Genomic DNA, 69360 nt, shown 5'->3' on the forward strand with positions numbered 1-69360 from the left:
GGCACTGCAAACTGCCCTATCCTACCTAGACAAGAGGAATACCTATGTAAGAATGCGGTTCATTGACTATAGCTCAGCCTTCAACACCATAGTACCCTCCAAGCTCATCACTAAGCTCAGGGCCCTGGGTTTGAACCCCTCCCTGTGCAACTGGGTCCTGGACCCCAAGTGGTGAAGGTAGGCAACAACACCACCGCCACGCTGACCCTCAACAAGGGGGCCCCAAAGTGGTGCGTGCTCAGCCCCCTCCTGTACTTCCTGTTCATGACTGGGTGGCCACACACATCTCCAACTCAATCATCAAGTTTGCTGACGACACAACAGTGGTAGGCCTGATTACCAACAACGATGAGACAGCCTACAGGGAGGAGGAGAGAGCGGAGTAAAAAAAAACTCTCCCTCAGCGTCAATAAAACGAAGGAGCTGGAGGAGCCAGCAGAGAGAGCATGCCCCCATCCACATCAATGGGGCTGCAGTGGAAAGGGTCAAAAACGTTAAGATCCTTTGCGTGCACATCACTGACAACCTAAAATAGTCCCTTCACAGACAGCGTGGTGAAGAAGGCGCAACAGCGTCTCTTCAACCTCAGGAGGCTGAAGAAATTCGGCCTGGCCCCTAAGACCCTGACGATCTTCAACAGATGCACCATTGAGAGCATCCTGTCGGGCTGTATCACCGCCTGGTACGGTAATTGCACTGTCCGCAACCGCAGGGTTCTCCAGAGGGCGGTGCGGTCAGCCCAACGCATCACCGGGGGCATGCTGCCTGCCCTCCAGGACATCTACAGCACCCGGTGTCACAGGAAGGCCAAGAAGATCATCAAGGACCTCAGCCATCCGACCTACGGCATGTTCACCCCACTACCATCTAGAAGGCGGAGACAGTACAGGTGCATCAAAGCAGGGACCAAGAGACTGTTAAAAACTGTCACCACTAGCCTTAGTCACTGTTCTAGCCGGCTACCACCCCGGTACTCTACCCTGCACCTTAGAGACTGCTGCCCTATGTACATAGAGCCATTGAACACTGGTCACTTTAATAATGTTTACATACTGTTTTACCCACTTCTTATGTACAGTGGGGAAAAAAAGTATTTAGTCAGCCACCAATTGTGCAAGTTCTCCCACTTAAAAAGATGAGAGAGGCCTGTAATTTTCATCATAGGTACACGTCAACTATGACAGACAAAATGAGGAAAAAAAATCCAGAAAATCACATTGTAGGATTTTTAATGAATTTATTGGCATATGATGGTGGAAAATAAGTATTTGGTCAATAACAAAAGTTTCTCAATACTTTGTTATATACCCTTTGTTGGCAATGACACAGGTCAAACGTTTTCTGTAAGTCTTCACAAGGTTTTCACACACTGTTGCTGGTATTTTGGCCCATTCCTCCATGCAGATCTCCTCTAGAGCAGTGATGTTTTGGGGCTGTCGCTGCGCAACACAGACTTTCAACTCCCTCCAAAGATTTTCTATGGGGTTGAGATCTGGAGACTGGCTAGGCCACTCCAGGACCTTGAAATGCTTCTTACGAAGCCACTCCTTCGTTGCCCGGGCGGTGTGTTTGGGATCATTGTCATGCTGAAAGACCCAGCCACGTTTCATCTTCAATGCCCTTGCTGATGGAAGGAGGGTTTCACTCAAAATCTCACGATACATGGCCCCATTCATTCTTTCCTTTACACGGATCAGTCGTCCTGGTCCCTTTGCAGAAAAACAGCCCCAAAGCATGATGTTTCCAACCCCATGCTTCACAGTAGGTATGGTGTTCTTTGGATGCAACTCAGCATTCTTTGTCCTCCAAACATGACGAGTTGAGTTTTTACCAAAAAAGTTATATTTTGGTTTCATCTGACCATATGACATTCTCCCAATCCTCTTCTGGATCATCCAAATGCACTTCAGACGGGCCTGGACATGTACTGGCTTAAGCAGGGGGACACGTCTCGCACTGCAGGATTTGAGTCCCTGGCGGCGTAGTGTGTTACTGATGGTTGGCTTTGTTACTTTGGTCCCAGCTCTCTGCAGGTCATTCACTAGGTCCCCCCGTGTGGTTCTGGGATTTTTGCTCACCGTTCTTGTGATCATTTTGACCCCACGGGGTGAGATCTTGCGTGGAGCCCCAGATCGAGGGAGATTATCAGTGGTCTTGTATGTCTTCCATTTCCTAATAATTGCTCCCACAGTTGATTTCTTCAAACCAAGCTGCTTACCTATTGCAGATTCAGTCTTCCCAGCCTGGTGCAGGTCTACAATTTTGTTTTTGGTGTCCTTTGACAGCTCTTTGATCTTGGCCATTGTGAAGTTTGGAGTGTGACTATTTGAGGTTGTGGACAGGTGTCTTTTATACTGATAACAAGTTCAAACAGGTGCCATTAATACAGGTAACGAGTGGAGGACAGAGGAGCCTCTGAAAGAAGAAGTTACAGGTCTGTGAGAGCCAGAAATCTTGCTTGTTTGTAGGTGACCAAATACTTATTTTCCACCATAATTTGCAAATAAATTCATTAAAAATCCTACAATGGGATTTTCTGGATTTTTTTTCCTCAATTTGTCTGTCATAGTTGACGTGTACCTATGATGAAAATTACAGGCCTCTCTCATCTTTTTAAGTGGGAGAACTTGCACAATTGGTGGCTGACTAAATACTTTTTTTCCCCACTGTATATACTGTATTGTAGTAATGGCTCATCCTATATACTGTAAGTACTGCTGTACATTTAAAGAGCTTTTATTAATGCAATTGGATTCATGCAAACCATGCAAGTCATAATTGAAATGTAATTAAAGTAATTAAAGCTGATAATGGCACAAACATAATAATCTGAATTTCATGCACAAATGCCATGCATGCATAGCCGTGGGAAGTAGGGGTACGGCAGCACCCCCTGGTGGTGAAATGGTAAAACTATGCAAGGGAGTTATTTTTTCCACAAGCCTTTTTCTCATGACAAATTAATTCAACTGTAAACACACAGGCTAGCTAGCATACTCGAGCCAGTAGCATACTAGAGCCAGTAGCACACTGGACAACACATTTTTTTAACCATTACATGCTCTGTGTTTGATTTGTGAGCTTAAACTTGATATGATGGGCAGGCTTCTGTTAAACATTAAACAAAGTAGTAGACTAATGAATATGCTATTTGCCTTCATCAAAACAATATTTTTGTTGCATATTTTAGTCTGGATCCTGCCCAGGTTTAGGGGGTTGTATATAAACCCTAGATTGTTAATTCTATGTATTGGCCAGTGAGAGGCTTTGATGCCACCGGTCGGCCATATTGGCACTCCCCAGAAGGAGCAGTCCTCCATAGGAATGAATGGAATTCTACAGTATTTAAATGTTTAAAGGACAAAATTACCTGTATTGAAGCATTTTTCTGTTGTAGTGGGGACAATAACATTAGAACTTTCAACAAATTACACTAAGTAATGTTTTTATATATTTTTTAAATATGTTTAGCTCACAAAATATCATTTAAAAGTATGCATTAAGGTGTCTGTAATAGAATAAACGTGGCAAAAACAAATTTACCCAGTGGGCATACGACATGATAATGACATATTTTTTCTGGTTGAAATCTGATCGGGATGTTTTATAACCAAATTACAACCAGATTAAGACGTCTTTTTTTTTTTTTTTTTGGTTGATGTCTTGTTTTTAGTTAAAATTTGATTGAACTACTGACCAGTTACCTAAATGCTACTCAATTAATATAAACATGTGCATAGTGTTTGTGGGCCATGCACCAGGGCTTCCGTTAGCCGGTAATAGCTTTTGGGCTGATAAAAAATCTAAAAGCCGATAAATACAATTGGTGCCGGCCAATTGTCCAGAAGAAGAAAAAATCCCATTGCAAAATAATGCTTTTTAGCCTATTCATTGATGGAAATACCAGTCGATTGAAACACATTTGACAGGTCATACTTATCGGTCTATAGGTTACTTAGCATATTTTTTGCTAATTAAATTGCCGCGTGTACAGTATATTCGTTATGTATCTTATTTATCACGAGTAAAGCATACAGATACAGAGGCTTTGAGCGGAAAATCTGTCAAGACAGCGCGAGAGCTGCTGCTACAGCATCTCAAACAGCAAATGCATAGGCAACGGAAGGCAGGCTTCATCAGCGTGTCGCACACCACTTTGCAATGAGCTGGAGGCAGTATGCATTTCTAAAACATATACTTAATTGTTTGAAACCTGACAATGTTGTTTTCCGTAAAATTGCATTATGGAACGAACATTCACACGTAGCCTACTGCCATGTGCGCATTGCTGCGATTATAATGTGAAGAAATAATATTTTATCAACATTTTAAGCTAAACGTTCTGATCTGGTGCGTCAGAATCATTGCTTTAAAATTATTCTTAATTGTTTTGCCTAGGCCTATTGGTTGTATGAATTTGGGATATATCGTCCCACAACTGTCCCAGAGTCTGTTTGGAATGGGCTATTTCTTTCTCGACAAGCTGACCAATAGAATAGGTAACTTTTCTACTATGGGGATTGACATAGGCTAGTGATTTTGCTGGTCGTTACTCATCTTGTTGGCTGGGAAAAGTAACTGTGGACATTTATTCTAACATCTTCAAAATGCGCATCAGATTTCGGTAAGAAGGACCGCACATTGTTGCATCCTTGACTTGCATGTTCTGTTGATATGAATTACCATAATCTAAATGTGATTTCTGTAATTCTGAGCACCGTGGGTGGACGCCCTAATCAGGTTACGAACCCAATGCATATGGGTCCGGTAAATTTCTCAAAATGTCCAGTAAATTAAAATGCTGCCGGTCAAATGTCCAGCGCCACATTTTCTTAAGGGAAACCCTGCCATGCACCCATTGGATATAAGACACTAGAACCATTACAATTATTAAAATTGGAGTAATGTTTTTTTTCAGCAGGGTTTGCATGATTCAGCTTAGCACAGTTGGCAAACAACATCTGGCAGAGTGCACCAAATTGGGTTAGGGTCTCGTGGCATACTGTACCCAGTCAACACGCTGGGCTCGGCCTATTCCGTTTGAGACTCAGGGGACTTGAAATGGACTCGGACTCAGACTCGGGGAGCTTCATGCGGGCCGAGCACTTCCCGATTCCGGTAGAATCATATTACTCTGGTCTCCGGCTAATGGTACTCGGGCTGAAGTCCACTTCAGCTTATCCAGCCCGATTAACTTTTTCAGTAGTAGGGCCATTTGAAGTTTTTATTTGGCAGGTAACTTAGTGAAGACCTTTGGTAATGGTTAATCATGATTCATCTCTCTTTACAGTTCCTGAAACATGTCAGTGACCTTATGCATGGCCTCTACTGCAGTGCTTGGCCACCCACTCAGTTACCAGTCACCTATTCTGCCACATCCCAAGGAAAGGAGAGAGCAGAACCACCCCTCCATAAATCCATAGCCATTGACTATGATACACACTTAGAAAAAAAGGTGCTATTGAGAACCTAAAAGGGTTCTTCGGTTGTCCCCATAGGAGAACTCTTTGAATAACTATTTTTGGTTCCAGGTAGAACCCTTTTGTGTTCCATGTAGAACCCTTTCCACTGAGGGAAGCCTTTTTTTCTAAGAGTGTAATCTGATCTTCAATGTGGACAGAGGAGCAAATGTCTTTGCTACCACTCACGTGCAATCCAGTGTAGTTTCTAAGTTAAATGTGAGCAGTTGAGACAATTGACATAGACAATGAGACATTTTTTGTAGATTCCGACTGTTAAATATACAGTATTATACTGTGCATTACTGTTCTGTGGTGTCCTGCATGTCCACATTATGCCAATCGTTAATTTAATTTCTTCTCTTTTTATGCTTACAGTAAGTGTCATGAAAAGCCAGAAAACTCAGGAGGTTGATGTGTTGCGGGCCCTCTGGAAAGTCCTAAAATATGCCCCTGACCGCCGTGGTGGTCAGGTCTAGTTTTCTTTTAAAATCTCAAATGTAAAAAGTTGTAATGCGCTGATTCTCTTCACTGCAGATCTGACCCATCACACCACTCTTCAAGAGGGCCACTACACTCCAGATCTGACCCATCACACCACTCTTCAAGAGGGCCACTACACTCCAGATCTGACCCATCACACCACTCTTCAAGAGGGCCACTACACTCCAGATCTGACCCATCACACCACTCTTCAAGAGGGCCACTACACTCCAGATCTGATCCATCACACCACTCTTCAAGAGGGCCACTACACTCCAGATCTGACCCATCACACCACTCTTCAAGAGGGCCACTACACTCCAGATCTGATCCATCACACCACTCTTCAAGAGGGCCACTACACTCCAGATCTGATCCATCACACCACTCTTCAAGAGGGCCACTACACTCCAGATCTGATCCATCACACCACTCTTCAAGAGGGCCACTACACTCCAGATCTGATCCATCACACCACTCTTCGAGAGGGCCACTACACTCCAGATCTGATCCATCACACCACTCTTCAAGAGGGCCACTACACTCCAGATCGCCTTCTGTGCTCAGAGATCCTTGATGAGGATCTACCCCATCACACCACTCTTATTAATCATGAATATAATAAAACAATGGGCCTTTATATACTCTGTGTCCCAGTCTTTCTATGCACATAATATATGTGGGTGAATTATGAAACAATTACTGTATGCAGATGTGCAAAGAATTGTGATGTAGATTTGTTTCTGCCATTGCTTGATCTATTTTAAAATGTAAGAATATGTTACAGATTTTAACTTTAATTGGTGCCTATGGAAACAAATAGAAATGTAACGAGCAACATTTTCAACTTCCAACTTTATCCTCTGCAATACTTTTTACAGTAGGTAATAAGCTGTAGTCAGGTGGTCATTACCAGGTTATGATGAGGTCTTAACTATGACCAGTACATAATATAACACATAATATAGAGGTCACAATTATGGCCAACTGGTCATATGGTGGTCAGAAAAAATATGTCATATTCTGGTCAGTAAAAAGATGTACAAAAAAACAAAGTCCTTTTCAACCAGTTTGAGACCAGAATAAGACGTCATAAAAAGACGTCATACTGACGTCTTTTCAACCAGGTTTTGCCCACTGGGTGGTTTTTTGAATGTGAAACATTTTAGGGCAGTAAAAAGGAAAATGCCTACAGCTACTATGATATAAATGGAGCTATGAATTTGACAGCAAAATAAATATTTTTTTTTCTCTCAACTCCATAAGTGGCCAAGTGAAGTTATATTGATAAATCTTCAATTAGCTACTGGGCATTGACGTGGATTTTCTTACAAATCATAGAGCAACAAATTGCATTTCAGAGAATCATAGAGCAACAAATTTAATTCCAGAGAATCATAGAGCAACAAATTGAATTCCAGAGAATCATAGAGCAACAAATTGAATTCCAGAGAATCATAGAGTAACAAATTGAATTCCAGAGAATCATAGAGCAACAAATTGAATTTCAGAGAGAAAAAAGTAAAAACTCCAACATTGGGAGCTGATATGCAATTGGAGTAAGCTCAAAGAGCTTCAGGCTCAAACCTAACACATGTATAATGGGGTATGTAGTGTTTTAGACTAGAGACAGAACTCTTGTTTTCACTTCTAAAAGGCAATTGCCTCAGGCAGCAATTTTTGCCAATCCTTACGATACATTACACTTGATAAAAGCAGTGTTTAGAGTAAGTTTCTGTAAACTAAGGCTTTTGATAATGAACATAACAGAAATAACTATTTTTGGTATTCTGAATCATATACTGTATTCTTTCTCCAAGTAACTCAAACTTTCTCCCAACTCCAAAGTTAACTTCTCTACTGCATGTTGAGGTATACAGTACTTTTCTCTCTACCTAAACTCACCCAGACACTGACGTTTGCTTTCCGCATCTTAATCCCCACATCGATTTGGTGAGACCTGAATCAGAGGGAGAGAAAGACAGTGAAAGAGAACAATGGTTTGGGAAGAAAACATCCTAAACTTACCCTGTAGTCCTTACAGCTGCCTCTGACTGCGAGCCCCACCTAGCAAGTCCACATCGTGACAAGACTGGGTCGGGGCCACCTCGGACACGCACCCTGATAGATAAGCCAGGTGACAAAAGCAAGGAGTTAAAATACGATAGAGAAGTACTTACATTACTCCTCTTGGAAGTCATCTGAAATTAATCAGATTCTTTTGTTGATTCCTTTTTGTTTTTGGGAACCACAGGGTTGAGAATTAAAACGGTTTTGGTCGTGAATTTGTAAAGTTGGGTGTAGCTAGTGCTTTGGCACCGTTTGGTTGTTGAATCGTTTGTAGCATGGTAATAATCGATTGTATTTGGCTTCTGGTTCAGTGATCATTTGGTTCTAATTGCAAAATCGCATTGCATTGCAAATTGAGCATAAAATAAATGTTCTGTAAATGATGTTATCCAGTGTTTTTCAATTAATTTCAAGCAAATTAGCAACATTCAGATCCTTATTCAGAGATAAGGGTGCTTGTGTGAGCCAAAGTTTGATGAATTTACATAGGACTTCCATGTCATAGTCACACACAGCATCAACAAGACAACTCTCAAAATCTTACATTGCAGTTCCATGGCATTAAAGGTGTTTGTAACATACAAGAGATAAGAGGGCAAAATACATGTGAAACAATATATATGTATACAAATTGGACATAAAGATGCCTGGGGCCATACGTGTGCAGGAACCATCATGTATTACTTGTAGCATAAGATAGCACTTGTGCAGATGCACATTAGGACACGGGTCAAAACGATACAATGTGGAACGGTGGAGGGCTGATATGACAGAAATAACACTGAGTCAAAATTCAGAGCCCACTCCAGGATATGACTCAGGAAGGAACTGAGAGCAGCCTGAGATCTCCATTGAAAAGATAAATAAATAAGCATGTCTAATCGATTGCCTCACAGTTGAATCAAACACCAATAGCTACAGCAACAGGATTTACTCTGGGATTGGGTACGGTCAGATACTTAGCTGCCTTTACATTTGACTTTTGAAATGTATTAGGGATGAACATGACTGCTAGCTGTGAGTCAGAGGACGTGAGTCTCTGGCCTGGAGGGATGCAAGCTGGATAATCAATTATAATCAATGTATTATATAATATATTATACATTTGATTTTTGAACATTCAAGCAAATATAAATAATGAACAAAATGTTATTATATTATCATAGTTGGCTCTCTTATAAAAGTCGACCATCAACTGTATTAGGAGGGAAAAAAAGTCATACCAAATGCCATTGTATTGAAAATACTAACACATCAAATATCACTATTCACTAACCTCCAACATTATGATACACTAGACAAGCAGTCCTATTCTAAACAAAATGTATTTTTCCAATAATACAGCAGAAGCAGGCTAACGGCTTTATTCCGTCCAACTAAATCAGCATGGAACTCGAAGCTCAATAGTGTGTCAGAAGACAGCTATCTGATCAGGGAAGTAATGTGAGGGTATAAACAGATGACTTGGGAGGTTGTTAGTTCAACTCCAAGGCATACCATTTCTGTGCCCTTAAACTGATTAGGTTTGGCAAATTTGAATAGATGTATATCTGAATAAGCCCTAGACAGGGTGCCAGAGCAGAGACAATGAACAGTGATCATAAAGTCCATATGTACTTCCAAGATCCATTATGGGGCAACAGCATCCAATCTGTCTGTACAAGCAGATTAGCCAATCGTGTGGTCCTCCCACGAGACGTTCAGCAGACATAAGATTCCAATTGCATTAGTTCTCCAGATTCCAAATGGTGAGCAGGAAAACATTTATCACTATCTTCAGATTTGGTTTGCCAAATTTAGACATGAGCATTTGGAATATGTGGCTTTAATGCAGGATTGTCCCGAGTGCAGGACGCAGTTGAATGTTTGTCTTTAATTCACCCTTTTCAGGTGAACTCAAACAAAAGAAATAGGCTAATGCAGCAGTTACATGTAATCACAGGATAGTCTTTTTCAGTTTCTTATTCAGGATGGCAGTAAACTTTTGACTTTCATCAACCAAGTGATATGCTAATGCAGCGTATAAACACAGACTGATCCTTTTTCATCTGCCCCCTTTTCGTTTTTGTTAAGGACAGCAGTGAACTTTTGACTTTCAACAACAGGTGACACCTGAACTGCATAACCTGTACCTACAATATGTCTTTGGTCTCTGGCAAGGCAGCGCTAGTTTGGGGAAGCTTTGTGACTGAAGTCCTCATACGAGGAGAGAGCTATTCTCCATGTTCTGCTCAGTAAACACACCACTGCATTATCTGTGTTCACGCATACACCTCTAAGTATTAAGCAGAATTTCCCATTCACCTTACCACAATTTGTTTTACTAGAGGTGTTTACCAGAAAACTAATTTAGTCATTTTCAACATGAGTTAACATCAGATACTAGCTGATGTAATCAAACTGGTGCATTATTTTAATGAGCAAAACAAGTGAAGTGGGCTGAGGCCCCTCAGCAGAGGAGAGTAGCGCCAGTTTAGCGGTGAAGAGGTAAACCAGGCTCACCCTTCTTTGGGGAAGAACACAGCAGAGAATAGATGTGTTCCTCACTCACTCAAGCGCTGCCGTTCTCGCGTCTTCACCTGGGGTAATTCGGAATAAAAGGAGAAACTTAAACAAACAAAACACTAAATAAAACTGTTAAGTTGTAATAAAATGGGAGGGTAGCTAAATAAGAAATCAAAAGGATAAAAAAAAGAAGAAAAAGATGCTGTACTATTTCTATTGCTGGGTAATGGAGGGGAAAGAGCACATTAGGGTGAATTGCCAGGTGATGTCACTTTACACTATTTTGGTGTAGCAAAACATCAGTCAAATAACTATTTGATCTTAATAAAAGCAGTTATTGTGTGTCTTTCATTTAAAAATTCAGATCACTCACATTCAAGGCCAAACATGGAGGTCAAAATTTGTCTAATCATGACACGACTTGACACGGCTGAATTTGAAATTGCTGATAATTGAATGAAGTATGGTTGAGTTTTATTGAAATGTAACAAGAACATTTTTATCAATACAAACACATCAAAGAGCTAATTGTCTTGGCGATTAAGGTTTTGCCAGACCCATTATCTAAAAGGGCAAATTTGAGAGAAAAGAGTTTTAGAAAAACACAGTTTGTCTACTTCTACAAATGCTAAACATATAACTTTTACGTAACTATTCCGGTACATGAAAAAGTGCAATTTTCCTCTCCTTTTTTCCCCACCTCTGCAACAAAACTGAAAATAAAGCTCTCAGTTTAAAGCCTTTATGTACAAGCAAAGTCCTATGCCTACCTATCAGAAATCTGGGAGGGAAAATGTCCAATGGGGAGGGGGGTCTGGGAAGGGGTTGGTGGCCAGTCACTGAACGATTCTCATGATTTCAAATGCTTTCTCAAAGAATTTCTCTCTTCTTTTTTTTTTTTTTTTACAATCGTCCAATTTTTCCTGTAAATGCCAGCTTAAAAAATAAAAATAAAAAATATCAGAAATTTAAAAAATAATAAAATAATAGTAAAAAATGTCCCAAGTAGCCACAAGCAAAGCAAAAAAGGATTAGCACAAATTATTAAGCAAGCTTATGTAAGTACATTCATATTTTGCTCCATACTGTAGTGCAACAAATCCATATTTCCAAAAGGGTAATGTTATTTATGCATGTTGATTCATTTTTTATTTTTTTTCTATTTCTTTTGAATGTGAAGGGTGATATATACACACAGCCAATCAAAGGTTGCTGTCAAAGCCCAATCCGTTCATGTTTTGTCTACTTCCATTGGTGCCCATAAGAATCTTGGTAAAACTCCTGGTTGTCATTATTGTAACCATAGTTACCAGAGTAGTCGCCACCTTGTTGCAGGGGTTGCTGGGCAATGGGTTGGGAGCCCCAGTTCTGGTTGTTGGTCTGCCGGCGCTTGGAGTCCGGTTGGTTGTAACCGTCAGCCTTCCTCTTCCCGCCCACGTTGTCCCCGCGGTTCCCCCGGGCCCCTCTGCTGCCACGGCCCCTCTGCTGGGGCGGGCCTCCCCGGCCCCCACGGCTCCCCCTCGGTACGCCCATAGGAGCCCCCCTTTGGACGTAGCCACCTCTGCCACGAGGGGGTGGTGCTCCTCTGCCTCTAGGGGGAGGGGGGGCACCCCGACTCACCCTGCCCCCCCTTCCTCTCGGCACGTAGACATCATCGTATCCCCCGTAGTAAGGGTCGTCGTAGCCACCTCGGTAGTCATGGTAGTCGTAACCACCACCGTAGTAATCATCGTAGTAGTCCTCGTAACCGTAGTAGTCTGGAGGGTAGGCATAGCCCCCTCTCCCGCCTCGGCCCCTGCCTCGCATGGGAGGTGGCATGCGAGGAGCAGGATAGTAGTAGTAATCATCATATCTGTGACAACAACAAAGCAAACACAGACATAGGAAATAAGATAAATGTCATATAGAACAGAAAACATTTTCATAATACAGTCATATAGTGCCTTCGGAAAGTACTCAGACCCCTTGACTTTTTCCACATTTTGTTAGGTTACATACAGCCTTATTCTAAAATAGGGATGGTGCCAGGTTTCCTCCAGACGTGACGCTTGGCATTCAGGCCAAAGAATTCAATCTTGGTTTAATCAGACCAGAGAATCTTGTTTCTCATGGTCTGAGAGTCATTAGGTGCCTTTTGGCAAACTCCAAGCGGGCTGTCATGTGCCTTTTACTGAGGAGTGGCTTCCGTCTGGCCACTCTACCATAAAGGCCTGATTGGTGGAGTGCTGCAGAGATGGTTCTCCTTCTGGAAGGTTCTCCCATCTCCACAGAGGAACTCTAGAGCTCTGTCAGAGTGACCATTGGGTTCTTGGTCACCTCCCTGACCAAGGCCCTTCTCCCCCGATTGCTCCATTTGCCCGGGCGGCCAGCTCTAGGAAGAGTCTTGGTGTTTCCAAACTTCTTACATTTAAGAATGATGGAGGCCACTGTGTTCTTGGGGACCTTCAATGCTGCAGAAATGTTTTGGTACCCTTCCCCAGATCTGCGCCTCGACACAATCCTGTCTCGGAGCTCTACGGACAATTCCTTCGACCTCATGGCTTGGTTTTTGCTCTGACATGCACTGTCAACTGTGGGACCTTATATAGACAGGTGTGTGCCTTTCCAAATCATGTCCAATCAATTGAATTTACCACAGGTGGACTCCAATCAAGTTGTAGAAACATCTCAAGGATGATCAATAGAAACAGGATGCATCTGAGCTCAATCTGAATACTTATGTAAATAAGGTATTTCTGTTTTTTATTTGAAATACATTTCTAAAAATTACAAAAAAACTTTTTTTGCTTTGTCATTATGGGGTATTGTGTGTAGATTGCTGAGGATTTTTTTCTCTCTTTTTAATCCATTTTAGAATAAGATGTAACGTTACAAAATGTGGAAAAAGTCAAGGGGTCTGAATACTTTCCGAAAGCAAGAAAACATTTTACAGTCATACCAGCCACTCCAAGCGGACTGGGCGTGGCTAGGTGCGGTCGACCTCTACTCACCCTGAGGTCCTGGTTGGCTGTCTCTGGGCCTGACGCTCTTTCCTCTTCCTGTCCGGAGGCTTCGCCAGAACAATCTCTATCTCCTCGCCTTCCAATTCTTTGCCGTTCATTTGTTGCATTGCCTAAACGGTGGTGGGTTTCCCCAAGTGAATTTCCCAGAGATTCTCTACAAGCACAAGGCAAACACATAGCATGCATACTCCAAGGAGGTTTAGAAGACGCCAGTACTCACCTTTACGGCAGCATCTCTGTCCTCAAAGTGCACAAAGGCATAGTCTTTCAGCTTCTTGACCCGCTCCAACTTCCCAAACTGGGAGAAGGTTTTCTCTAGAAGATCCTCTGTGACCGGTGTGGCCAGGTTCCTCACAAACAGCACCTTTACCTGGTGGAAGATCCACACAAGAGAGTTTAGAAGTTGTTCTCTGGAATAGGACGGCCAGTTCTCTCAGTGTAATGTTTTCTACATGAAAGATATCTGGGTATTTTCTCTACACCCTAGTATCTGTGATTTAACATCCCTTTGTTGTTGTCAGACACTAGCCTGAGGGAGGGGGGGGGGATCTTCAGGACCTTACCTTTGCCATAATCTCTGGGTCCGGTTCGTCTACTGGGTCTGCCCACTCAACAGTAACAGGGTTCCCCCACACCTTCACCTTGCCACTCATGAGGCGGCGACGGGCCTGGGCGGCAGTTTTGTGGTCCTCGTATTCCAAGAAGCAGAAGCCACGGTTCTTCTTTTTGTCGTCTGGCTGGTGGTAGAGTATCACCTCTACGAGGCCCTCTGGTGGAAGCACACAGAAGTGCATGGTCCAAAAAAGAAATCACAGGAAAAGCCTCCATTCCACTGATTGTATAATATGAGTGTCATATGATTGACTAGGACATGAGGTCACCGGTAAGAATAGATTAATTAAATTATTTGGGATGAATGTCAGAACACACAGGGCTGCACCAACTAATATACAGTATGAAGACAGTGAAAGAACAGCAGATATATCATTCTTAATTCTATTCCTTACTTAGATTTGTGTGTATTTAGTAAATGTTGTGACATTTTTAGATATTACTTGTTAGATATTCCTGCACCGTAGGAGCTAGAAGCACAAGCATTTCGCAAAACACCCGCAATAACATCTGCTAAACACGTGTATGTGACAAATACAATTTGATTTGAGGTCTTTATATCTAGGTGTGGTACCCAGGTATTCAATCATGAATAAAACATGTAGGAACAAATCACTGATCTTCTCAGAAAACGTAATAATCTCCAACTAACTATCTGTGAAAGTATGTAAGTATCTCCAATTTCCTTTTACTTGTCAGCCAACATTTCAAATATAAAACATTATTTAGATTGAGGGCACAAAGAAATATGATACAAAAATGGTACTGATCTTTCTCTAACCTGTGACTTTGCTGAAATCTTCCAATATGCTTTCTCTTGTCTTGTTCTTTGGAATTGACCCAACAAACAGCCGATTGTTTGCGACAGAGATGCAGACACCCAGGTATTTACCCGACCGGATTTCATAATTATCACACTAGAACAAAAATATCAACAAAAGGTGTTCTCAAAATTGAGCCCCACACAGATAAGTCATGCACAGTTACACTTCCCAGATAAGACACAGTGACCAACCTGTCTAAAAGGTTCGAAGCAAACACTGTAAATGACCAAGTCATGCTCTTTACTTGTGGTGATTAAAAGGGGAAATCTTACAAGCTTGACGGCCTCTAGGGCAGCATCTTTATTGCAGAAGGTGATGAAGGCATATCCTCTGTTCTGACCCGAAAGGAGGGGGTCCATCATCAGACGCAGGTCCCAAATGGGCCCAGCTTTCTCAAACAGAGGGACCAGCTCATCCTCATACAGGTCTCTGGGGATCTTGCCAACAAATACCTGCATTGATAAGATCAAAATGTCAAATTACATGCATACTGTGTAGCATTGACTTTATTCAATGCATTTTTGACTTGGACAAGATGGCGCTCTCTAGAAACTTAAAGAGGTCGATTTGTGAAAAGGCATAATAGATAATATCATAACTTTAAAGGCTGAGTAAGATGTTTCAGAAGCTTGTAGATTCATTACGTACCAACAACAGCTGCAAATCCCAATAAAACTACATCACTAGTCCCGTGTAGCTCAGTTGGAAGAGCATGGCGCTTGCAACGCCAGGGTTGTGGATTCGTTTCCCATGGGGGGCCAGTATGAAAAATGTATGCACTCACTAACTGTAAGTCACTCTGGATAAGAGCGTCTGCTAAATGACTAAAATGTAAAGTTGACATTCCTGCCTTTGTCTACCTATACTAAAAATGTTGTGGTTCAAAGTGCGGTGTTTATTTAGTTCCAATAGCGCAAACGTTTTCTAGCAAGTTTGGAACTGCATTATGGCATTCACTAACCATAAACTATTCACATATAATAGATTTTAATTTGGGTATACAGTTGAAGTCTGAAGTTTACATACACTTAGGTTGGAGTCATTAAAACTCGTTTTTCAACCACTCCACAAATTTCTTGTTAACAAACTATAGTTTTGGCAAGTTGGTTAGGACATCTACTTTGTGTATGACACAAGTAATTTTTCCAACAATTGTTTACAGACAGATTATTTAACTTATAATTCACTGTATCACAATTCCAGTAGGTCAGAAGTTTACATACAATAAGTTGACTGTGCATTTAAACAGCTTGGAAAATTCCAGAAAATGATGTCATGGCTTTAGAAGCTTCTGATAGGCTAATTGACATAATTTGAGTCAATTGGAGGTGTACCTGTGGATGAATTTCAAGGCCTACCTTCAAAATCAATGCCTCTTTGCTTGACATCATGGGAAAATCAAAAGAAATCAGCCAAGACCTCAGAATTTTTTTTTAGACCTCCACAAGTCTGGTTCATCCTTGGGAGCAATTTCCAAACGCCTGAAGGTCCCACGTTCATCTGTACAAACAATAGTACGCAAGTATAAAATCCATGGGACCACGCAGCCGTCATACCGCTCAGGAATGAGACGCATTCTGTCTCCTAGAGATGAACGTACTTTGGTGCGAAAAGTGCAAATCATTCCCAGAACAACAGCAAAGGACCTTGTGAAGATATTGGAGGAAATGGGTACAAAAGTATCTATATCCACAGTAAAACGAGTCCTATATCGACATAACCTGAAAGGCCGCTCAGCAAGGAAGGAACCACTGCTCCAAAACCGCCATAAAAAAGCCAGACTACGGTTTGCAACTGCACAAAGATCGTACTTTTTGGAGAAATGTCCTCTGGTCTGATGAAACAAAAATAGAACTGTTTGGCCATAATGACCATCGTTATGTTTGGAGGAAAAAGGGGGTTGCTTGCAAGCCGAAGAACACCATCCCAACCGTGAAGCACGGGGTGGCAGCATCATGCTGTGGGGGTGCTTTGCTGCAGGAGGGACTGGTGCACTTCACAAAATAGATGGCATCATGAGGAAGGAAAATTATGTGGATATATTGAAGCAACATCTCAAGACGTCAGGAAGTTAAAGCTTGGTCGCAAATGGGTCTTCCAAATGGACAATGACCCCAAGCATACTTCCAAAGTTGTGGCAAAATGGCTTAAGGACAACAAAGTCAAGGTATTGGAGTGGCCCTCACAAAGCCCTGACCTCAATCCTATAGACCATTTGTGGGCAGAACTGAAAAAGCGTGTGCGAGCAAGGAGGCCTACAAACCTGACTCAGTTACACCAGCTCTGTCAGGAGGAATGGGCCAAAATTCACCCAACGTATTGTGGGAAGCTTGTGGAAGGCTACCCGAAACGTTTGACCCAAGTTAAACAATTTAAAGACAATGCTACCAAATACTAATTGAGTGTATGTAAATGTCTGACCCACTGGGAATGTGATGAAAGAAATAAAAGATGAAATAAATCATTCTCTCTACTATTATTCTGACATTTCACATTCTTAAAATGAAGTGGTGATCCTAACTGACCTAAAACAGGGAATCTTTACTAGGATTAAATGTTAGGAATTGTGAAAAACTGAGTTTAAATGTATTTGGCTAAGGTGTACGTAAACTTCCGACTTCCCCTGTATTTGTGGACAAAAATCGGACTTATTGCACCATAAAAATGTTGAAACATAATACACTAGCATTCATTTCCATAAGGTTGCAAAGATTTTTTCAACAGCCCAAAATTGAGAGGACACCTCCTTAACAGCCAATTGCCTGCATGAGATGGCTGTGTCTTTGACAGGCAATAGAAAAGAGGTTGTGCTTCTTGCCTCTGTTCCGATTCCAGGCTGGGCCCCTGAGTACACCTCGTCAGGTGGAGGCCCCCCATACTTCCTCTGTCCTGTGGTGACGTCCAAAGTGTAACCTGTTGTTTCCAGAAGAGCCTAGACAGCATCAACGACAGATACATTCATTCAGAGGCCTTTAGGCCATATGTCCATCATTGTTAAAACATCAGCTTATGGGGAAAAGAAGAAACATTTTGTTCACCTTTATCTTAGTCTCATCAGGACCCTTTGTGGATTCTTGAACTTTACTTCCTTGCTTTTCTCTCTGTCTGTATGTCTTCATCACACCACAGAGAAATGCACTTTTGTTCTGAGAGAGAGAGGACAAATAGCATTTAGTGTAAATCACTTTTACTCTTTGTAGCGTCTTTGTATGACTACTCTTGAGGGACAGTGTGGAGAGGACCACTCACCTGCACATGTGACAGGTCACTCTCCCTGAACTGCAGTAACACTGACAGGGCTCCCTCCTCATTGAACTCCCTCAGAGCGTCGATGGCTCTCTCGTCCAGGTCAGCGTAAGCCACCAGTCCTGGAATGCACACATACAACCACACAACACACAGAGAGAGACAGAGAGAGATAGAGAGATAATTATATTTAGGCGGAGGCTGCGGATCTGTAGGTAACCGCCCCGCCACCCTGTTCCCCCCAGAACTGAAGATCCGATTTACGTTCTGCGCATGTATTATTTTACGCAAAACAAATGTATGTAGCTGCTGCTCAACCTCCCCCTTCACATTTCTCTCTTTACTCACCCTCTTCTGAAACCTCAACCAATTTGATCGACATGATGATGTAGCCTACGTCTCTGCCTCATATTTCTGAGCAGCAGAATTCAAACCTGCGGCTATTTCAATGAACATTCCAAAAATAAATAAATTTTGTAGGCTCATTTATGGTGTAGGCTACAACCTTCTCTGTCTGTTGAAGCTAAGGATAATGTCGTAGCACAAGCAGGGGTGCAGTCTACACAATGCATTGGGGCAAAACAATCTGCGTTGTAACCACACGTGTACATTTGTAATGATGTCATCTTTATAGTTATGCTTCCATATTGTAGCCTGAGAAGCTAAAAAAGAACACTACTACTTTGACCTCTTGTCTGCCCACTGCTTTGCAAATGTTTGCAACGATGGTGAAAAAAATAACATGGCTATTTAGACTGCATGTCTGTGTCTAGCTTGTGTTTGATATGCTGTCTAAATAGCTGCATGTGCTGCCTCCTGAAAATAGAACATGAAATCGTTACTTAGACTGCCTATTTGTGTTGTGCTTATGTTTGCAATAGCCTACTCTTACAACAGACAAAAAAGTTTGTTGTACAATAAGTCGATCATGTCTATTGTACAACATGTCGAAGTTTGTAGACGACACCAGGCAAAGATGTCCGATCATCACCGCAGAGAGGAAGGAGGGGGCAGCGGCTACATAAGAAATCATCTGGGAGAATCGTGCACATGCGCAGGCCCTCTCTGACCTTTAGTTGTCGGGAAGAAAGGTTCAGGAAAAGTCGGATCCGTAGCCACCGTTCTATTTATAGGGTCACATCGGATCCGTAGCCACCGTTCTATTTATAGGGTCACATCTAAGGCATACATTCCTGGTGAGAGTCACTGAAACATAATAATGTCCTCGCCCGGGGGAGAGGGCACTCTTTGCATGCCACCATTACACAGCTATGAGCTCAATGCTCACTGACCCCTTCACTCAACGTGACTTACATCATATGACCACTGACCAACGTGGAATCCTTTGGTTGATACAGTCTTCTTGAGCTTGCAGATATACAAATATACAATATCATGCAATGCTAAGTTGCCCCCCCCCCCCCTTGCACTTACCAGTCTGAAATATATTATCCAGGCTCTCCGCCACTTTCTGTGGAAGGCCTGCGTCTATGAGTGTCTGGTAGTTCTCTGTGTGTGTTACAGTTATGTCCATGGGCTCGTCTTCCTCCTTAACCGGAGCGGAACTGCCATTCACCTCAGCTGCCATTCTCCTTAGGGCCAAATGATGTGAATCAAAAGAGATACCAGGGGATCATGACTGCGACTAGACGCCACATGAAGGAGTAGGCCTATACATCATCTATGCTGCGCATTAATTCTCAAACAATATGTAAGACATAATAATACTATACTAGCTACTCTACAATGAGTAGAATACTATTTACTGCCCAATTATGGATATGAACATGTTAGATATTGGGTAAAATGCAACTGTGATGCAATAAAGTAGGCCTATTCATTTGCCATTGCCACTTGACCTAACATTAGCTAGCTAATGTCATTGTTGTGCAAGAGCCCAATAACTATCCACAGCAGGGAATGAATGATCAAGCCTATGTCGACAGAAATTCAGTGGATACATTTTTAAATGGGAATAATAGAATTACGGAAAGTTCAGCTTGGTAAGTTAGCTAGCTAGCTGGCTATCTATCTACAGAGCCAACCAACCAATGATGTCTGACAGGGGGCACTGTATTGAAGCCACCAAGCAGCCATTTTGGTACACCTCCATTGTAAAAAAAAAAAATATATTAATTATATTACAGACAGCTTAATGCATACTTTTAAATTATATTATGTGAACTAAACATTAAAATAAAATATATAAAATACAAAAACATATTCCTTAAAGAGATTCTCCTGTACTTTTGTGTAGGTTACTTTTTAGTCAGTAGTTCTGAAAGTAGCACTCACGAGCCAAAAGTGGTCCCCTAACTGGTGTACTACATCACATATGTGCACCACGCCATTGTGCTCTCTCTCGCTCTGATGTGTGTGCATCTTGCTAGATGTCACTCAAATGGCGTGGGGCTGAAGCTCATTGGCTAGAACTCTAATTGCAAGGGGGCTGGCCCATGTGGGGGGAAATGTAGGGAAACGGCATAGCACAGCTTCCAGAAAAACAGTCACTTAAAAAACTAGGGATTTTGTGGCTAATGGGGAACATGCATAAAGATGGCAGAATTCAGATATGACGTCATTGGCCTTGTTCGAGAGGATCAAAAGTGTAATGTATCATGGGTAAATTGTGACTGACTGACCTACAAATAATAATGAGTAGTTATTTATGATGCAAGGTTATTTGTAGATTAGTCAGTCGAACAAGCCCATTGTTTTAGCACTATCCACTGGGTTTTTAAACTACTGCGCACGATATGGTTCAATGTGCCAATAAATCAGAACAATCTACGTGTTTTTTTTGTTTTTTTTTGCTGGCATCTTGAAGCTAAAATTGGAATCATGTATACTCTGCTAATGACCATACAAAAAAAGTGCAACGGAGAGCTATGTACAATCCTGCTAATTTAGCAAAACAAGGAATTTGTGGCAAGTGCATGGGGGCCACCATCTTTACGCTCCTCCGCTATTGAGGTAAAACAGTAATTCTGCTCATAGATTATGCATGTATGAATGTACATAATGTACACATTGACGCATCCAGCCCGAAGCAGGTTTAAAAAATACTTAGTCGCCAAAGTTCCAGAGCATGTCATTAAAGTATTATTTTTAGGAAGTACAAATGTTACTGTCCCCACTACAACAAACAAATACTTAAATACATGTAATGTTGTCCTTGAAATCAATATGGCAACCCGTGGCTTCAAAGCCTCTCATTGGCTATTATATTGCATCCGCAATCCAGGCCTTACACATCATTGGAGCCAACCAAGCAGGAGTTAAGTGCCAGTGTAATGTGATGTATTATTTGACCCCCTAGCTCAACTGTCCATTGAATACTCTATGTATAATTGTTTCCCCCATGTACCTTTGTATTGATTTGTTAATAAAAAATAAAGATTGCATACAGTAAAACCACACACAAAAATTAGTGGCAGTATCGACCAGACAGCCGCCTGGATTCTTTTTCGCGCGCCATATTACAGGTATGAGGTAATACACCATTCACGTGCTAGATTGCTAACAGAAATGCAATTTAATCTATGAAATTCTAGCACGATATTACAATAACGTTAGTTCATTGAAAAGTGCGACGAGTAGCTAGCCAGTCGTTTGAAATATATTTAGCATGTGGGAGGTATATCTTCCTACTACTACTGGCTGGGTTGCACGATGCATGTCTGGCTGGTATGTCTGGGACGTGGGCTCGTCTGTAGTACACAAAGCCAAGCCGACCCGCCCCCCTCGACTAGCATAATTGGCAATTCGCTTACAATAATACCGGTACATATGCAATTAAAATATATTAGTTAAACTCAATCAAAAGGCAGGGATTATATTCCATTTGATTTAAAGTGCTTTTCCCCCATGATTAACTAAATGTCCAACACCGGGGCCTATCGCTCTTGCTAACGTTAGTTGCTACAGTATCGCAATATCAACAGCCCATTTATCTAATCCTTCCCGATCAAGAACAAAACCAGGAAGCACTTACCGCTCCACAAATCCCAGTATTTAAAAAAACGTTAGAATTGTCACAATATGCCAAATGTGAACAAAACTCTTCCGAGAATTGTGATTCTTGTTTATTTGGGTTTGCACATCGGAGAATGTCCGCTGGTACGCTCGTTCACGCCCCTTCCTCGCGACCCTGCCAGCCGCGCGCGCACATTTGATCCACGGGGTTTCCAACAGCATTTCACAAGGCGTTGAACAGGTTTGACGCCATATAAATATATTGTTAAATGATTAACGCATTTAGCACTAACAAAGAATCATGTCAAACGCAAAATTGGTCCGTTTTCTTGAAAAATTTCCAATCAGGATGTTGCGCCAATTGTACATTTAAACAGCATTTCCTCTAGGCGTGCTTCCATTTTGTTCTAACTGATTAGAAGCAATACTGCTCATCTCTAGCTGTAGAGCTACATCTCAAGATTAATTACTCTAGTTACATTTCCTTCTCAACATCATGCAACTCAAACACACCAAAACAACAAATCAAGCGAGTCAAACTTTCTATAAACATTTATTTATCTTTATTGGCCACCACGAACCAGCTCAGACAAGGACCCCATATTGTTTCAGGACAGCAGTGTACTTTGAAATCTTGCTCTCCACGTTCTTCTCTGCCAGCTTTGACAGCTTGGTCACGGTCTTTTTCTTGGCATACCGGATCTTGGCCTTCTCCTTCCTCTTCTCCTCCAAGGTGGCTGTTATGGCCTGGTACTTCCAGCCAACCTCGTGGGCCAGACGCCCGAGGAGGGCGAACTGGGGAAGGCAGGTTCACACAAAGGAGAAACAATAGGTGTCACAAATCAATCATTTGGCCCACAACCCATATAAGGTCATAAGATAATAGTTTCCACTACTTGGGGTTCAAATTATTCTTTGGATGTTGCTTAAGTCTCAGATGGTAGTGCATGTAAAGTATTCTCATGGTCGTTAAACTCGAATACTTACTGTGGTAAACATCACTGACAATAAGCAAAGATGGGTACGTGGCTAAATAGATTTTGGCCAATGTCTGGCTAGCAAGAATGATGTGGCTAAACATTAGCGCAACTACTGTGCGGCCTGCAACTTATGACAAATACAGCTACCTACTAGTCAATGAAGAGTTTATCAATTCAGTGGTGTTATATGCTAAACTGATTTAGGCTTACCTTGCGAGTGGGCTTCAGACGGACAATCTTCAGGGCAGCAGGTACGACCATGCGCTTCCTCTGTGGAACAAAATAAACGTCAGCTCCAAAAGCAACTGCAAGTCCATCAAAAGGGGAAGACATTTGCGTCTCAGATTCAGGTATATTCTCAAAGTCAATACTCAAACAATGTAGGTATGAATAAGTAGCATCGCCGACAGCACAAGATCAGACTTCTGTTGGATGATTGAAACACTCACTTTGTCATAAGGAGGGGGGACACCATCAAACACCTTCAGCCTCTCCAGTGCAGCCTGTCCTCTCTTGGTTTTGTGAGGGAGCATGCCTGTTGGGTTTCAACGGAATCAACAAAGTTAGGATGTTACTAGGCAATTAGGTCACCCCACATAGGATAGGCAATATTCTGTAGCATAAGGGAAGCCAAGAAAATCACAATACTATGTAGATAGTGTCGCACACTTTAGGTTCCATGCCAATTTTTGATTGTGAATATGAAATAGGCATGAAACTCAAATGTGCAGAAACTTCCCCATGACTGTTAATAACAGACCCCAGCACAACATCGTGGCCCTGACTAAACTCAGCAGTCAGATCCGAAAGTTTGTCTCATCAAAATGATCAGCTTCGGGATAAGTGTTCATCACAGTCAAGTAGGAACCATATGCTGTGCAAGGTGGAGTTCAGAATGTGCATACTTCATGTCACTGAATCAACCCAAAATGGACCATTTCAATCAATGTCCATAAAGGTTAGGTCCAAGCAAACCACTGGACTAGTAAGACAGGGAGCTGAAAAACAGCCAAAATTGGAGTGCAAAAAAAATCCCTGTTCAAAATAAGGGGTTGTGATCTTACCCCTTACGGTCCTCCAGAATATTCTGCTGGGCGCTCTGAAGTGATATGGTCCACGTGAGGGGTTGGTGTTCATCCTCTTACGCAGGAAAGCCAGGTACTTCACTATTTATAAAGACAGGTGCAATACATTCTCAAGCTACGCCAGTGTCTAAACCGTTTCACCACAGCCACAATTTCACATCTCCGGTCATACCATGTTGCTTTATGTCTCAGATGGTAGTGCATGTAAAGTAATCTCATGGTCGTTAAACTCGAATATTTACTGTGGTAAACATCACTGACAACAAGCAAAGCTTAAGATTTAGCTCAAAATAGTTACTATGAATCAAAGGTAGGACATCTGAATCCTTACACCAGAGGTTAACCTGAATATATACAAAAAGTGTCAATAACTTACATTTGTTACGGTAGAAGTTTCCAGAGATGTTGATACCCTCACATCTCACAACTACCACCTTGTGGCCTGAAAGGGGATAAATCCTGACTTACATATTGAAATATAGCCAAGTACACAGGCCCATTGTAAAATATCCACTGTCTCAGATGGTAATGTGAGTTATCATTGTAGTTACTCAAGCAATGTAGGTTAAAAAGCATCACTGACAGTTGTAGCAAGTTAGTCAACCAAAACTAGGTCCAAATCAAGTTGCAATTACACATCAAGTGACATGAAATTCTTGGATTGGATAATGATTCAAGTCAGGGGATGGGTATTAATTTATCACAACATGACAGACTCACCAAGCAGAACTTGCTTCGCCACAATGGCAGCAAGACGACCAAGTAGATGGCCTCTGCCATCAAGCAGCAGAACCTGGAAAGGCAAGAAGCACATCAAGTAATTGAGAATAGTTGCCCACCACCTGGGGGTTCAAATTATTCAAAGTTGCCTAAGTCTCAGGTGTAGTGCATACACATTATTCTCATGGTCGTTAAACTGACAAGCAAAACAAATGAACTTGGATAAATACATTTGGCTACGGGTTAGGGCCAACATGGCCACATCTGCTAGCAAAAACGTACAGAGCCTTAAAGTAAAGATAAAACATTCAAAATGGGTGTATTGTTTTTGTGCATCTCTGGGCGGTTTTCTATCAAGAAGGGAGAAATTCGGCCTGTATGACGTAACATTGAGATAAAGCCGGTCACTAAACTGAAAGTTAATAGGAATACGACTTTTAGATTAAAACGTCTGTCATACATGTCAGATTTCACCATTGATCATATGTGTTACATTCCTACCGCGAGAAATGTCTAATTTATACACGCATTTCGCTACACCACAATAACATCTGCTAAATGTGTATGTGACCAACAATTTTATTAATACAGGGTCTAACACATTTCTCCCATTTGTTTGCCTTTTCAGTCCAGGGTGCAATGCATGGCGCCGTTGCGAATATCGGCGATTTTACAGCTAACTACTCCACATGCTGATAATGACTTGGGTATTATTGTGGGTAGCTACGTTTGCTAGGTAGCCCATAAAGAGCATTGCATTGTGGGGTTTGTAGCCGAGTTCAGCTGCAACAGATTTCAACATGTTGCTACCAACCTTCACGACAAAATGAAACGTTTTTCACAAAAAATATTGTTCACAGTGTTGTATAACGCTTTAAATTATAGGAATGAGAGGATTCTCTTTTAACTGGGTCTAAACATTAACTCGCGCAAACGTGGCCTGCAGCTTACCCAACTAATGTTCTATACCTAGCTAGTTAAATGCAGTGTTAATGGAGAAATCTTTAAAGGCAACTAGACGCATTTGATCTTAACACTTCACCAAAAACGCCAAGGAACCAGGGATTTATTCTGAAGGGTTTTTGTAACTAACGTAGCTAGCTATCCAGCCTAGTCTGAGTTAGCTAGATAGCTAAATGAAGGCAACGCTAAATAGCGTTGGCCAACACATGACATCCTGGATGTGTCAAATAATGCGACAAATGCTACGAAATGATCTCCACTAGTATTCACTTAAAATACACAGCAATCATTTACTCCAGTTCCGGAGTAAAATTCATCTATATGGATGTATTATTTACAAATATAGAGATGTTGGTTCTTGCGCTATTACACACCTTATTGAACCGGTCCGCCATGATGTGCGAAAAGAAAGACAGACGGGTTGGCCCGCTGTAAAAGACAGGGGTTTCTAGGCGGAGCCACACTTTTAGAGGAAATGACGAAAATGTTCATTCTTCTTTACGGGATTTATACGCAGTGTACAATGTGCTAATTGCCACCCTCTGGACAGAGTAAGGATTACAGAAGACATAGCTAATTTCTGTCTCTCCCTAGACATGAAATGAACCCTCGTTATCTGTTTCGAAAAACTCCATACAGTCAATGGGTTAGATGCATGGAAATATCAGAAATAGACACGTCTCAAATGTATAATACTCCACAACAACCATCTCTTTCATGACTCCTTATTAACATAACTATTGTTGTCCCTTTCAAGAAATGTGTCTTGCATCTCAACAGCCCAGCATCAACACAACAATGAAAATCACAAACAATATTACAACATGTGGATGTGGTTCATGGGCTCTGGCGGTTTTGTGTACATGGGATCTGTATCATTTACATTACATTTACGTAATTTAGCAGACGCTCTTATCCAGAGCGACTTACAAATTCATCTGTATCGGCGGCCTGATGGTAATAGCTGGTGATGGTATCACCTTTAATTAGCAATGTTGCATGATTGTTTCTTCAATGGAGGATGTTATGGCATTGACAAAAAGGAGAGTTGGGACGACACCATTTTGTATACATCTGGCCCTTCATTGGACACTGTGTTAACAAACCTCCAAACGAGCTTCAATGCCATACAACAATCCTTCAGTAGCCTTCAACTGCTCTTAAACACTAGTAAAACTAAATGCATGCTTTTCAATCGAACGCTGCTAGCACCCGCCCACCCGACTAGAATCACCACTCTCGACGGGTCTGACCTAGAGTATGTGGACAACTACAAATATCTAGGTGTCTGGTTAGACTGTAAACTCAACTTCCAGACTCACATAAAGAATCTCCAATCCAAAGTTAAATCTAGAATCGGCTTCCCTATTTCGCAACAAAGCCTCCTTCACTCATGCTGCCAAACATGCCCTCGTAAAACTGACTATCCTACCGATCCTTGACTTCGGCGATGTCATTTACAAAATAGCCTCCAACACTCTACTCAGCAAATTGGATGTAGTCTATCACAGTGCCATCCGTTTTGTCTCCAAAGCCCCATACACTACCCACCACTGTGACCTGTACGCTCTTGTTGGCTGGTCCTCACTACATGTCCGTCGTCAAACCCACTGGCTCCAGGCCATCTATAAATCACTGCTAGGCAAATCCCTGCCTTATCTTAGCTCATTGGTCACCATAGCAGCACCCACCCGTAGTCTGCGCTCCAGCAGGTATATCTCACTGGTCATTCCCAAAGCCAACACCTCCTTTGGCCGCCATTCCTTCCAGTTCTCTGCTGCCAATGACTGGAACGAATTGCAAAAATCTCTGAAGCTGGAGACTCTTATCTCCCTCAATAACTTTAAGCATCAGTTGTCAGACCACCTTACCGATCACTGCACCTGTACACAGCCCATCTGAAATTAGCCCACCCAACTACCTCATCCCTATATTGTTATTTATTTTGCTCTTTTGCACCCCAGTATCTCTATTTGCACATAATCTCTTGCACATCTAGCATTCCAGTGTTAATACTATTGTAATTATTCTGCACTATAGCCTATTTATTGCCTTACCTCCATAACTTGCTACATTTGCACACACTGTATATATATTTTCTGTTGTATTTCTGACTTTATGTTTTTTACCCCATATGTAACTCTGTGTTGTTTTTATTGCACTACTTTGCTTTATCTTGGCCAGGTCGCAGTTGTAAATGAGAACCTGTTCTCAACTGGCTTACCTGGTTAAATAAAGGTGAAATAAAAAATAAAATAAAAACACAGCCCATCTGTAATTAGCCCACCCAACTACCTCATTGTTATTTATTTTGCTCATTTGCACCCCAGTATCTCTATTTGCACATCATCTTCTGCACATCTATCACTCCAGTGTTAATACTAAATTATAATTGTAATTATTTTGCACTATGGCCTATTTATTGCCTTACCTCCATAACTTACTACATTTGCACACACTGTATATAGATTTTCTATTGTGTTATTGACTGTACGTTTTGTTTATTCCATATGTAACTCTGTTGTTGTTGTTTTTACCGCACTGCTTTGATTTATCTTGGCCAGGTCGCAGTTGTAAATGAGAACTTGTTCTCAACTGGCTTACCTGGTTAAATAAAGGTTAAAAAAAAATAAAAAAAACTGACACCAATTCATGGGATGACTTTCAATAAAAGACATACCACCATATTTCGTTTTCTCTTTGCCGTCCATATTGCCGGAATCCATTTAGACAGTACAGCTACACTAACTGTACTCATCCTTCTGTAATGTGGCAAACAATCATCCGCCATAATGGCACCCCACATCTCAAATCATCATCTTAGCACAAATAATAATTGAAAGCAATAACCATGACAAAACAATAACCATTTCAAATAAATGTTTAATACCCTCAAGCATATACAGAACAATCAATCACACATACACAGAGCTGCTCAGAGAGACAGTGCAGGCAATGACTAGGGTTTGGCAATAGTGAATCCCTGGCCTTTATTCTAATGGAGTGAGTCTCAGTCATCATGCTTCAATTTCCTAATTTTTCCCTTGTGACGGTCAATCTCACTCTGCAGCCTCGAAATCTCCTTCTTGTGGTGGTCAATCTCCTCTTGGTGATGCTGCTTTAGTGCAGCCAACTGTTCCTGCTCTTTACGTCTGTAGAGGGAGATAGGAAAGTGTGAGGTACATTGAGGACACACAGTATGAATACAGGCCCGGCAGACTGCCACAAAGCCTCTAAGTAAATATACCGTGTCAATTTTGGCAACCAAATAAGTCTACCACCTATTGGACGTACAGTATACTGTAAGTCCCAACTCACCTGAAGTACATTTCCTCCTCTGCTGCCTGTTTCTTTCCGAGGGCTCCTCCTGCCTCTCTGACAGATCCTCCGCCACCTCCTCCTTTTCCTGCACCTTTGCCCAACTCACCCAGCTGGTACATGAAGATGAATCAACAGGTTACAACAAGAATAACAAGATACTCCTACAAAGGAACATGTATGAGATTGGTATGTTGTGTTATACACAACTTTTGTTAGAGAAAAAAAACAATGACCTCCACATTGCATAAAGCTTTCGTTTTACAATGGTAAAGGCTAGGCTGTTTTCAGCATACAGTATATAGAAGTAAAGGGTTATCACAGAGATGGAAAGAGGTATCATCTTTGCATCTGTGCCATTATGGCGTCTGACAGCATGGGCAGCGCCAATGAGGCTACCTCCATTTTAATGTAGTCAATTATCTTTCTATGTTTGAAAAAAGTGTAAAGCTAATATTGGTGATTTACTGCCAGCTGCAATGCTGGAGTCCTGAACCAAATCGTGTCATTCATTTGTTGTGGCCACTAGATGGTGGTGGTAAAGCCATTTACAAACCATAGCACCCAATTTAAAGAAGACAATGCTCTGATCATGGCTGATTGCACCCAAACCATAGAAATCTCAGCCCAGTTTACTACTTTAAAATGGTGGAAGCCCTCAATGGCAATGTCCATGCTAAAACAGGTTAAAACAGGTTTTCCAAGTTGAGTCCTCTGTACATCTCTATTGGTTATCCTCATGAATTGTGTCACATGACATGCAGCTGAATTAGCTAAAGCACATATTGAAGTTGGGAGCTTTTTGCACGTGGAACACTGTAATCTATTATGACATTCATTGCGAAAGGTTAGGCTATGTAGCCTCAAATCATTCATACACTGATTTTCATGTCCCAATGAAAAACTTCCCCCTTTAATGTTGACTGAAAATACCAACAGAATTTACCAGAGAATGTCAACAATGGCTTTTTAAAAAAACTCTGACCATTGTGTGCAACAACTGTAGCATCAGAGACTTGCTTCAATAACCATTCATAGATGGATGCATTCAACCAAATTCCATACACACATTAGACCGAGGTGTATCTTTCTCGAAAAATGTTTACTTGGCTTTCAACTAACTTGATATATTGAGCTGCTTACAAAGCTATTTCGCTTCATAGAACGGCGTCAGTATAGTCGTTTGCTACAATTTGTATAAGAACGTTCCAAATACCAGCTAAACATTGCAACATTAGAATAGATAATAACAAGAGCATTACAAATAGTCGAAGGCCATAGCGAAATCACTTGACAATTGAATACCACTCGTTTCATTGTAACTTTAGACTGTATTAGCAGCGAAACGTGGTGGTCTAATCATATGTGGTGCCTTTTTACCTGGTCAGATGCCATCCTTAGCTGTGTGGTGAGGAGACTCCTAACGTTAGCTCTCAAAAACCTTGCCATTTCGTCCCAAAAACAACTTTAACTGGACCATTTGCCCTTGTCTACCAAAAATAAACCAAATCAGGGCCTAACCATTATCTACAATGGGGGTGTTTGTGGATGAGAATGAGCTGAGCCCTTATTATTTTTCTATAAAGGATCAATAAGATACAGCTAAATAGATGACCATCTGTGAAAAGTGAATGGGTTTTTATCAGTAAGCACGTTTTAATGAATGATGATCAGCTTTTCAAAACAACAAAAATGCTATTTGAAAATACGTCCACCCCTATGCGTAATGGTACGGTTTCATAGCGGACAGTATGACACCAAAGATATTTTAGTATATTGACAAGATAGTCGACTGACCGCTCTAACAATGGAAATACATGTCCTCAAAGATGGATGGCAGGTTGAATGACGCAGGATCAGGTGGGACCATTTTGGCCAATGAGAGGGCAGATAAGCGTGTGAACAACAGGCACAACTCCGATATAAAGTACTTTTTTGTAAAAGTTGCCAAAATGCCACGTGCGTCTACATCAGGGTTCTTCAATTCCGGTCCTGGAGGGCCGAAACACTTCTGTTTTTCATCCTCTCCTTCTAATCAGGGGCTAATTCAGACCTGGGACACCAGGTGAGTGCAATTAACTACCAGGTAGAAATGAAAAACAGAAGTGTTTCGGCCCTCCAGGACCGGAATTGAAGAACCCTGGTCTACATATACGTGCATTCGTAACAACCTAACCATTACTAAACTTATATTCGATCAAATAAGCCTCACGTAGCAAATTAGCAATTACATATTTTGTTGACCAAATTCGACACTGTCTCATTGACCTCCATACAAAAATTCCTCACTTTTAGAGCGGAGTAAACCCCTTCGGTGTATCTCTGCCTTTGTGATGACACCCATGGATAGACCGTTTGATATGCGTGCACTACGTACTGGCGTCTGGTGTGGCCTTTTGTTGATCGCATTCGTCTACTCCAACCTGTGAGCACTTCCGCTAAATAATGGCTTTGATGACCACATATGCATCTTGGCAAATACACAGTAGGCCTACACCACAACTATTTGACATTTCAAAATGACATTTTTATATTGTAATAACCCAGCTGGGTCATAAAGGGAAAAAAAGACGGCCACCAGGTGTACAGGGCAGAACACAGGTTTATTCCTAAATTGGGCTATTGTTCAGACCACAGCGCACGCCGCTAAATTCCGAACGTACACAAATATAACATGTCAAATTAAGGGTCCCGAACAGAAGAGAGAGAGAGATGAGACAGTAACCCCTACTTATGCATTTCAAAACCCCGCGGGATTACCCATCATACCCCCCAACCTTTCCGTCTGTCCTGGCATGTTTAACCCCTGCTAGCACCAATGAGAACAATAACACACCCACGAACACAGAACACAATACCGGGTCGTTACAATATTTTGAATAAAGCGATTCAATTTATAGCCTACTATTATACAAGTTCAGTCATCTGAAAATAAGCAGGAAAGCCATGCATGACTCTTTACCCAGTGGTAAATCGTGTGGGTAACTGGCATTTTCCATGGCCAACAATCCAAGTATCACACTTTAGAGGCACAGTGTGAAAACAAAATGTTTGTCTTATGCTGTAAAAAGTGGTCAGTTAAAAGGGCAATCAGCAGCTGCTACAGCAATTTTCGGCCTTAAGTATATTAATGATATACCCATTGAGTAATTTATAAATGCCTCATGAGCTTAGTTCAACTGTTGTACCGCATCAGAACCCAAAACGTAAATTTGTTTAATTCCAATGTTTGTAAACAAAGTACATGTAACACTATATAGCTTCAAAACATGGTTAAAACTATAATTGTAATATCATGTATGGTCAGTCCTTGCATCCATAGCGCTGTCTATGAATTTGAGTGGTTACATTTATCCAGCCCCATCCCTCAGCTTTTAACCGAAAGAGGTGTGGGGATCGAGAACGCTTTGTTATTGTTTCAGCTGCTGATTGCCACTTTAAAGTCAGTAATGAGATTATGTGGTCTGTAATTTACTGTAATTGGTCCCCTATGCAGGCTATGCTTACTTACCAGATATTGGGCTAAAATATGTACCCTGTGATTTGACAGCCTGGTCTCATAGACTAGACGTAACATAGTAAATGTAAGTAAATCTAGCACTCTCATTAGTATGAAATGTTATGTTTGGTATGGTTACAGCACTCTCATTAGTATTATATGTTATGTTTGGTATGGTTACATGAGACAGATGGTTACATAAGGCAAAAACGAAAGTAAGATGGTTGGTTCGGGGTGGATGGGTGGGCGTATAACGCGGACGTCTAGCAACCCAAAAGTTGTGAGTTCAAATCATCACGGCTAACCATTCCCCTTACTCCTAAATGTAACCCCTAACGTTAGCCATCTAGCTAGAATTCGTAACATATCAGACGGTTTGCAAATTCGTAACATATAGTAAGAATTGTAATTCGTAACATATCATGCGAAATCCACAAATGAATACATACGAAACGTAACATATCATACTAAATGGAATGTCTCGAATATACGTACACAATAATACGAAAGGCTCTGAGACCAGGTTGGCAGCGATATGACTGTACAAATGGGCCATATCACAGTTAGTGCAGTAGTGCATGTCACTATATGTGACTCTCACTACCATAACCATTGCAAAGGTTGAGACACAAATAGGAAAAGACAGCTGCTGTGAGGGACTTTATTCACAATGCTGCAAGAAAAGTATGTCCTTCAATATCAAACCAAACACTTGATTTATGTGATGTAGCTTTCCCACCCCACTCTCACTATCCCACCTCACACACACAGGCACCATAAGAGAAGAAACAAAACAATAACACATTAACAGAAGATTCCAAACCACATTCAAATATTACAAATGCATTCACTTTTTTTCTCCCTTTGCCATTAAGCTAATCACTAATCAATGATTTACAAGTACAGTATGGTCAGACCGTTGTTTACACACAAGTGCATTAAAAAACAGAAAGTGTTGTAAAAAGAAATGAGGAAATGTAACCTAAATTGAGAATTCCTTTGGTCCATCATTGGCCCAAGCGTTACTTAAAAACTATCACAAGTGGCAGATCCCTGGGAAGTCACAGGCACCTTAATACAGGTAACTGCCAAAATAAAAGGAAACACCAACATAAAGTGTCTTAATAGGGTGTTGGGCCACCACGAGCCAGAACAGCTTCAATGCACCTTGGCATAGATTCTACAAGTGTCTGGAACTCTATTTGAAGGATGCGACACCATTCTTCCACAAGAAATTCCATCATTTAGTGTTTTGTTGATGGTGGTGGAAAACGCTGTCTCAGGCACCGCTCCAGAATCTGCCACAAGTGTTCAATTGGGTTGAGATCTGGTGACTGAGACAGCCATGGCATATGGTTTACATAGTTTTCATGCTCATCAAGCCAAGTCTAGGTCCAAAAGGCTCCTTAACTGCTTCTACACCCATGCCATAAGACTGCTGAACAGTTGATCAAATGGCTACCCGGACTATTTGCATTGACCCCCTTTTTTACGCTGCTGCTACTCGCTGTTTATTATCCATGCATAGTCACTTTACCCATACCTACATGTACATATTACCTTGACTAACCTGTACCCCCGCACATTGACTCGGTACCGGTAACCCCTGTATATAATGCCTCATTATTTAATTGTGTTACTGTTTGATTTGACCACTGAGTGGATAGGGGCATTGTCATCCTATGGGGGCATAGTCATGGTAGCCAAAATAATGGCCTGCCCAGCATTTTTATACATGACCCTAAGCATGATGGGTTGTTAATTGCTTAATTCACTCAGGAACCACACCTGTGTGGAAGCACCTGCTTTCAATATACTTTGTATCCCTCATTTACTCAAGCGTTTCCATTACTTTGGTAGTTACCTGTATAACTTCAACAATGATCCATCTCAAGCATAGTCTTGACTAAATATGAAAAGGTGTTTATCTTTTAAAGTTCTAGCGTTCACCTCTCATAATAAACAGTTGTAGATAGAGCCAATCGACCAGCCTAGGCAAAAGGATATACTAATAATAAATTGATGGCCCATTCACTGTACATCCTGTTGACACTCTTGATAATAGGGGAGCACATTTCCTTTCTCAAACCCCCCCATAGTTACACTACAGTACATTTTGAGGTTTATGAGAAAACATTTGGAAGGACAAATTTTCAGGGGAGTAAATAAAATTCAAATAAAACTTTGAGTAAAACATTTTTAAACCTTGCTGAAATATAATGAGAAATCCTTGATAAATGTGACCTGTACTAGTGGCAAGTGCTTAAACTAAAATGTTGGGGCAATTATTTACGCCCACAATGGTCTCGTGTAAGACATTTGTATGTTCATGTTTGCCTATGTTAAGGACGCCACGCTGCTTGCTTAGTAAGTACCGGTTCCTCGTGATTCGGCTCGCACTGAGCTCGAACTCAGGACCTATACCTGGCTAGCACACGTGACCGCCCTCCTTGACAACGTACCAACCGTTTGAGCTATCGGGAAAATATATAATTCGATAACTCCATCGGCGACATTTCAAGCTAGCTGTGGCATGAGCTTATGGTACATTCTTAACTCCATTACACCTAGAATAAGCATAGCCGAGAGATCTTCTTGTCTCACACTAGATTTCTTAAAACCTTTGGTATTGTGCAAGTTTGAAACTGGGAAAAAAGGAACCTAATGGCGAGGATAAAGAACAAAAATAGGCAAACAAAGAGAAAAATAGGGGAGACTACATTTAAGTGCCAGAAGATGCCTGCGGAGCCCCTTGAGGAGAGACAGCAGGCGTGGCTCTCCTTTTGGGGCCCGTCAGTCCTGCTTGGTACCTCCCAGGGCCCGTAGGCGCTCCAGAAGGGGAGGGTGGGAGTAGTGCCACATGGAGAAGAGCCAGTCGGCCACGGGGAAGCCCAGGTTGTCTTTGTTGAGCTTGATGAGGGCGGAGTAGAGCTCTGAGGCTCGACCCATGCCCCGCGCAAAGGAGTCCGCCTGGAACTCAAACCTGCGGCTCAGGACAGTCAGACAGAAGGACAGGACCTGGAGGTAAGAAGTGGAGAAATGTCAGTTTTCCTCAGTGAAGTGCAGGAGGTACTCATCTGCGCATCGCCATCTCAACAACACTTTCTGTTTAAAGCGGACTTAAGAAATACTGACTTAAGAAATATATTTTATCTTTAGCTGTATATTTCTTTGACCAATATTTACTACTAGTATGCGCAAGGTATTTTCGCCAAACAAGCGCTGGACTTAATGAGAATAGCTGCCACAGCACTTGCAGGGTCAACAGCTAAGGCCTCCACTGAAGTGTAAGAGGTCAGATATACACTGAGTGTACAAAACATTAAGAACACCTGCTCTTTCCATGACAGACTGACCAGGTGAATCCAGGTGAAAGCTATGAACCCTTATTGATGTCACTTGTTAAATCCACTTCAAATAAGTGTAGATGAAGGGGAGGAGACAGGTTAAAGAAGGATTTTTAAGCCTTGAGACATGGATTGCGTATGTGTGCCATTCAGAGGGTGAATGGGCAAGACAAAATATTTAAGTGCCTTTGAACGTGGTATGATTGTAGGTGACAGGCGCACCGGGTTTTCACGCTCAACAGTTTTCTGTGTGTATCAAGAATGGTCCACCACCCAAAGGACATCCAGCCAACTTGACAACTGTGGGAAACATTGGAGTCATCATGGGCCAGCATCCCTGTGGAACGCTTTCGACACCTTGTAGAGTCCATGCCCTGACGAATTGAGGCTGTTCTGAGGGCAGAAGGTGGTGCAACTCAGTATTAGGAAGATGTTCTTAATGTTTTGTACACTCAGTGTAAATGCATTGTTTAGGAGATGGAGTCACTCACCTCATTGTATGGGGAGAAGATGAACTGGAATATGATCATCAACCCAATCAAAGTGGGCTGGATGTTATAGAAACCAAAGGCCATGAACAGCTCCTTCCGTCCAATTAGTACAGCAAAGAGGAAGAAGCACAGGAAGGAGTTAATCTGCAAGGACAGAGGCAGGGGAGAAAATTGTATCAATTACATTTCTGCATCAACATGAAAGTGGCCTATTGGTATAGAGGTGATGTGCAGATGCATATCAAGGGAATTTCCAAACAAACCTGACTGATGACAATGTTTTTCACGGTGTGGCCCAACTTCCAATGGCCCAGCTCGTGGCCCAACACCGCCAAGACCTCTGGATTGTTGCAGCCTTGCTTCTTGTTCTGGAAAAATAAATTGTTTGATTTTAAAGAATTATGCATGAAACATTGACTACAACTTCTAGTACACCATATTATGTTTCTATGATAGGACCACCTCAACAAATAAGACCACCTCAAAAAATGTGATTTATAACAAGAAAGTTGTAGTGTGCTGGCGGTGCTCTAACCAAGACTACAGAAATTGTCTATCGCTGAAGTGGTGCTCAGTAATACTGGAGACCTTTGAAGAAGAAGCTTGCTTCGAAATGCTTCAGCAATAAATATATTTGACGGGAATCAAGTTGCCTTCCTGAAACTTCTTTCAATATTTTAGATTTATAACATGTTGACACCCAGTTCTCTGTGTAACGGAGTAAGTCTGACCTTGAGCTTGGATTTGTCCTCGGTTGGTGTGTCAGTCTCTGGCTCTCCGTCCTTGTTGAGGGGGGAGTAGTCCTCCAGCAGGGTGTCGAACAATACTATGCGCTTGTTCTTGAAGAACCCATAGAAGTAAGCGTTACTGTGAGAGGAACGCTTGGAACCTGGAAGAGTAGGTCAAAATGGATCATTACAATCCAACTTTATAGTCCATAAGTAACAGCGAACATCGGAAAGGTGTTTCTGCTGTTTTCAACCCCCACAAATCACCACACATACAGTTGAGACAGGGTCAAGCTGCAATATGCCTTGCTCTCCTCTGACGTTAAACAATTATAATATAATATAATATGCCATTTAGCAGACGCTTTTATCCAAAGCGACTTACAGTCATGCGTGCATACATTTTTTTTGTGTATGGGTGGTCCCGGGGATCGAACCCACTACCTTGGCGTTACAAGCGCCGTGCTCTACCAGCTGAGCTACAGAGGACCACCCATTATAGATACAGTCTAAGGTGTTACATCTTTGGGACAAAATGAGTTATTGAGTTTATGTACTGTGCATTACCTTCTACAACATAGACCTTAGTGAGAGGGAAACTGATAGACTTCGACATGCTTTCAATCTCTTCCTTCAGCTCACCCTCTGGCAAAGGGGTGAATTTGTCAAATAGGGGCGCAATGTAGTCCGCATAGATGGTCACCAGAACCTAAGAGAGAGAAGGAAGGACCAGAAAGAAATTCATTTGTAATGTATTAAGATATATTGGATATTAGTTTAGCTCCATTTAATTCCTCCCCGGAGCTTAAACAACTGTTGTTTGAATATTCCCATCCAGGCAGTTATGAGGTGAAAGGACTGACAAGCGAGACCCCCAGTGTGAAGAGCCAGGCGTAGATGAAGAAGAAGTCTCCACCAATCTTGATGATGTAGAGGAGCAGTGAGGTCACTGGCAACAAGATACACTGGGTCACAATAAACTTCTTTACAGCATCCTTCAGGAAGAACCCCAGTGTCTGGAAGGAGGACCATAGACGACAACAAAAACAAATAAACTAGGTGCTTGAAACCATGCCAGTGAAAAAAAGTGTAATGATTCAAACTAGGAAACTGTATAATAAGAATGTGCTCAGAGTTGACAGTCTACCTGCTGGTTGAAGCCGTGCTTCTCCTCAATGACAAAGGTGTTGTAGATACTCCAGGGAAGGCCAGTGAATGCACTGAACAGGGTTGCTAGCATCAGAAATGAAAGAGACTGAAAGATCTAAAAGAAAAAGATAGAGCCTTGGAATGATTCAAGAAAATTGCCAAAACATTTGTAATACTGGACTGCCAATTTTAACCACGGACCATGCACACACACCTCATACTCTGGACCCAATCCAAAACTAGCAATCACTGTCCCTGCAACTTCCCAAAGGAAAGGGATTCCGCCAAATAGCAGGATCAGCTATGAGAGAACACAGCAGTGTTATATCGGAGAAAAAAGAAAATTCCCTCTGTGTGAGGTGATACTCTATGTCAGCAGATAGAGGCAGACAACTAGATTGTAATATAACAAAGTAGGTCCTAACAAACCAATGGATATTTTAGTTGTACCCACCGTCCCCTCAGTTTCTGAATACAGTCCAGACCAGAAACTGAAGTTGCTCTTGTCCAGCTGATAAAGACGTGACTTCTCAAAGGTTTCTGTGTCCATGATCTTTCCCAACTCTTGTGGTACGTGCATGGTCAACCTGTATATCCTCCGCTGGGTGGTTAGAAGAGACACTTAAACATAATATTTTTTCTATTCAATATAGCTAATCAAAAAGGCAATTTCCATGTTACAGAATGATTAGTGGAGTCTTGAGTTGCAGTTGGGCAATTCCACGTTTACGGAATTACGCCAAACAAAAACCATTGACTTCAAAGTTTAACAAACCATACAACTCTATGCACAATGACTACTTTAAACAATTTACGCAGTAAATTAAAAAAATAAAATAAATACTGGAAAAACTGTGCAGATGCAAAGTTTGGTAACAGAATTACGGTAACATCTCCCTCTGTTTTATTCTGTTACCAAACTGTGTATGCACAAAGTTCTTACTGTAAATGTGTTCCTGTAAAAAATGTCAGTGGAAATCGTTAAAATCAGTCCTTGTGGATAGAGTTGTATGGTTTGTTAAACTTTGAAATCAATGATTTTTGTTTGGAATACATTCTTGAGTGACAAATCTGAGTCTCAGCGTAATTCTGTTACCATGGAATTGCCCAGTACAAAGATGACGTCACTCCCGAAAACAACTTTGTTCTTGTGAAAATATTGAGACAAACAATAATGAATAGTCAGCATGCGGCTAGCTAGCCTGCTGTGAAATGCAGTAAAGAAAGCCTTGTGTTATTGACACAGAGACAGTTACGAAACAAAGTAAACAATTACCTGTCTGTAGGCAAGGTAGGCCTCCCATAGATACACCGTCCAAGAGAACAACAGAACAGCATAAAATATCTTATTTTCGATTGGAAGGTCAAGTATTGTTTCCATCTTTATTCTGGCCTTGGTCTCTATTTGAAGTTAGCAAGCTAGCTCGCTAGCATGTGTTGCTAGTTGGACTGCCGCCCGTTATTCACACGCCTTCCAGTCTTTATTCAGAAGATAATATGTTTTATATTTAAATAACTTAGTAATGTTTATATCCACAGTTTAAATTGACTAGCATTCACCAAACCACTCGCATCAAGTTTCCATTCATGCTAAATGTTCTTCTTCGATAAGGTTTAACGGTGGTTGATATCCAATAAATGTTACCATGCTAAATGTCAGTGCAGCAATTAATTATGTTCCCCGTGAAACTAAACCAGTTGTCTGAATAACGAAGGTTCCATGCTCACGATATTATCTCTCAAAATATACTGAATAAAAATATAAACGCAACATGCAACAATTTCAAAGATTTTACTGAGTTACAGTTCATATAAGGAAATCAGACAATTGAAATGAATTAAATAGGCCCTAAACCTATGGATTTCACATGACTGGGCAGGGGGGCAGCCATGGGTGGGCCTGGGAGGGCATAGGCCCACCCACTGGGGAGCCAGGCCCAGCCAAACATAATTAGTTTTTCCCCACAAAAGGGAATTTACAGTGACTATATTACAGACAGAAATACTCCTCAATATGCATGTGTGTGTATTTTGTGTGTGTGTGTGTGTTTGTGTGTGTGTGTGTTGGAGTGTCAGTGTAGAATGTGTGAGTGTGTGGTTAGAGTCCAGTGACTATACATCGAGCCTGTGCAAGAGAGTCAGTGCAAAAAATACGAATAAATTAGACTCAAATTAGGGGGTCAATGAAAATAGTCCGGGTAGCCATTTGATTAACCGTTCAGCAGTCTTATGGCTTGGGTGTAGAAGCTGTTAAGGAGCCTCTTGGACCTAGACTTGGCACTCCGGTACCGCTTGCCGTGCGGTAGCAGAGAGAACAGTCTATGACTAGGGTGGCTGGAGTCTTTGACAAGTCTTTGACAATTTTTAGGGCCTTCCTCTGACACCGCCTGGTACCGCCTGGTACCGGTACATATTACCCCAATTACCTCGATTAACCGGTGCCCCCGCACATTGACTCTGTACTGGTACCCCCTGTATATAGCCTCGCTATTGTTATTTTTACTGCTGCTCTTTAATTATTTGTTACTTTTATTTCGTATTATTTTATATTGTATTTTTGTGTGATTTCTTTTGGTATTCTTTCTTAAAACTGCATTGTTGGTTAAGGGCTTGTAAGTAAGCATTTCACTGTAAGGTCTATTTGTTGTATTCGGCGCATGTGATAAATACAATTTGATTTGATTAGATTTTATGCTCTCGATGGTGCAGCTGTAGAACTTTTTGAGGATCTGAGGTCCCATGCCAAATCTTTTCAGCCTCCTGAGGGGGAATAGGCATTGCCGTGCCCTCTTCACAACTGTCTTGGTGTGTTTAGACCATGATAGGTCCTTAGTGATGTGGACACCAAGGAACTTGAAGCTCTCGACCCGCTCCACTACAGCCCCGTAGATGTGAATGGGGGCATGCTCAGCCCACCTTTTCCTGTAGTCCACGATCAGCGCCTTTGTCTCTCACGTTGATTGAGAGGTTGTTGTCCTGGCACCACACTGCCAGGTCTCTGACCTCCTCCCTATAGGCTGTCTCATCATTGTCGTTGATCAGGCTTACCACTGTAGTGTCCTCTGTAAACTTAATGATGGTGTTGGAGGGGACTAAGCACGCACCCCTGAGGGGCCCCCGTGTTGAGGGTCAGTGTGGCGGATGTGTTGTTGCCTACCCTCACAACCTGGGGGCAGTCCATCAGGAAGTCCAGGATCCAGTTGCAGAGAGAGATGTTCCGTCCCATGGTCCTTAGCTTAGTGATGAGCTTGGAGGGCACTATGGTGTTGAATTCTGAGTTATAGTCAATGAACAGCATTCTCATGTAGGTGTTCCTTTTGTCCAGGTGGGAAAGGGCAGTGTGGAGTTTAATAGAGACTGCGTCATCTGTGGATCTGTTGGGGCGGTATGGAAATTGGAGTGGGTCCAGGGTTTCTGAGATGATGGTGTTGATGTGAGCCATGACCAGCCTTTGAAAGCATTTCATGGCTATAGATGTGAGTGCTACGGGGCGGTAGTCATTTAGGCAGGTTACCTTGACATTCTTGGGCACAGGGACTATGGTGGTCTGCTTGAAACAGGGTCAGAGAGAGATTGAAAATGTCAGTGCAGGGTCTCCCGAGTGGCGCAGCGGTCTAAGGCACTGCATCGCAGTGCTAGAGGCATCACTACAGACCCGGGTTCGATCCCGGGCTGTATCACAACCGGCCGTGATCGGGAGTCCAATAGGGCGGCGCACAATTGGCCCAGCGTCGTCCAGGTTAGGGGAGGGTTTGGCCAGGGGGGCTATACTTGGCTCATCACGCTCTGGTGACTCATTGTGGCGCACCTGCAGGCTGACCTTGGTCGTCAGGTGAATGGTGTTTCCTCCGACACATTGGTGCGGCTGGCTTCCGGGTTAAGCGGGTAGGTGTTAAGAAGCGCGGTTTGGCGGGTCATGTTTTGGAAGACGCATGACTCGACCTTCGCCTCCCGAGCCCGTTGGGGAGTTGCAGCGATGAGACAAGATCGAAATTAGGGAGAGAAATAGGGTAAAATACAAACAAAAAAACTAAACTAAAATGTCAGTGAAGACAATTGCCAGCTGGTCAGCGCATGCTCTGAGTATGCGTCCTGGTAACCCGTCTTCCCTGCGGCCTTGTGAATGTTAACCTGTTTAAAGGTCTTACTCACATCGGCTACGGAGACCGTGATCACACAGTCATCCGGATCAGCTGGTACTCTCATGCATGGTTCACTGTTGGTTGCCTCAAAGCGAGCATAGAAGACATTTAGTTGGTCTGGTAGGCTCGCATCACTGGGCAGCTTGCGGCTGGGTTTCCCTTTGTAATCTGTGATAGTTTGCAAGCCCTGCCACATCCGACGAGTGTCAGAGCCAGTGTAGTAGGATTCAATTTTAGTCCTGTATTGACGCTTTGCCTGTTTGGTGGTTCGTCAGTGGGCGTAGCTGGATTTCTTATAAGCGTCCGGATTGGTGTCCCACTCCTTGAAAGCAGCACCTCTAGCCTTTAGCTCAGTGCGGATGTTGCCTGTAATCCATGGCTTCCTGTTGGGATATGTATGTACAGTCACTGTGGGGACGACGTTGTCGATGCACTTATTAATGAAGCCGGTGACTGATGTGGTATACTCCTCAATGCCATCGGATGAATCCCAGAACATATTCCAGTCTGTGCTAGCGAAATAGTCCTAATAATAATGAGTGACATGTTTATATATTAACTTACATTTTTTGTTTGTCTGATTCTTTGCCTGTATGCATTGCTGTACCTTTTTTGGTACTGTACATGTGTATATGCAACTCATGGGGAGGGGGGGAGAAGTGTATTATTAAAGCAATTAATGGTGTTGTGATGAAATTATATCTTCTTACTTTACACATGCTAATAAATACATTTATATAAAAATATTTATACAATAATACCATGAATGTAAAATGATTGAAAACAAAGTAATTTGGAAAGTAACATGATTATGAGCTAGATAAACAAAGTAAACTGAGTAGGTAAGCCTATTTTGGGTTTACTTCCATGCTATGAACATTACAGATCATCAGTAATAATCTCCTGTGGGAAGGCATTGATTTTAAGCAATTTGAGATTTAGCAGATTTAGTTGTTGAAGTATGTATGGCTGTATGACCGATTACTAATCATTTTGTTATTCCAAGAATGAAAGAGACAGCAGAGATATTATTGAAAGAAAATATATTTAGAAAAGAAGTGTTTTCTCATGCCAATGCAATTCTGTATACACATAGGTGTCCTGCACAGTCTAAACAGCAGGGTCAATGAAATAATCATTAAAATGTCTCCTTTGGAGTGGAGTCCATGTTATCTTTATGGCCTATGCAGCACTCTCCCAGTCTGAAGAGCTGTTGGTGTGTACAGAGAGCAGTGTTGGGAGGTACAAGATGGGGAGGTTCGATGTGAACAATGCTTCATCAAGGTTCTCTTCATAGCAGTCACTTTCAATTCCAGCCGCTTGACTTTGATCAGCAGAGGGCTTTGAAGCCTTTTTCTGGACCTTTGCTGCTCCACCTTCTCCCCAGAGTTCTTCCAGCTAGCTGGATATTTGGTCACCCAACTCCAGGCAGCCTTAATGAAAACGTTGAGAATGTAATACATCAGTAGCCTATAAAATTATAATTACTACATTTGAAATTAACACATAACTATCAATGGACAAAACATGGACATGGAATTATGAGAGGCTGAATCTGATATTTGGTTACAGCAAAGGAGTTTGTGGCCTCATTTCATGATCATTTGACCGCTAAATCATTCACTAATGGTAGTGCATTTTGATTAAATATAGCAACTGCCACTCTGATGGAGGTGGTGATGCCCACTGGGCACACACTGGTTGAATCAATGTTGTTTCCACGTAATTTCAAGGAAATTACGTTGAACCAACGATGAATAGACATTGAATTGTCGTCTGTGCTGTGGGTGATGATGATGGATTAGACAGGAGTCAGGACCCCACTTACCTGTGAAGCAAGCTCTATTCTGTCCCAGTAGATGTAGCACAGGTAGGAGAGAGCAGCCACAAATAAAGCTGTCAAGCATTTCCATCCTTCAAAGACAGTCTGCGGCGACGAGATAACCGTATTGAAAGTTGCATGTCTGACTCTGTTGCTGCCAGTAAAGCCTGTCATTAATGCACAACGCATCCTGGAACACTGATGATTGGGGTTCAGCTCCTCCAATCCATTTCAATCAATGTTTTGACATTTGAATTGGCTAGATGGATGAAATGCACTGATAAAACGTGTTCTGGCGCAATTGAATTTCCCAAAAATTGGTCGACATTCTAGCATCTAAAATTACATTCTAGTAATTATATATGCATAACGTCACAAACGCTGCAGATAATTATGACAGGGCCTAATTAGGCGTCTTTCTCCACAACATTCCAGCCATTATTTCCATTGAATGGGGGTTTTCTTTACATCACGTCCACACATTTGTGTTTAAGGCCTGTTATCCGGAAATAAATACATTCAAATATCTGACATCTTAAAACGTCCCCTTTTTCAGAATATTCGGGATATGGCATATACATAAAATAAAGAAATGGGTATTGAAAATAAAATCCAACCGACACTATAGGCGGCAATAATTGCCTAAACTTGAAACCAAATAATCTAAACGTTTCTGTTGCACAGATTCAGGTCCCCGTGATTCGACATTGACAGATTTGTTTGGAGGTCCCTATAGCAACCATCTAAAACTTTCGTGCACCACAGCACCATGGACGAATTTCAATCCTCTGAAGAGGTAGGTTTAAAGAAAAAACGCTACATCAAATTATCTTGGGGAAACATTTGAGTTCTCTTCCCCAGCTGCATGGTTCATGCATCGGTATATTGTTACATTGTATTACATAGACTACATTATGTTGCTGTGATGTTACGTCTATTATTTGAGTGGGCCAGATCAGCTGACCTCTAAGAAAAATAATGTGGCTATCTCCTGTATGTGGGAAATAAAACCAGCGACAAAAACACCAAATGTCATAATGCAAATGTTACTTTCCTAGCTAGATCAATTTATATTTCCGCTCCCTTTTCAGACTGCATTTGTCGTTGATGATATAACTACAATCATAAAAGATGTAAGTATTTGTGCAATTTCTGATATTACTACAATCATAAAATGTATTTGCAATTTCCTAAACAAGTGGTGATTGACATGTCAGTGTTAACTGAAATAAATACTTAGACTGTGGAGACAACTATTGGAAGCAGTGCCTATCAACAAAATCGAATTAACCAATGGACATCCAGTGTGGTGGAGACAAGTCTGAACCAACTGTCCAAACTGGGAAAACCCTTTAAATACATAGGTAACGCCTCGTTATGTTGTGTCCATTACAGTTGTAAAATGTAAAAGTATGGCAATGAAAGGACCCAACAAAATCAGGTAATGATTTACACATTTTCACTGTGTTCATCATTAGTGACATGCATCATACTGCAGAAAAATGGAGCAGGTCTGCATACTGCCAGCTCTTGCTTCTGGGACAACACTATGGACGGTAAGCAATGTAACAATGTTTTGCAGACAGTGTCTACAAAGCGAAGGAATAGCAGAGGCCCGCAATGGTTTTTCATAAACTGTAGAATGTTGGAACGTGAACTATCACAATCTGTGTTTCCGTTTCTCTTCCAGGAAGCTGTACCGTGAGATGGGAGAACAAAACCACGTACTGTATTGTCAGTGTCTTTGGGTTGGCTGTCTGACTTGAACAACCACCATCTATCTTCTCCTATTTTGCAATCAGACATTTTCCCAACCCCAGTGAAACCGGTCATTGATTTTCAGTATAATCAACTAATAAATGTAGCCCTTGGTTTTGAACTCCACAACTTGTCAATCATTAAAACACCCGTCTTATTCCTTATCATATTAAGCGGTTTAGAAGTTTAGCTAAGTTCATAAATCTGCAATAAACAGTTAAAAATACATTGATTGAAATGATCGTTTTTTATTTTCTTCCCAAATGATGACTGCACGTTATTGCAAACTGATCATTGCATATTTAAAACCATTGAATAATGAACCGTTTATAATACTACTTATATGCCTTTTTATTTAAAATAAATTAAATATATCTTAAAAGGTAGTCTCAGCGATATGACGTAGATGCAGAAAATAAACACCATAGTTCAATTTCTACAACAACTAAGAGCGTTGAAGCGCAAGGCTCAACTTCTCCGCTGTTTTGGTCCTGCACCTAACACGTTCTAACCAGTGATGGGGAAGATACTCTGAAAAGATAGTTTAACAAGCTACCAATTACTTCACACTGGAAGAAGCTTAGCTACACTAAAGCTACCCTTACGAAACGTATCGTTTACTTAAAGTTATTTTGAACAAGTATACTGAACAAAATATAAATGCAACAATTTCAAAGATTTTAATGAGTTACAGTTCATATAAGAAATCAGTCAATTGAAATAAATAAATTAGGCTCTAACCTATGGATTTCACATGACTGGGCAGGTGTGCAGCCATGGGTGGGCCTGGCCCAGCCAATCAGAATACGTTTTTCCCCACAAAAGGGCTTTATTACAGACATGTTCCCTCAAAATTTTAGACATCTGTGGCATTGTGTTGTGTGACAAAACTGCACATTTTAGTGGCCTTTTATTCCCCCCAGCACAAAGTGCACCTGTGTAATGATCATACTGTTTAATCAGCTTCTTGATATGCCACACCTGTCAGGTGGATGGATTATTTTGGCAAAGAAAACTTGCTCATTAACAGGGATGTAAACAAATGTGTGCACAAAATGAGAGAAATAGGCTTTTTGTGCGTATGGAACATCTCTGGGATCTTTTATTTCAGCTCATGAAACCAACACTTTACATGTTGCGTTTATATTTTTGTTCAGTGTACTTCACTACAACCAAACTACTTAGTGAAAAATTATCATACCTAAATCTGAAATGTCAAACTAGGTTTTCATCCAACCTTTTTATGTAAGTAAAGTACCTGTCGGATAAAAAATGCCACGACAGGCCTGATGGAAACAGACATTGTCTGTCAAATTTCCAAATGTGGACAAAACCCAACTACGCTAGACTAGGTGGGATCTTTTTTGTGTCGATAAAATTAAATTATGCAAGAAAAGTCAGTGGATACGCTTTTATGTGCAAATATTGATATAATAACCGTCATATCGAAGAAAACTTGGGAGTATCGCGATGACGTGTGGTCCTCCCACTACGACTTGTCGGGAAAACATGCAGACAGATTAAATAAATGATTATGAACTTCACAGGGTGGTGAAAGTGCAAGGTGATGAGCTTGATGCTCATTTCCAATAAATAGAGGGTCTTATTCTGGTTCATTGATGCTTTGCTGCAGTTTGACAAAGAAAAATAATCTTGATATTTTGTTAATAATCTCACCCTATAGGCTATACGTGCACTCTAGCCAACAGCAGGCAGATACAGTACTTTACCTGCACAATGTTTGCTAGAGCATACATGCCACTACCAGAGTGGGCACACTCGTTGTATAAACACTTTTTTCCTTTGTGAGAAAACCATCAGTAGAGTTGAAAATGCAATGGGCGAACAGGAGCTAAGCCACTCTATAATGTAAAATGGGTATATTTTCATAGATAGTGAAAATATAGTCCACTATGTCACTTTTATAAGAAATACTGACTAGTTCCCTGAAGAGTTTAAAGGCTAATCAATGTAAATGCATGACAAGGAAAATAAAGATACACAATGCAATTTAATATTTTTGAAAGGGCCTATTCAAACATTTATTATTCTTATAAAGCATTACACGTCTGCCCACTGCATTGAAAAAAAAAAGAAATGTGTCTTGATATTCAGAGGGGACAACATTTTTCCTCAAGTTATTAGTGGGCAAATGAGATGTTTCTGTCCCATGAAAGCTATTTTCAAACAAATTAATAGCATTGAAATGGTACAATGAGCTACAACGTTCTTCTAAATAATATTCGAAAATGTTTTATAAAACTTCATTGTGTAGTGATAAGACGCATATATACATTAGAACGTTCATCACCTGACAGAAATGTAATACAAATACTCTAAAGAGGTTTTTAAAAAATCAGGGGAAGGATCGTTTTACACATGTATCTGTTGTATGTCAATTAAGGTACTTGAGCTAATCAGTTTGGCAACTTAAAAGATACTGATAATATCAGAGTAGTAATTACATTAGGAAAAAAAACACTGGGATAGTCTTTATATTGGACACAAAGGTACTCAGTTCTACGAACCTTCGAGAAGTAGCTTATCATTAGTTTTCGTGGGGAAGAGGTCAAGCAAGGGGGTGGAAAACATTGGCCTCTCAAGAACCACCACGGGCCTGAGGTACTGCAACTGCTTAATGGCTAGGTCACCACAACCTGTCAGAGCCTTTTCTAAGATGAGGCGCAAGTTCTGGACTGATGTGTATTCCCCTGTCCTGGGAAGAGGCTGAAGTGGGGAAGATCGAGCCCGCCTGCTACGGGTAGTAGTGAGGCCCATCTGGCTGTTCTCCTTTACAGAACAGTTACGTCTGTAGGAATCCCGCCGCCGAGCTGACACCACGGGCGGTTCAGGCCTGTGGCTGTTGCAGTGAGAAGCCCGGGGCCTCACATCATCCTTAGTGCTCTCCTGTATGAACTTCAGGAAAGACGACTCGAATCCCATAGGTTTATAAGTAGCCAGGTCAAATGTGCGAGGGGGAGGGCTGTGAGGCTGGGGGTCCTTTGGAATGGGAGGGAGCTCAGAGAGCTCGTTCTTACGTTTAAGTGGCTGGCGGGCTTGAGGAGAGGGCAATGGCACAGAAATTATTGTTGGTTTGCCACCATCTTTGCCTGAACTGTCCATGAAGCCCTCATCAACACTGAATCGGAGGGAGGATGGTGGAGAGAGATCAAGAGCGGGCGGGTTTGAGGATTTTCGCCTTGGCCTCTCCTCTTGGCTGTTCTGAATAGCAGGCTCTTCAGTGTGCCCACTAGGTTCTCCATAAAGCAAGTCATCTGCACCCACCAAAACATTCCTCTCAGCAGGTGGCTCATCTTTGAACCCCAGTGGGTCATGCTCATCAAGTGTTTCTGCTTCAATGGAGTGCAGACTCATAGGGACAGATGGACCACCTGGGTTCTCTGGCTCTGCTTGATACTCCATCTTCAGAACTCCGTTAGGTGCCCTCGTCATATCAGGGCAAGCAGATAATACAGTATTCCTCTGAATCAGCTCATCCAGTTTCTCTGCACTAAACACAAGCTTATCCTCATTCAATTCAAAAGCCTGATTGGTTAATTTGTGGCAATTCAAATAGTGACGGCGCATACTACGTATAAATTTGACTACAGAATCACAACCTTGCACCATGCATGGGTAGGCTTCACGTTGACAACGATCTTGGCACATCTGTAAGGCCTCCTCATGGGAACGGAATACCATATCTTCAAACCTTCTGGATTTCTTTTCAGTTGACACATGTTCACCATCATCTTCATCTCTCTCTTCACTAGTTTCTTCAGCCTTAACATCTTCAGGAGACTTCGGGCAGTGTCTCAGAGATTGCCGGAGGGGTAGCTTGGTTGCATCTTTCTGTGGCGTAGATGTGATGATCAGCTTCTTTTGGCATCCAGTGGCTGACGTGTCCTTGTGAGTATTCTGGAGACGTAATACGAGTGAATCATAGTAATTGAGGTGGCTAGAGAGTACATGTTTTTTCAGACTACTGCTTTGGGTGAACACTTGTGTACAGCCGTCATACTTGCAGCACAAGGTCGCCTGGTAAGGTTGATTACTCTTTCTGTGACTGTTTAGGCTACTGGTTGCCTGATCACTCTTTCTGTGGCGCTTTAGGCTACTGGTCGCCTGGTCACTCTTTCGGTGACTGTTTAGGCTACTGGTTGCCTGATCACTCTTTCTGTGGCGCTTTAGGCTACTGGTCGCCTGGTTAGGATGATCACTCTTTCTGTGACGCTTTAAGCTACTGGTCGCCTGGTTAGGATGCTCACTCTCTGTGTGTCGCACCAAGCTACTGTTCAGGAGGTAAGAAGCATTACAGTTGGCGTAGCTGCACCTAAACTTCTGTAAAGCCGGGTCTTCTGAAAGCACGGAAGGATGTCCCATCACCGGTGAATGAAACTTCTTCTGGTGGCGATAAAGACTGGAGGCGTGGGAGAAAAGCACCCCACAGTCCTTGTGCTTGCACGTATAAATGCCGCCCTTGCCTCTTCGCATACCTCCGTCTTCACGTTCCTCCTCTTCAAAGTGATCCTGCACAGAAGATGGAGGGTGACTGCATTTCTTATGCTTGTCTCCAGATTTAGCAAATTGTACAATGTTTTGTCGCATTATTTTCTTTTTTTGGTACTTCTGCTGCCAGGAGGGGTGTTGCCAGGTGGGGGTCTGAGATTTTTGTGTAAAGGAGTCTCTTGGCTTGGTGGGTTCTGTAAAGGAGACTGTTGGCTTGGTGTGTTCTGGGGGCTGTGTAAAGGAGACTGTTGGCTTGGTGTGTTCTGGGGGCTGTGTAAAGGCGACTGTTGGCTTGGTGGGTTCTGGGGGTTGTGTTATAGAGACTGTTGGCTTGGTGGGTTCTGGGGGTTTACCCTCAACCCGCTTTTTAGACCAACAGCTCATTTGCTCCACAACTGCCTCGCTAAGTCTATGCGTCTGAAGATAATGAACCCTCAAGTCCGTCTTCTCTCTATGGCATTTGAAGCAGAGGTGACACTTAAATGGCTTAAATGTAAGTGATTTGAGGATCTTCATTCCTTTCGCCTTCTTCTCTGAGAAATTATGCTTGTTCATGTAGTGGCGTATTAGGGTTGTGCTGGTCACACTTCTAAAGTTGCAATCATTAAGCTCACAGAAGTATGGTTTAGTAGAGGCTTGCAAAACAAAAGGGCTGACCTGGTCTGCATCCAAGTGTTGCTCTGAGGGTAGACTGTGGGGTACTGATGGTTCAGTGGTTGATGTCAGTTTCACCCTCTTGCCAACAGCGGGTGGCGCTCTCTTTTGCAAAAACACAACTGGGGACCTGGTGCCAAGACCCTGATGGCAGGATATATTTGATGTGGATCCTGAGATTGGATGGAAGGGCTCACAATATCCATTTGTAGAGCTGGAGAGAGTCAAACTAAGCTGGCTAAGCCCAATCAAAATCTCTCTCAAAGGGTCATTGTCCAGGCTTGAGGGAGATGTTGCTGTGTTCTTAATAGATGGGCAAGCATTTTCCTGGCTTGACCCCTTCATTAGCAGACAAGCTGCAAGTTCATGTTTGTTCTTGTCATCGTTGTTGTGCTCTGTTTTTACCTTTAGACCTTTAGATTTCAAGCCCTTCTCTTTGACAAGATTTTTGCGTTCCTTATTCTCAGTCTTGAAATGTTCTGGATGAACACACCTTAGGTGCTGGTGGACATCTCTGGCTTTAGAGAAGGTCAATCCACACCTTTCAAAACCACAAGTGAACTTTTTTCCATCAAAGCACACAGCAACAGATGCCATTGTGCCCTTGGGCTCCTTGCAACTCGACATGTGTGAGGCACTGCATGTAGAGGAAGCAGCATTGTTTTCCCCATTGACTACCTCCTCCAGTACAGTCTTTGTGTCACAATACTTTTTGGGGCTGGCTATCTCCTCAGTTATGGAGTCAAGATGTTTTCTTTTGGCCTTCCTCTGTGCCTCAAAGTCGTCCTCAGAGAAGGTAATGCCGTGTGTGGCTAAATGCCGGCCGAATTCCTTTTTAGAAAAGTAGAACTTCTTGCAATCAAGGCTAGTGCAGCTGTATGCTGCGTCACGAAAGTGCTGTGCTTCATGGTGGTATACCTGCCCCAAGTCACAGAAAGAAAGACTACAACCTTTGAGCTCACACTGGTAGCTAAGTTGAAAGCCATGGCTCTGCTTGTGTGCGACAAGCTCATTGGAGGTGCTGAAACGAGCGCCACAACCTGTGACCATACACATGTAAGGCAGGTCACCGTAGTGCACACGCCGATGCCTGCGGTGGTGATAGGCAGACATGAAGTGGCGCCGGCAGTAAGTGCACTTTTCCCTACGGTCTCTCATTTCAAAATAATGTTTCACGTTCTCGTCCCCAACATGGTCCTCTGATTTAAGGTGCACACCCAGGTACTTGGAATGCTTAAAAGTCTTTGTACAGTGAGTGGCAGGGCATGTGTATATGTCACGATTCTGCAATTCAAAATGAACGTTAATGTAATCAAATGTGACGTTATCCTCATGACCAGGCTTCCTGGGTGCAGATGAAGCTTGTTCTAAAATGTGCTCCAGAACATCAGGATCATGTGTGGACTGGTAGTACAGCATTAAGGATGGATCAAGGGCAATCTCACCAGGCTCCAAGTCATCCAGGTCGTCCTCCTCCATTTCTTTATCCAAATCAATCCTCTTTTTGTCCTTTTTCTTCTGTCGAGTGCTTCTGGATGGCATTTGAAGGTGTAGTTTGGTGTGTGGGATAAAATCTTTTCTGCTCTTAAACTTCTTCAGGCAGACAGGGCAGGTGGAAATACCGTTTTCTTCATGCCTCTTAGAGTGAAGAAGGATTCGAGTCTCAGTAACAGATTTCTCACAAATCTTGCAGAAGAACTTGTATTTCTTCTGCAGTGAGCCCTGCTCCGAGGTACCCTCAGCATCTGGCTTTGAAGGTGGTTTACTGTCCCTCTCATTTTCTTCATAATGACCATCAATGCTACCACTTGTCCCATTTACGTATTCTCTTGGCATATCAACAAATCCCTTCTCCACCTCTTCCTTTATATCCTGCTCAAGACTAACCTCTTCCTGCCCCCCCTCTTTCTCCTCCTCCTCTGGCTCAGGTTCAAGCCCCAGCAGCATGATGCACTGATGCTTGAGTGTCTTCCAGTCCCAGAATTCAGGGTCGAAAGGCCAGTGGGCTTTAAGTGCCAGGAGCAGTTCACACCGCAGGGAGTTGGGGATGATGGCGTTTTCCTGGTCATACTTCTGATCGGGCCGCAGATAGAGCTCTTGAAGAGAGCTGAAGGCCACATGAGAGAGGCCTAAGAGAAACTCTGTCAGCTGGCAGGCCCGCAACACCTCAAGATCGTCTGGTAGGAGGCAGGATACAGTATTGCACACAGATATCCTCGTTTCTGTGTCCTCTTGCTTTGGGAGCTGTAGTGCTTTAACACATAACTCCACAGATGAAGCCAGACCCAGCTCCTCTGCCTGTAAAAGAAACAAGAGGAGATCGTTTTTTCCCAATGGTGTGACAGTGGCCTACCATTTAAAGTAACTGCCCACTTTTAAAAGTTTATATTCTGTTAACTCATATCCAAATAATATTGTTGACTGGTCCTATACTCTTATGTGGCCAAAGTATAAATTGGAGAAAAAAAACACTTCAAAAACCGAACCTCAAACAGTATCTCAAACAGACCGTTTCAAAAATGCTTGCCATTTCCTCATAGAACATGATGTCATCTCCCTGAGGAGGATTGAGCTGGCAAATCAGCGGTCTACTTGCATGAATATTTAATGACCAGTATAGACAGGTTGGCTGACAACGTCATGAAAATGATGCACGCGCATTGATGTGGCCAGAAGGCGTGCGTTGTTATGATTCTGAACATTCAGATGTTTAGCAACAATGACAAGAATCTGCCTTGTGGGGAATTGCAGGTGGCTCGTTTCAGCATGTTGTATCTTGTTATTGATACCATGTCTTGTTTGGAGGTGTTTTGACTGTCATGTTTATGCTAATATGGCTCAAACTCGCTAGCTTGCTAACCAACAATTGTAACAAAGTATTTCAGAGACAACAAGTGCTCATTGTGCAAATGTATTTATGTTTTCATTAAACATTTGAAGACTAAATATAGTTTACATGTTGTCAACAGTCTAAGCCAACCCGTCCGTTTTGCCCCAGTTGCGCACACGTCGCTTTTGTTGCTAAACAACCTACCCGTCTATACGCCCACACCATTCTGTTGTTGGGGTACGCCTACAACATTCCAACACAGAAAAGCTGCTTTTTAACATATAATTTAAAAAAAAATTGAAGTAAAACTATTTCACTCATATTGTAAGTAATTATAGGTAATATTTCATAGAAATCTGGAAACACTGGGCAGTTACTTTACATTTTGGGAAATTGTAACTGATATTTCAAAAAAAATAAGTCAAAACTTTATATTGCAATGACATATCAAAATCAGGAGGGAGAAAAGTCTGTATTCTCCTACCTCTGTCCGGATGACACGCACAAGGAAGAGCAGATGGTAGACAGTCTTAGCAATGGCACCAAGCTGCAGGCAACGCTCCAGCAGTGATTCCAAAGATGGGTCGATCCTTCTCTGCAGCTTACTCCACAACAGTGTGAGCTCCCTAAAAAGACAGAAAAGATGAAGCAGCATAGAAAAATACAACATTGGAACAAGACCCGAAATCACACACCAGCCCAGAAATAAGAATTTCAATATATCCATATGCTTTGCCCAACTCTTGACAGTGACCACTGAAAACTCACCAGGAGCAGTACAGGCTCTGCTGCTGCAGCTGCTGAGTTAGGAAGGTAGTACACAGGATGAAGGCCGTGTTATCCTCTCCCTCTGTCTCCAAATTGCATGTAATATCCAGCACATCCTTACAGTCCAGTCTGGATATCTGCGGGATAAAAAATAAAAATAACAAATAAAGGCCAAATCTGTGGCCTTCAGAAAGTATACACACCACTTGACTTTTTTCCACATTTTGTGTTACAGCCTGAATTTTAAATGGATTAAATTGAGATGTGTCACTGGCCTACACGCAATACCCCATAATGTCAAAGTTTCTGGACATTTTAACAAATTAATTCAAAACGAAAAGCTGAAATGTCTTGAGTCAATAAGTATTCAACCCCTTTGTTATGGCTTGCCTAAATAAGTTCAGGAGTAAAAATGTGCTTAACAAGTCACATAATAAGTTGCATGGACTCACTGTGTGCAATGAGTGTTTAACATTATTTTTAAATGACTACATCATCTCTGTACCCTTATCTGTAAGGTTTCTCATCGAGCAGTGAATTTCAAACACAGATTCAACCACAAAGACCAGGGAGGTTTTCCAATGCCTCGCAAAGGGCACCTATTGGTAGATGTGTAAAACATTTCAAAAGCTGACATTGAATATCCCTTTGAGCATGGTGAAGTTACTAATTACTGCAAATATTGTACAATCCAGGTGTGCAAAGCGCTTAGAGACTTACCCAGAAAGACTCACAGCTGTAGTCGCTGCCAAAGGTGATTCTAACATGTATTGACTCAGGGGTGTGAATACTTATGTAAATGAGATAATTCGTTATTTCATTTTCAATACATTTGCAAAATTTTCTAAAAACATGTTTTCACTATGTCATTATGGGGTATTGTGTGTGGATGGGTGAGAAAACAAAATCTGTTGAATTCATTTTTAATTCAGGCAGTAACAACAAAATGTGGAATAAGTCAAGAAGTATGAATACTTTCTGAAAACACTAACTACAGTATTGTGGACCATATCACTTACATTTTAAGGGCAAATGAGTTGAAACTAACAACACTGTCAAATTCACTAAGACATCACATTTATTTCCTTTCATAACATCATTATATGAAAGTTATTTAAATAGCAGTATGAATAATCATGCAACGGAGCTGAGCTAAAAAAACAAGCTGTTATCACAACAACACACTGACAGACCTCCATGATGGCCTCCTCGCCCGGCAGCAGTTGGCAGAGGAGAGAGACGTAGGTCTGGCGGAAGGTGGTTTGGTTGGAGACAAGATGGCATTCAGCACAGGCCTTAGCCAGTACCACAGCCTTCGCCACCTCCCCCACTTTCTCCAGGTGTTTAACCCGCATCTCCATGAAGCCCTCCCCCTCCAAGGAGATATACGCGTCAACTACAGGAACATGACAGAGCAACAAATGCTAGTTGATTGGCTGACTGGAAACGCATACAAAAATACATCAAATAGACAAGATGAGGTTTATTACAGTCACTGCTGCTTGTGCACTGTTGACAATACAGTAAGGTGGTGATACTGACCTTCCTCTGCGGTTGTGGGATGACCGGTGAGAAGGGCACTTAGGACAGGGTTACTCCACGCGCCACCCTCCCCTGTGATCTGGAGCAGGGCTTGAAGGTCTATACTCCCATACTCCAACAAGGCATCATGGGCCACCTGCAAAACCCGCAAGAACATACACAAAGGGGTTGTGCCACAAATGTCACGTGAGGTAACAGTGACAGCATGGTAAAGTAATAGGGCTGTGACAATACCAATATTGCAATATTTTTTCTGCTGCAAAAATGAAAACATGAAGCAGACCAAACTCTTTGGTCCGTTAAAAACATGCTGTATATCAAATATTGTGTGCTATAGCTTGGAAAATAAATGTGACTCTGGATGACAACATGTTTGTTTCTAACATTAGGGCTGTTTTACTAAAGAAGTTAAAATCCGCTTCGTGTTTTGTTTCCTTGCCACGATACTAACGAGTATCGCGATACTGGTATTGTCCCGGCCTTATAAAGTATGTAATATAGGACAGGCCCTCACAATATCAAGATATGGATTGGAAATAAAAAAATCACTACTGCAAACTTCTGTCAATTCCCCTGCTAATGTGCTCTCATGCTTTCACTCCCTTCTTCCAGAACACATTTACTTTCAATGCAAAACATTTACTCAAACCCCTCTGGTGGATTGCCAACTTCTTATTAAACAGTCCCCAGGTGGTCAAGAACCCCGGCACATTATCAGACAGCACCAGTGTGTAATGTAGTATTCTCCAGAGAACATTGCTTGGGCCACTGCCATTCATCATCAACACAGCAAGTCAATACTACCACCAAGCGATTGTAAATAAACCTCTCTATACTGCATCCATTTCTCTATAGTTCAATCAGTCGACCACGCATTCTTTTTCCTTCCATCTTCTTTCTCTCTCTCATTAGCTACTATTTCTTAACATCTTACAGCAAATCCTTTACCTGAACAGAGCGGTGAAATTGAACCCAGGCCTCATAAGGGATTTCGTTTTCAGGCACAGATAGCAACAGTTCAAAACAGCTCCTGGAAGCAAAATAACAGAGACAATGAAGGACAACTTGTGAAACTTCAAGACACAATGTTATCTATTTCTAACATGCAGCACAAAGAAAAAAACAATGAAGCCATGTCAACAACAAAAAGGCTATGTATTGAAGCACACAGTAGAAAAGGTGAACATTATACTGCTCTGGTTTCAAAAGAAGAAGCAGCTAGGTACAACCATAACAGTTTAAAGCACTTTGTTACTCTGAGTTCACTCACAGTGCTAGTCTCTTCAACACCAGGGCAACAGTGTCAGAGTCTGCCGTGAGATGTGGCCTTGAAGCTGCAAAGCAGTTGATGGCCAGGCAGTAGACCTCCAGGAGAGGAAGCCCATGTTCCACAGAATTCCTGCTCCCAGCATAGTCCATTAGTGCCTGCAAAGACAGTCAAAAACACTTTCAATTACAAAAAAAAAAAAACAGGCAGTTGGGTTGCAGCTACTAAAAAATATTTTTAGCACTTTCACTTTCATTAGGACTAAGCCAACTAACAGCTAGCTTATTTAGTTAAAGGAAAACACCCTGAATGCCACAGACATTGTGTTGATAGCAGGCATCATATGTCACTGTTTATTAGTCTACCTGTGAGGTGTGGCAAGGCTCATTGAGGGAAGAGGCTACAGAGAGTGTTCCCCTAGGATATATTTTATTCTTCCTCCTAAGTTGTGGTCCTCTGTAGCTCAGCTGGTAGAGCACGGCGCTTGTAACGCCAAGGTAGTGGGTTCGATCCCCGGGACCACCCATACACACAAAAAAATGTTTTATGCACGCATGACTGTAAGTCGCTTTGGATAAAAGCGTCTGCTAAATGGCATATTATTTATATTATAAGTTGGGTGGAATTGGTTGTTTCAGTTTCTTACAAAGGCCCATTACTTCTTGTCCGAAGAGATGAGTCTTGCTTTTACGCCGTCTATGTGTAGAAGGTAAATATATTTTTTATAAAAAAACATTTTAATTGTCATGGGGAGGGGGGGTATGGGGTCTTCCTGCAAGGGGGGAGGGGGGTACGTGTCTGATTGGTCCCAGCTTGCACTCTCTCTTTACCTTGATTGGGCCTGGGGGAGCAGCCTATGTATTTGACAGCTCTAAGACGAGGTGGACCTAGAGAGCTGTGGACCCCCAGTCTGTCAAATCATCAACATTTCCCCAAAGCCCCTCCTGCCAAGAGCCCTAAGTGTGCACTTCTTTACCACCATTATAGGGGGTTGGCTAAATTTAACCTCCAACTAGGGTAAATATGAGTCACTCCTCCAGAGAATGAGCTCCAGCCTGGGTATATCTAACACCCAATTAATGGTTAGCAGCTATAATTAACCCAGTTTAGGGTTTTTGGTAAAATAGTTAAATGGGAAATCTGCAGTTCAAACAATAAAGTTAACTCCCCGCCCCTGTTTCTGTAAACAGCTGAGGGATGGGGCTGGAGCAAAGTAAGCACTATCAAATTCATAGACAGAGCTATAAACACAAGGACTGACCATCAATTATATAAACATTATAGTTTTAACCATGTTGAGGCTATACTGTGTGTTTACAATTACATTGTTTACAAAGATATTAGTTTGAAAAAAGCCTATAAAACAAACAAGACAGTTCAACTAAGTTCATGAGGCATTTTTAAGTTATATTCTTCAAGAATCAATGGCTATATCATGAATTTAAGAAGTCAAAACGGATGTAGCAATCTGATTGTCCCTTTAAAAACTCTCAATGTTGCAAAAGTAGAGGAAATATCATAGCAAACTGATACTACAGAAAAATATGTTTAAAACAAAAAATTGTCTTCATTTTCGAATTATGTATAGTTGAATATTGAGTTTGACAAGTGTAGCCATCACCTTTGCTTACTTAAGTGTTAAAAACAAAATGAACGTGGTTGAACCACGTTGTTGCCATCAACTAGCAAGAAAGCATGTTTTTGTAGAGTGAGGGTCAAATTAGTTCGTTAACTCGATATTGAAACAAGTCAGCTTGAAGTTGTAACTAACAAATAAAGGTGGCTAATAAATAAAACTAACTAGGCTAATTGATAAGTAGGCTGACGAAGAACACTTGCACTGCAGGCCTATTTACATGCATGCCTGCAAGTACCTGATAAACAGAACGTGAAACGCCCCGCCCCGCTTACTTTAAATAGTCTAAACGTTGCATATAGAAGCACGATAAACTAGTTAACTACTAGTTTGTATGGCCTGGACTTAGTACAAAAATATTTTGCAAGTTGTCGTCCTGGACCACTGCATCCGTCTCTCTCTCGGACAAGCTTGCACAACAACCATGACAACATTGGTTGCTAACGTTAGCTAGCTAGTTAACTATTAGGTAGCTCAACTGATGATAGCATGGCTATGTTTTGCACATCATTGGTGGGCATGTCATGCAGTTGTGTTATACTTTGCAGGCATCGTTTATTGTGCATTAGATGCATATTGTTCGCTTATCCTGGTCAAATGTTCCAGCTAGCAGCTAAAGGCCATATTGGCGCTGGCGCGTACACAGCCAACATCGCTAGCTAGCTAGTTTAGCTATGCGAAAAAACATTGCTTTTCCTTTGAGTTTTGCATGCACGCTAGCTACCTGGCAGAAGTTGTCGCAATATTCGGTGGATGATATTTCCGAAATGTCTTGTTGCCTGAGCGTTGCTTCAAGCGCTCTCAAGGTGGTGAGCAAGCATTCCATGGCGACGAGAGTGTCCTCGGCAGTGTTGGAAGGCCGATTACTCCAGTCGGGCTCTGGTTCAACATCACTATCCGCCATCTTCAATCCCCGCCACCGCGCGTATGCAGCCCCTTCATGTGATGCGCGTGCGCTCACCACTTCTTCTTCTTCGTGTAGTTTTCCGGCAGACTAGACGCTTTGTGGCTTATTGCTGCAATTCAGAGGTCGGACTGCAAAGTGCACATTTTGTTCACAAAAAAAGGAAATGGGGAAAAAGGTTATAGCACCACCATCTAACCCTACATATACGCCACTATCCCCAACAAACCCACCACTTTGTCCCTAACAGATACACAAGGCAGTTGTCCAGGGAGGCTGGAACCCCTTCTGTACCCCCCTCCCTGTAGCTCTTCTGCACATCTGAAGGACTATAGCAATAAACACCAAGAAACCAACCATACTAAAGCACATGTTCGGGTCACTCTGAACTGGCCTACTAGACCTACCCAACTAGCACATTTGGTTCATTGGAAGTTGTGGGAACGTACGTTTTTGGTTTCCCATTGGTTTTTGGAATGAAGCCATACGTTTCCTGACCGGTAAAACGGAATGTTTTTAAAAATGTTTTGAGAACAGAAGTGAACATTTAACCTGTTCTGGAAACGTACATTTTTAGGTTGCAGGGAGGTTCTGAGAACATTTACATTACATTTACGTCATTTAGCAGACGCTCTTATCCAGAGCGACTCACAAATTGGTGCATTCACCTTATAGCCAGTGGGATAACCACTTTACAATGTGTTTTTATTTTTATTTTATTTTTGTGGGGGTGGGTTGGGGTAAGGGAGGGGTAGAAGGATTACTTTATCCTATCCCAGGTATTCCTTAAAGAGGTGGGGTTTCAAATGTCTCCGGAAGGTGGCGAGTGACTCCGCTGTCCTGGCGTCGTGAGGGAGCTTGTTCCACCATTGGGGTGCCAGAGCAGCGAACAGTTTTGACTGGGCTGAGCGGGAACCATGCTTCCGCGAGAGGAAGGGGAGCCAGCAGGCCAGAGGTGGATGAACGCAATGCCCCTCGTTTGGGTGTAGGGACTGATCAGAGCCTGAAGGTACGGAGGTGCCGTCCCTCACAGCTCCATAGGCAAGCACCATGGTCTTGTAACAGATGCGAGCTTCAACTGGAAGCCAGTGGAGTGTGCGTAGGAGGGGGGTGACGTGAGAGAACTTGGGAAGGTTGAACACCAGACGGGGCGGCATTCTGGATGAGTTGTAGGGGTTTAATGGCACAGGCAGGGAGCCCAGCCAACAGCGAAGTTGCAGTAATCCAGACGGGGAGATGACAAGTGCCTGGATTAGGACCTGTGCCGCTCTGTGTAAGGCAGGGTCGTACTCTCCGAATGTTGTAGAGCATGAACCTACAGGATCGGGTCACCGCCTTGATGTTAGCGGAGAACGACAGGGTGTTGTCCAGGGTCACGCCAGAACGTTTTACTATGGTTCCCTGAAAGCTTTCCCAGGAGGTTTCATTAACATTCTGAGAACATGTCTCAATAAAGACTTTTAATAAAACTGTTTTGATCTCCAAGTACAGATAGGACACATTGAAATTAATTTGCTTAGGCATCAATCATGCAAAGACAACTCCTTTTTTTATTTCAGCACAGCATCAGTGAGATTCAAACCCCTTGTACTGACTGCTCACATAGAAAGTATTAGTGTAAAAGTGGTCCTATGGAAAGATAGAAGGAAATAACCATGAGTATAGGCTTACATACAATACACAGGCCCAGTGTACTGTGGAGGTATACCTGGTAGTATCTAGAATACACATAATGACATACATTGAGTGCACAAAACATGAACACCTTCCTAATATTGAGTTAAGCAAACCAGATGGCACTGTTTTCTTGTTTTTTTATTACTTACGGATAGCTAGGGGCACACTCCAACACTCAGACATAATTTACAAACGAAGCATCTGTGTTTAGTGAGTCCACCAGGTCAGAGGCAATAGGAATGACCAGGGATGTTCTCTTGATAAGTGTGTGAATTGGACCATTTTCCTGCCCTGTTAAGCATTCGAAATGTAACGAGTACTTCTGTGTGTCAGGGAAAATGTATGTACAAAGTACATTATTTTCTTTAGGACTTTACTGAAGTAAAAGTTGTCAAAAATATAAATCGCAAAGTACAGATGCCCATAAAAACGACTTAAGTAGTATGTTAAAGTATTTTTACTTATATACTTTAAGCCACTGTCTACAAGGTGTTGAAAGCGTTCCACAGGGAGGCTGGCCCATGTTGACTCCAGTGGCAATTTTTGCATATAAATCTTGGTGAGGCAAATCAAATACATTTTTTGGGGATACATGCCAGCAAAGCCACAACATAACACTAAACAATACATTAATTGCACTATAACCAGACCCGTCGCCAGACCTCAGTCTTCAGGGGGGCATATGAAATGCATGGGAGGGCAGGGCACAATTATTATTAGCCTACAGTACGTATATTTAATAATACATTCCCTCAAGTGGGGGGGCACAAGCATTTTTGGGGGCGGGCCCGGCCACCTATGGCCCGCCCATAGCGACGGGTGTGACTATAATGGTGACAAACGGTGCTCAAAAACTGTTAGGGCCTACATAAAGCTGTCCCAACAGCAGTCCCAACACTTTACCATTGCTACACCTGGCTATCAGCGGAGCCTTGTCTGGCAGCAAAACAGTTCATTCAGCCTCATTTACTGCATTAAAAAAAAACATACAGTACCAGTCAAAAGTTTGGACACACCTACTAATTCAAGGGTTTTCTTTATTTTTACTATTTTCTACATTGTAGAATAAAGTGAAGACATCAAAACTATGAAATAACAAATATGGAATCATGTAGTAACCAATAAAGTGTTAAACAAATCAAAATATATTTTATATTTGAGATTCTTCAAAGTAGCCACCCTTTGCCTTGATGACAGCTTTGCACACTCTTGGCATTCTCTCAACCGGCTTCATGAGGTAGTCACCTGGAATGCATTTCAATTAACAGCTGTCCCTTGTTGAAAGTTAATTTGTGGAATTTATTTCCGTCTTAATGCATTTGAGCCAATCAGTTGTGTTGTGAAAAGGTAGGGGTGGTATACAGAAGATAGCTCTATTTGGTAAAAGACCAAGTCCATATTATGACAAGAACAGCTCAAATAAGCAAAGAGAAACGACAGTCCATCATTACATTAAGACATGAAGGTCAGTCAATCTGGAAAATCTCAAGAACTTTGAAAGTGCAGTCGCAAAAACCATCAAGCGCTATCATGAAACTGGCTCTCATGATGTCCGCCACAGGAAAGGAAGACCCAGAGTTACCTCTGCTGCAAAGGATAAGTTCATTACAGTTAGCTACACTTCAGATTGCAGCCCAAATAAATGCTTCACAGAGTTCAAGTAACAGACACATCTCAACATCAACTGTTCAGAGGAGACTGCGTGAATTAGGCCTTCATGGTCGAATTGCTGCAAAGAAACCACTACCAAAGGACACCAATAAGAAGAAGAGACTTGTTTGGTCCAAGAAACACGAGCAATGGACATTAGACCGGTTGAAATCTGTCCTTTGGTCTGATGAGTCCAAATTAAAGATTTTTGGTTCCAACCGCTGTGTCTTTGTGAGACGCAGAGTGGGTGAATGGATGATCTCCGCATGTGTGATTCCCACCGTGAAGCATGAAGGAGGAGGTGTGATGGTGTGGGGGTGCTTTGCTGGTGAAACTGTCTGCGACTTATTTAGAATTCAAGGCACACTTAAGCAGCATGGCTACCACAGCATTCTGCAGAGATTCGCCATCCCATCTGGTTTGCGCTTAGTGGGACTATCATCTGTTTTTCAACAGGACAATGACCCAAAACACACCTCCAGGCTGTGTAAGGGCTGTTTGACCAAGGAGAGTGATTGAGTGCTGCATCAGATGACCTGGCCTCCACAATCACCTGACCTCAACCCAACTGAGATGGTTTGGGATGAGTTGGACCATAGAGTGAAGGAAAAGCAGCCAACAAGTGCTCAGCATATGTGGGAACTCCTTCAAGACGGTTGGAAAAGCATTCCTCGTGAAGCTGGTTGAGAGAATGCCAAGAGTGTGCAAAGCTGTCATCAAGGCAAAGGGTGGCTATTTGAAGAATCTCAAATATAAAATATATTTGGATTTGTTTAACACTTTTTGGGTTACTACATGATTCCATATTTGTTATTTCATCGTTTTGAAGTCTTCACTATTATTCTACAATGTAGAAAATAGTAAAAATAAAGAAAAATCCTTGAATGAGTAGGTGTGTCCAAACTTTTGACTGGTACTGTAGCTGATGTGGCTGACTTGCTTAAACAAATGTGGTTCCTACTGACATTTGAGATGTACAAACTATGGTATAAGGGGACGACAAGCGGATAAGAGGCAATCCGTAATTTTGATTAAGACATTAATGAGCGAGCTAGGACGGATGTAGTCAATATAACTATTTGTTCAGCACTTTTGAAATATACAGCGACAGAATTCAGAACATGGGCCGTTCTTACAGTGTTCTCCCTGTACACCAAGTCAGAACCGTAGGATAAATAAAGGGGGCATATAAGCAGACAATGAAAGGTATTACAATGTTGGATGATCACATTTCTCTAAAACAGGTTATAGGCTACATGTGCACCACCAAGTCAGAACAGTAGGCGAAATTAAGAGGGGAAAATATACCATATTATTAGGTAGAGGCACATGGGCTAATAACAGCTTACTACACAACATACACTTAGTACTACTTTCTTAGCTACAGTATACATATCTCCCTGGCATATTAAATAATTTATGCGGCAGCATACAATACACTTTTTGACTCACCTTGTTGTGCTCACTTGAACAGGAAGGTGGCGCGGCGGTCCTAAGTGGGCAAATTTTGTCAGCAAACTTTGTCATCAAATACTGGCATTCTCTGGATTTATGGTGCTTTCAAGACAACTGGAAACTCTGAAAAAAACAAGGTTGAATCATGATGACGTCAGTGATCTTCAGGTCGTAGCTCTAGAATGAGGCCCAAGTTCCTGACTTACAATCTGAGTTGGATGACCGTTCAAAAAGTATTTTCCCAGTCGGAGCTCGTTTTTTCCCCGAGTTCCCAGTTGTCGTGAACTCACTGAAGTCAGATTTCCCAGTTCCGAGTTAACAGTTGTTTTGAGCGCGGCAGTAATCATGCTGGATTGACAGCATGGCCAATGTCGAATGATTATCATTTTAAACTTGGAAAAGACACCCTTAAACCCAGACTCTACCTCTACATATTACCCCAATTACCTAGACTAACCGGTGCCCCGCACATTGACTCGGTACCGGTACCCCCTGTATATAGCCTCCCTATTGTTATTTTTACTGCTGCTCTTTAATTATTTGTTACTTTTTATTATTTTACATTGTATGTTTTTGTGATATTCTTCTCTTTTTTAGTATTCTTTAATTAGTTATTATGATTATGTATTTCTTTTTTTTTGTTGGTATTCTTTCTTAAAACTGCATTGTTGGTTAAGGGCTTGTAAGTAAGCATTTCACTGTAAGGTCTACACCTGTTGTATTCGGCGCATGTGACAAATAAAAATTTATTTGATTTAGATTTGGGACCACACAGCCACTCCACTGAATAGCAGGCTAGTGATTGCTTTGCAATGCTTGCAGTTAGCCACTGATTCCTTCCAAACTACTCATTGTTGAATTTGCGATTTCCAACTTGTTGTGTAATGTTTATGTCCAATGGCCGATGAGCACCGATACATTTTAGCTATCATTTCTCTTCATTATTTCTCTTCATATGACAAGGATTAAAATGGATTTACCAGTAGATTGTCGACTTGATTCATGACGATGACTGCTAAGATTTTGAAAGTATGATGTTGACATGATCAGTCCAATCAAAGCTACTGTAGATATAACGTGATTTTATGTCATTTTATCTGTGGCCAATGACCTTGAGCCTTCTTGGATGGCACTTCTAAAGTAACTCTATGGCAGCACCCAAGGGGCTTGCATTTTCGAGCTCTACCCTTAGATTTGGTGGTGACTAGTGTCCCCATGAGTGACAGAACACTGAGCCAATCAAGGTGCAACTAGAGAACATTACCAACCCCTACGCTCCGTATTTTCCGCTGGCTGCCCCACCACCACCACCACTGTGCTAGGCTAAAAACACCTGTATTTTGGCTGCCTTACTCAAGAAAGCAAAAAAGTGGCCATGTTTGTATGCGGCTTTATTAACTCCATAATTTTGTATTTATTTTTTACATTGTTTGCAAACTGATATGTGACACGTATTAATGCCAAAATAACATGAAAAACAGGCAACCCACCCAAAAACAATTTGTTTTATTTTTAGCTAAAAATATGGGGCTCAAACAGGTGGGGGCTCTGCCACACCTGCCCTGAATGATGGGTCGCCACTGGTTGACTCCAATGCTTCCCACAGTTGTGTCAAGTCGCCTGGACGTTGTTTGGGTGGTGGACCATTCTTGATACAGACGGGAAACTGTTGAGCGTGAAAAACCCAGCAGCGCTGCAGTTCTTGACACAAACCGGTGCACCTACTACCATACCCCGTACAAAGGCACTTAAATATTTTGTCTTGCCCAGTAACCCTCTGAATAGCACACATACACAATCCATGTCTCAAGGCTTAAAAATCATAATTTAACCTGTCCCCTCCCCTTCATCTGCACTTATTGAAGGGGATTTAACAAGTGACATCAATAAGGGATCATAGCTTTCACCTGGATAGTCTATGTCATGGAAAGAGCAGGTGTTCCTAATGTTTTATACACTCAGTGTACACGCTAGTATCTAGAATACACATAATGACATAGGTATATACACTTGTTAAAAAGGGTTAAGGTTAGAGGAAGGGTTAGCTAACATGCTAAGTAGCTGCAAAGTAGCTAAAAAGTAGTAAGTAGTTGCATTGTTGCTGATCAGCCAAAATGCTAAAGTTGTCCGTGATGACATTCGAAAAAAATGTAGTGTCCCGGATTTACATTTACTATGTTACGTATTTTCTATGAGTCTATCCAGAGCAAATTACTGTAGTAAGTAATTTGTCTTACTGGTCCCCTGTGGGAATTGAACCCACAACCCTGGCAGATGTATATCAATGACGTCGCTCTTGCTGCTGATGACTCTCAGATCCACCTCTATGCAGACGACACCATTTTGTATACATCTGGCCCTTCATTGGACACTGTGTTAACAAACCTCCAAACGAGCTTCAATGCCATACAACACTCCTTCAGTAGCCTCCAACTGCTCTTAAACACTAGTAAAACTAAATGCATGCTCTTCAACCGAACGCTGCTTGCACCCGCCCACCCGACTAGAATCACAACTCTCGACGGGTCTGACCTAGAGTATGTGGACAACTACAAATATCTAGGTGTCTGGTTAGACTGTAAACTCTCCTTCCAGACTCACATTAAGAATCTCCAATCCAAAGTTAAATCTATAATCGGTTTCCTATTTCGCAACAAAGCCTCCTTCACTCATGCTGCCAAACATGCCCTCGTAAAACTGACTATCCTACCGATCCTTGACTTCGGCGATGTCATTTACAAAATAGCCTCCAACACTCTACTCAGCAAATTGGATGTAGTCTATCACAGTGCCATCCGTTTTGTCTCCAAAGCCCCATATACTACCCACCACTGTGACCTGTACGCTCTTGTTGGCTGGTCCTCACTACATATTTGTCGCCAAACCCACTGACTCCAGGCCATCTATAAATCACTGCTAGGCAAATCCCCGCCTTATCTTAGCTCATTGGTCACCATAGCAACACCCACCCGTAGTCTGCGCTCCAGCAGGTATATCTCACTGGTCATCCCCAAAGCCAACACCTCCTTTGGCCGCCATTCCTTCCAGTTCTCTGCTGCCAATGACTGGAACAAATTGCAAAAATCTCTGAAGCTGGAGACACTTATCTCCCTCACTAACTTTAAGCATCAGTTGTCAGAGCACCTTACCGATCACTGCACCTGTACACGGCCCATCTGAAATTAGCCCGCCCAACTACCTCATCCCTATATTGTTATTTATTTTGCTCATTTGTACCCCAGTATCTCTATTTGCACATCATCTCTTGCACATCTATCATTCCAGTGTTAATACTAATTGTAATTATTTTGCACTATAGCCTATTTATTGCCTTACCTCCATAACTTGCTACATTTGCACACACTGTATATATATTTATTTATGTTGTATTTTTGACTTTGTTTTGTTTTACCCCATATGTAACTCTGTGTTGTTGTTTTTATCGCACTGCTTTGCTTTATCTTGGCCAGGTCGCAGTTGTAAATGAGAACTTGTTCTCAACTGGTTTACCTGGTTAAATAAAGGTGAAATAAAAAATAAATAAAATAAATAAGGCTGCGTTGAAACAATGACTTATCAATGACCCAAGACCAGCTCAGTTAGTCCCTACCATTGTGACAATGAGTCGTCATAATGCTGCATCAAAATGTACATTATCCTAAGGGCGTTGGCAGACACGATGTAAGTAACATAATTTATGTCCCCCTAATTTCCCTGAATACTTCTGTTGATCCTACAGCTATTGTACGCAGTAATCATGAGCCTATGAACCAGAGTTACACTGTTAGCACTGAGGTGGTGTGCCCTAGTAGGAAGACCACTGTGTGCAGCTCACCCTGCACTATCAGCTACAAATATAAATAACATGAGCAAGTCTACTTCTGATAAGTTTCCCAGTAAAGCATTTTTAAAAATCAAGCAACCCAGAAAAGTGCTAAAAATAGCCCATATTAACATATGCAGCCTGAGAAACAAGGTCCATGAAGTCAATAACTTTCTTGTAACAGATGACATTCATATTCTGACTATCTCTGAAACTCACTTAGATAATACCTTTGATGATACAGTGGTAGCAATACATGGTTATAACATCTACCGAAAAGACAGAAATGCCAACGGGGGCGGTGTTGCGGTCTATATTCGGAACCACATTCCTGTAAAACTTAGAGACAATCTCATGTTAAATACTGTTGAAGTAATATGGCTACAGGTTCATCTGCCTCACCTAAAGCCCATTCTTGTGGGAAGCTGCTATAGACCACCAAGTGCTAACTGTCAGTATCTGGATAA

The 69360-nt window shown here is 41.9% G+C and overlaps 6 protein-coding genes, 1 long non-coding RNA gene and 3 other non-coding genes across 12 annotated transcripts; 1 reads left to right on the forward strand and 9 right to left on the reverse strand.

The window, feature by feature from the left end:
- Positions 1-10948: 10948 nt before the first annotated feature.
- Positions 10949-22359, reverse strand: LOC121538975 (heterogeneous nuclear ribonucleoprotein R-like). The gene is made up of 11 exons (XM_041847132.2): positions 22196-22359; positions 19636-19793; positions 18205-18323; positions 17994-18101; positions 17774-17887; positions 15228-15407; positions 14913-15048; positions 14083-14288; positions 13740-13889; positions 13508-13629; positions 10949-12369 (listed from the first exon to the last, which is right to left on the reverse strand). The coding sequence occupies exons 2-11, from the start codon at positions 19787-19789 to the stop codon at positions 11760-11762; spliced, it is 1899 nt and encodes a 632-aa protein (XP_041703066.1). The 5' UTR covers positions 19790-19793; positions 22196-22359; the 3' UTR covers positions 10949-11759.
- A 354-nt stretch (positions 22360-22713) lies between these two features.
- Positions 22714-28635, reverse strand: rpl13a (ribosomal protein L13a). Its single transcript, XM_041847131.2, has 8 exons — positions 28605-28635; positions 26299-26387; positions 24962-25034; positions 24618-24683; positions 24221-24322; positions 23606-23691; positions 23367-23426; positions 22714-22971 (listed from the first exon to the last, which is right to left on the reverse strand). The coding sequence occupies exons 1-8, from the start codon at positions 28633-28635 to the stop codon at positions 22762-22764; spliced, it is 717 nt and encodes a 238-aa protein (XP_041703065.2). The 3' UTR covers positions 22714-22761.
- Positions 23104-23185, reverse strand: LOC121539774. The gene has a single exon (XR_005995403.1). It is a non-coding gene; the product is annotated as a small nucleolar RNA Z195/SNORD33/SNORD32 family (small nucleolar RNA).
- LOC121539778 lies at positions 23944-24015 on the reverse strand. The gene has a single exon (XR_005995407.1). It is a non-coding gene; the product is annotated as a small nucleolar RNA SNORD50 (small nucleolar RNA).
- LOC121539773 lies at positions 24424-24505 on the reverse strand. The gene has a single exon (XR_005995402.1). It is a non-coding gene; the product is annotated as a small nucleolar RNA Z195/SNORD33/SNORD32 family (small nucleolar RNA).
- A 152-nt stretch (positions 28636-28787) lies between the features above and the next one.
- On the reverse strand, positions 28788-30751 carry atp5if1b (ATP synthase inhibitory factor subunit 1b). The gene is made up of 3 exons (XM_041847130.2): positions 30623-30751; positions 29243-29355; positions 28788-29076 (listed from the first exon to the last, which is right to left on the reverse strand). Exons 1-3 carry the CDS (start codon positions 30689-30691, stop codon positions 28935-28937), a joined length of 324 nt encoding a protein of 107 aa, XP_041703064.1. The 5' UTR covers positions 30692-30751; the 3' UTR covers positions 28788-28934.
- A 3754-nt stretch (positions 30752-34505) lies between these two features.
- LOC121538972 (CAAX prenyl protease 1 homolog) lies at positions 34506-40123 on the reverse strand. The gene is made up of 10 exons (XM_041847129.2): positions 39733-40123; positions 38911-39057; positions 38671-38757; positions 38455-38571; positions 38171-38323; positions 37875-38016; positions 37311-37468; positions 36843-36947; positions 36580-36723; positions 34506-35759 (listed from the first exon to the last, which is right to left on the reverse strand). Exons 1-10 carry the CDS (start codon positions 39835-39837, stop codon positions 35535-35537), a joined length of 1383 nt encoding a protein of 460 aa, XP_041703063.2. The 5' UTR covers positions 39838-40123; the 3' UTR covers positions 34506-35534.
- A 3501-nt stretch (positions 40124-43624) lies between these two features.
- On the reverse strand, positions 43625-44737 carry LOC121538971. The gene is made up of 2 exons (XR_005995298.2): positions 44427-44737; positions 43625-44031 (listed from the first exon to the last, which is right to left on the reverse strand). It is a non-coding gene; the product is annotated as an uncharacterized LOC121538971 (long non-coding RNA).
- Positions 44738-45109: 372 nt separating this feature from the next.
- On the forward strand, positions 45110-46387 carry LOC121538970 (dynein light chain Tctex-type 1-like). The gene is made up of 5 exons (XM_041847128.1): positions 45110-45216; positions 45512-45553; positions 45661-45784; positions 45899-45976; positions 46111-46387. The coding sequence occupies exons 1-5, from the start codon at positions 45190-45192 to the stop codon at positions 46179-46181; spliced, it is 342 nt and encodes a 113-aa protein (XP_041703062.1). The 5' UTR covers positions 45110-45189; the 3' UTR covers positions 46182-46387.
- A 1783-nt stretch (positions 46388-48170) lies between these two features.
- Positions 48171-60304, reverse strand: LOC121538969 (zinc finger protein Rlf). 3 transcript variants are annotated; one of them, XM_041847127.2, is made up of 9 exons: positions 60109-60304; positions 57752-57906; positions 57430-57511; positions 56482-56617; positions 56133-56335; positions 54940-55076; positions 54656-54797; positions 50382-53639; positions 48171-50303 (listed from the first exon to the last, which is right to left on the reverse strand). In XM_041847127.2, exons 1-9 carry the CDS (start codon positions 60286-60288, stop codon positions 48699-48701), a joined length of 5898 nt encoding a protein of 1965 aa, XP_041703061.2. In that variant the 5' UTR covers positions 60289-60304; the 3' UTR covers positions 48171-48698. The 3 variants fall into 3 exon arrangements, with proteins under 3 accessions (XP_041703061.2, XP_041703059.2, XP_041703058.2); XM_041847125.2 differs by having other exon boundaries at positions 48171-50259; positions 50338-53639; XM_041847124.2 differs by having other exon boundaries at positions 48171-53639.
- Between the last annotated feature and the right edge of the window lie 9056 nt (positions 60305-69360).

This window comes from Coregonus clupeaformis, unplaced genomic scaffold, assembly GCF_020615455.1.
Source record: "Coregonus clupeaformis isolate EN_2021a unplaced genomic scaffold, ASM2061545v1 scaf0007, whole genome shotgun sequence".
Taxonomy (NCBI): Eukaryota; Metazoa; Chordata; class Actinopteri; order Salmoniformes; family Salmonidae; genus Coregonus; species Coregonus clupeaformis.

What these genes read in the sequence shown, in the direction of transcription:
- LOC121538975 (XM_041847132.2), bottom strand. Translation starts at nt 19,789, where the DNA reads ATGGCAGCTGAGGTGAATGGCAGTTCCGCTCCGGTTAAGGAGGAAGAC. An exon ending in CCCTAGAGGCCGTCAAGCTT is followed by an intron (nt 15,049 to 15,227) that starts GTAAGATTTCCC and finishes TTTTTGTTCTAG; the next exon opens with TGTGATAATTATGAAATCCG. An exon ending in CAGCCAACCAGGACCTCAGG is followed by an intron (nt 12,370 to 13,507) that starts GTGAGTAGAGGT and finishes TTGTTGTCACAG; the next exon opens with ATATGATGATTACTACTACT.
- rpl13a (XM_041847131.2), bottom strand. Translation starts at nt 28,635, where the DNA reads ATGGACGGCAAAGAGAAAACGAAATATGGTG. An exon ending in AAACTTCTACCGTAACAAAT is followed by an intron (nt 24,323 to 24,617) that starts GTAAGTTATTGA and finishes CTTTATAAATAG; the next exon opens with TGAAGTACCTGGCTTTCCTG. An exon ending in TCCCCCCTCCTTATGACAAA is followed by an intron (nt 23,427 to 23,605) that starts GTGAGTGTTTCA and finishes TTTGTTCCACAG; the next exon opens with AGGAAGCGCATGGTCGTACC.
- atp5if1b (XM_041847130.2), bottom strand. Translation starts at nt 30,691, where the DNA reads ATGGCAAGGTTTTTGAGAGCTAACGTTAGGAGTCTCCTCACCACACAG. An exon ending in TAAGGATGGCATCTGACCAG is followed by an intron (nt 29,356 to 30,622) that starts GTAAAAAGGCAC and finishes TTCATGTACCAG; the next exon opens with CTGGGTGAGTTGGGCAAAGG. An exon ending in GAGGAGGAAATGTACTTCAG is followed by an intron (nt 29,077 to 29,242) that starts GTGAGTTGGGAC and finishes CTCCCTCTACAG; the next exon opens with ACGTAAAGAGCAGGAACAGT.
- LOC121538972 (XM_041847129.2), bottom strand. Translation starts at nt 39,837, where the DNA reads ATGGAAACAATACTTGACCTTCCAATCGAAAATAAGATATTTTATGCT. An exon ending in CCTACCTTGCCTACAGACAG is followed by an intron (nt 39,058 to 39,732) that starts GTAATTGTTTAC and finishes CTAACCACCCAG; the next exon opens with CGGAGGATATACAGGTTGAC. An exon ending in AAAACATTGTCATCAGTCAG is followed by an intron (nt 36,724 to 36,842) that starts GTTTGTTTGGAA and finishes CTGTCCTTGCAG; the next exon opens with ATTAACTCCTTCCTGTGCTT.
- LOC121538970 (XM_041847128.1), top strand. Translation starts at nt 45,190, where the DNA reads ATGGACGAATTTCAATCCTCTGAAGAG. An exon ending in AAAACCCTTTAAATACATAG is followed by an intron (nt 45,785 to 45,898) that starts GTAACGCCTCGT and finishes GTTCATCATTAG; the next exon opens with TGACATGCATCATACTGCAG. An exon ending in CTGGGACAACACTATGGACG is followed by an intron (nt 45,977 to 46,110) that starts GTAAGCAATGTA and finishes TTTCTCTTCCAG; the next exon opens with GAAGCTGTACCGTGAGATGG.
- LOC121538969 (XM_041847124.2), bottom strand. Translation starts at nt 60,288, where the DNA reads ATGGCGGATAGTGATGTTGAACCAGAGCCCGACTGGAGTAATCGGCCT. An exon ending in GCGAGGAGGCCATCATGGAG is followed by an intron (nt 55,077 to 56,132) that starts GTCTGTCAGTGT and finishes TTTATCCCGCAG; the next exon opens with ATATCCAGACTGGACTGTAA. An exon ending in TGCGTGTCATCCGGACAGAG is followed by an intron (nt 53,640 to 54,655) that starts GTAGGAGAATAC and finishes TTTCTTTTACAG; the next exon opens with GCAGAGGAGCTGGGTCTGGC.